The sequence below is a fragment of the Mauremys reevesii genome, linkage group 13 (assembly GCF_016161935.1).
Source record: "Mauremys reevesii isolate NIE-2019 linkage group 13, ASM1616193v1, whole genome shotgun sequence".
Taxonomy (NCBI): domain Eukaryota; kingdom Metazoa; phylum Chordata; order Testudines; family Geoemydidae; genus Mauremys; species Mauremys reevesii.
Window position 1 is genome coordinate 11,371,223 of NC_052635.1, and position 71,854 is coordinate 11,443,076.

Consider the following 71,854-nt stretch of genomic DNA (forward strand, 5'->3'; position numbering starts at 1 on the left):
CTTCTTAAAACACCCAACAATCCTACTGCTGTGGAGCCAAGTCAGATAGTTCTCAGGGTTCAGAAAAGAACTAGATAAGTTCATGGAGGATAAGTCCATCAATGGCTATTAGCTAGGATGGGCAGGGATGGGGTCCCTAGCCTCTGTTTGCCAGAAGCTGGGAATGGGCAATAGGAGATGGATCATTTGATGATTACGTGTTGTGTTCATTTGCTCTGGGGCACCTGGCATTGGCCACTGTCGGAAGACAGGATTCTGGGCTAGATGGACTTTTGATCTGACCCAGTATGGCTGTTCTTATGTTCTTATGTTTCCAAGGGTAACAGAGTAGAAGGAGGAGACATTTTGGTGTGGGATGTTGACACACTTGCTTGTATAACCCACACACCTCTTAGGTGTGGTGTTCTTTCCCATGTAGTGGCACAGAGACCACTTAGAGATTAATGAGTCTGCTACAGCTATTAGCTAAGGCCCATGTGGCTTTTAGCTCATGCAGTATAGGCTCATGCATTTAGCTCCAGAGATACCAGGTTTGATCCCACCCACCAATGACCGGGGTCTGTTGTTGTTACACTTGCAGTTCAGGTGATGATGATGATGATGATGATTTTCTGCAGAAAGGGACCTAGGGGTTACAGTGGACGAAAAGCTGAATATGAGTCAACAGTGTGCCCTTGTTGCCAAGAAAGCTAATGGCATTTTGGGTTGTATAAGTAGGGGCATTTCCAGCAGATCGAGGGATGTGATCATTCCCCTCTATTCAGCACTGGTGAGGCCTCATTTGGAGTACTGTGTCCAGTTTTGGGCCCCACACTACAAGAGGGATGTGGATAAATTGGAGAGAGTCCAGCAGAGTTGCCACAAAAATGATTAGGGGGCTGGAACACATGACTTATGAGGAGAGGCTGAGGGAACTGAGATTGTTTAGCCTGCAGAAGAGAAGAATGAGGGAGGATTTGATAGCTGCTTTCAACTACCTGAAAGGGTGTTCCAAAGAGGATGGATCTAGACTGTTCTCAGTGGTAGAAGATGACAGAACAAGGAGTAATGGTCTCAAGTTGCAGAGGGGGAGGTTTAGGTTGGACATTAGGAAAAACTTTTTTACTAGTAGGGTGGTGAAGCACTGGAATGGGTTACCTAGGGAGGTGGTGGAATCTCCTTCCTTGGAGGTTTTTAAGGTCAGGCTTGACAAAGCCCTGGCTGGGATGCTTTAGTTGGGTTTGGTCCTGCTTTGAGCAGGGGGTTGGACTAGAAGACCTCCTGAGGTCCCTTCCAACCCTGAGATTCTATGATTCTATGATTAGGCAGGTATCTAGCAGGAAGCCCAATTAATGTTGTGGTCTATATTGTCGTGTGCCCTGAACAGACTAGTAACAAAGGAGAGAATCTAGACTAGATTCTCAAGGAACTTAGACATTGGGGTGCTGAGCCTAGCAGCACTTAGCTTTCGGGCACCTAGAGAATCTGCAAACTGGCCACCATTGAATTAGGTTTGAATAAAGATTGGGAGTGGATGGGTCATTAAACAAAGTAAAAACTATTTCCCCATGCTAATTTTTCCCCTACTGTTACTCACACCTTCTTGTCCACTGTTGGAAATGGGCCATCCTGATTATCCCTACAAAAGTTCTTTTTTTCTCCTGCTGATCATAGCCCACCTTAATTGATTACTCTCACTATAGTTGGTATGGCAACACCCATTTTTTTAAAGTTCGCTGTGTATATATATCTTCCTACTGTATTTTCTACTACGTGCATCCGATGAAGTGGGTTTTAACCCATGAAAACTTATGCTCAAATAAATTTGTTAGTCTCTAAGTTGCTACAAGTACTCCTCATTCTTTTTGCTGATACAGACTAACACAGCTACCACTCTGAAAACTATGTGGCATGTTTTCTAATGCTTCAATCATTCTTGTGGCTGTTCTCTGAAAGCTCTCCAATTTATTCACATCCCTCTTAGATTGTGGGAACCAGAACTGGACACAGTATTCCATCAGCAGTCGTTCCAATGCCAAACAGAGAAGTAAAATAACCTCTCTGCTCCTACCCAATTCCTGGTTATAGATCCAAGGATTGCATTATCCCTTTGACCACAACATTACACTTGGAGCTCATGTTCAGCTAATTATCCACTCTGAGCCCAAAATCTTTTTCAAAGCCCCTGCTTCCCAGGATAGAGTCCCCCATCCTATAAATATAGCCTACATTCTTTGTTCCTAGATGTAGACATATTGAAAAACACATATTTTTGTTTACCAAGTGATCTAGATTGCTCTGTATCACTGACCTGTCCTCTTCAAGATTTACCTCTCCCCTAATGTTTATGTCATCTCCAAACTTTATCAGTAAAGCTTCATCAGCAGATCTCAAAGCCCTTTTCTAACAGAGATCCATATAATTATCCCCACATTACAGACGGAGAAACTGATTCTCAGGCCTTGTCTACACTATGCAACTAAAACCGCACCACTGCGATCAATGCAGCGGCATCGATTTACCAGGCCTGCTGAAGACGTGATAAGTCAACAGGAGAGCGCTTTCCCATCAACTTAATTAATCAACCTCAATAAGAGGTGGAAGTTATGTCAATGGGTGAGCATCTCCCATCGACAGAGCACAGTGTATACACCACGTTATATTAACATAAGTTACATCTATTTAAGTTATGTAATTTACATAGCTTAATTAGCTTAACTTATATTGACTTCTAGCATTAGTGTGTACTAGGCCTCAGTGTTGCAAAAAAATGACTCACCCAAGAATGTGGTAGGATTGAGATACTAAGAATTATGTCCTTGTTTTGTTAATGCATTTTTATTATGTTAATCCTTCATTTTATGTTTTACAGCTCTTAATTTGGAGGAATACATGAACATGGAAAACCAAACCATGGTGACAGAATTCATTTTCCTGGGACTTTCCAGTGACCCACAGCTCCAGATTTTTCTCTTCCTGGTGTTTTTGGTTATTTATGTTACAACACTGTTGGGGAACATGATGATCATCCTGGTGATAAGCGCCGATCCTCAACTCCACACCCCTATGTACTTCTTTCTGTTCCATTTATCCTTTGTCGACATCTGCTATTCCTCCGTCACCATCCCTAAGATGCTGCAGAACTTCCTAGCAGAGAGAAAGACAATATCTGCCAGGGGCTGCTTTGCACAAAACTTCTTTTTTCTTTTCTCAGGCGGCACTGGAGTTTTCATTCTCTCAGCGATGGCTTATGATCGATACACTGCCATATGTAACCCACTGCATTACGTGGGAACCATGAGTAAGCAAGTCTGTTGTCACTTGCTCAGTGGCTCTTGCATAGCTGGGTTCTTGTACGCACTGGCCAACACTCTGTCTGTATTAAGCTTACACTTCTGTGGTCCCAATGAAATAAACCATTACAGCTGCGAGCCCCCTCCACTCTTGGTCTTATCCTGTTCTGAGAAGCTGACCCCTAAAGTGGTGCTTCTTGCATCTATTATAATTTTTGGATCAAGCGCCTTTGTTCTCACTCTGGTCTCCTACATTCACATCATCTCCGCCATCCTGAGGATACGCACTACAGAGGGCAGGCATAAAGCCTTCTCCACCTGCAGCTCCCACCTAGTTGTGGTTATTTTATACTATGGCACAGGTTGTTTCCGGTACATGAAACCTACTTCTGAAGCATCTATATTTGATAGAATAATTTCCATCCAGTACAGCATCTTAACCCCCATGTTAAACCCCATCATCTACAGCCTGAAAAACAAAGATGTGAAAACTGCTCTGTGGAAGCTATTTGCAAAATTCAAGTTTCCCAAGGAAACTTTACATTGTTAAGTGTAGAAAAAAAGACACATTGAACTAGTGGTATATGTCTGAAAAATCTAAGCTTGTGTAATGGACTAAGTATTTCTATTTACAAATTGCGTCCAGAAATGTTTTAGGCTGAAACTTTCAAAGTTACCAAAGGGATTTGGGAATCCAGTTCCTATAGGTGAATTTGCAAAACGCAGAGATATTTTTTTCAGAAAATCAAACATTCTGCACTTTATTCTACGCTCCCTCTTCCTGGGATACATATGGAGTAACTCTACTAAAGTCAGTGAGACTGATTATCCTCTTTCTCGCCCTGGAGTAACTCCTACAGCTGGTCAAAAGTTTTTTACTCAAACTTTTTTTTTCTATCAAATATTAGCTTTATAGTTTTGGGTTTTTTTCACAAGAAGTTGTATATTTGTGCATTTTAATGGAAAAAAATGAAACTACATTTTTAAAAAGTTGCTTTGTTTTAACCCTGCCAAAAGAAAATATTTTGTTTCGGTTTTGAAAACAGAATAAGATGTGGGTTTGCTTTTTGGTTTTCAATATTTTGTTATTGATTTTCCAATTTTCCTCCCCCTTTTTTACTCTCTTTTCTACTGGGAGAATAAAAAAGGGAAAGAAAGTGTGGGTGAAGCAAGATTTTTTTCCCTATTTTTTCCCCCAGAATCAAACAATGAAATTTGCAATTTGAAATAAAAATATTCACTTTTGGGGATGGTCCAAAATATTATTTTTTTCAACAAAATTATTCCAGATATTTGCTGGAAATAAAATAGGATTGTTCAATCAGCTCTAATAACTCCATTTGAGTCAAAGGTGTTTCGCTTGTGGAAAATCAGTGTAAGTGAAAGGAGAGTTAGTACATTAGGGCTGGTCTACCCTAAAGCTGTATGTCAACCTAAGTTATGCTACTTCAGTTATGTAAGTTACTGAAGCTGATGTAACGTAGGTTGACTTACAGCAGTGTCTACACTTTCTCACTGACTTACCTTCCACCTCTCTGGGAGGTGGAGTACTGACATTGACAGGAGAGCGCTCTGCCATTGACTTAGCTTGTTTTCACCAGTCCCGCTAAATCGACACCGCTGCATTGATTGCAGCAGAGCCAATTTAGCTGTAAATAGAGACAAGCCCTTAGTGCCAGAACAGATGTTAATGGTGATATTTATGGACTCCACACACCCTGGGAGCAGTGTGCCCAGAATGGATGTCCAGAAAAGGAAGCCTGGAGAGAGATCTGCTTTGTCTTAAGCAATGATCTTGTTACAGCCTTATGCTGGAGATGGCTTAGATTTAACTGCCTATAGTCATCCTCTCTTGCTGCAATTAATGGTGTCATTTTCAGTGCTGGTAGGCATCCCCAAGTCAGCTCTGATCTAGCTACCACACTAAAAGTGCTGATATGGTGGTATAGGATTCATTATGGGGCTAGTAACGTACTCAGGAGCGTTGGCTGGCTTATGCAGCCTGTGCTGAAAAGAGCACCATGTGCATTCAATGGACATTTTGGTATGCAAGATGGATTATGGGGTTATGGCTACCCCACTGCAGACTACACCTTCAGCTGCAGGGTGGATATACCCTGGACATCTCACACCAGCTATTAGCTCCAAAACACTGTCATACACAGAGGACAAACAGACAGTTGCACATCAGACAATGAGGTTTTCAGAGCTGCCCAAGGGATAAGAACATAACATAAGAACATTAGAACGGCTATACTGGCACTGTCATAAACAGATAGTTAAGGGTTAATGCCTCTTTTACCTGCAAAGGGTTAAGAAGTTCACCTAGCCTAGCTGACACCTGACCAGAGGAACCAATGGGGGAACAAGATGTTTCAAAAGGAAAGAGGGAAGTTTCCTTTGTTTAGTCAGTTTCAGTTTCAGCTGGAGTGATAAAGATCAAGGAACCAGCCTCTTATCAGAGTAGTACATTTTAGAAAGGAATAAATAGGTTTATGTTTATTTTCTTTTGTAACTTGTCTTTGTGCAGTTAGGGGAATTATCAAATTGGGTATTCTTGTGTGTATTAAGGCTTTTGCCCAGGAGAACATCCTGTGTTTTAAATCTGTTGTCTGTGAGACCAGCTGGTATGCTGTCTCCCAGAGGTTTTTTTCTTTTACCTTTCTTTTCTTTAATTAAAAGCCTTCTTTTTAAGAACCTGATTTTTCCTTGTTTTAAGATCCAAGGGGATTGGATCTGGACTTACCAGGAATTGGTGGGGGAAAGGAGGGGGGATGGTTAAATTCTCCTTGTTTTAAGATCCAAGGGATTTGGATCAGTGTTCACCAGGGACTTTGGTGGAGGAGTCTCTCAAGGCTACCCAGGAAGGGGAAGGTTTTTGGGGAGAAGAGAGTTTTCCAGGTAACTCAAATCTGGATGGTGGCAGTGAGACCAGATCTAAGCTGGTAGTTAAGCTTAGAGGTGTTCATGCAGGTCCCCACATCTGTACCCTAAAGTTCAGAGTGGGGGTGAGACCTATGACAAAAACAAACAAACAAGTAAACAAAATAAAACAAACAATAAATGTCCTGACCATCTCTCCTTTCCCTCAACCACCAGAAATACATCAGAATGTGAAGCCCCTTATGGGCAAGGGACAAACTACCAACCATGATCACATTCCAGGATGCTTCATACTGGAAAGAGATCTGTGCAAACACAATCAGAGCTCACACTGGTACAACCGAGCTCAGAACCCAGCCCTTGGTCAGTTGCACATTAGTAAACATACCTGCAGGGGTATGCTAGTGTCTCCTGAGTTAAAATGTCCTCTGAGCCTTATGGTGCTGTAAAAATCTCTGATGCTGAAATGCATGGACATCCCAATTACCCTTGTGACATTTTTTCCTGAGACAGTCAGTGGGAGCTGAAACTATCTGCGAACATGGTGGGATCAGTGACTTCTGAAAGAGGGCACTCAGAGACCATTAAGAGCTGTGGATAAAGCTCATACCACAGTGTATCTATTAGGTTTCCGGGAAACGGGGCGGGTGAAGCCCGCCCCATGCTAACGGAACATCCCCCCCAGCCTAAGGGGAGCTTCCACAGGGCCTCAGAAACCCACTAATTGCGGGGGACAACTAATAAAAGAACAGGGACAGGAGTGTGGTCAAAGGGTCATAAGAAGGGAGCCTGACGGGGACATACCACAGTGTAGCAGGGTGGTTACCCGCTCCTGCCCTGAGGGCTTTAAAATGCAGCCCTGGAGAGGGCTACAGCTCTAAAAGCTGGGCTGATTGTGGAGGCAGCTGCAGCTGGGCCATGCCCCAATCAGGCCACAGTTGGCCCCTATAAAAGGCTGTGATCCAGAGGCCCAGACAGGTTCCCTCTGCCTGTAGAGGGAGAAGGGCCTGGCTGCAAGGTGCCATGAAGGGAACCTAGAGTGGAGCAGGGCTGGGGAAAGGCCTAGGGAACCAGGGAGCTCCGGCCTAGGAAAGCCCCAGGCTGAAGGCCTGGTAAGGCCCATTAGGTACTGGGTTGCAGGGGGCAGCCCATGGGTAGACAGAGGCAGCAGGTCTGAGACCCCTTTGCCTATGATGAGTGGCTTACACTGCAGTCCGCTCCAGTGAGCAGGGGGTTTGATGGGGACTGGCAGTGGCCTAATACTGAGGTGAAGTGGAGATGGGGTGGGGGTTTCCCTGGGAGGGGGAGACCCTGAGGCTGTGAGGGGTACTGCCAGGGGGGCAGCACCCAAGACAAGGGCACCGGGGTCCTGGGAGGGACATGGGGCCAGCGGTAAGGCAGATCACTGGCCTGCAGAAGGCACTCCAGGCTGGAAATCAAGATAATTCCCTGAAAGACCAGCAGGAGGTGCCTCGGGGTGAGTCCGCACACTTACACACAGCTAGATTAAAACAAGCTTTTTCCACCCTGCCAGAGCTGCAGTATGCAGTGCATTGTTGGGTATGCAAATAGTTTGTGAACTGATCTAGCTGCTTATACAGCAAGCTTCTGTGGTGCTGAAGAACTGAAGGTTTCCTAAGGGAATTTATTGACATATTTTCTCCTAAGGGCATTTTGGGTAGGTTGCCTGGAGCCCTGCAGGGATCAGAATCAGGGGCACTGATGGAAAAAGCTCATATCCCAGGACAGCTGCCAAATACAAAATGTGAAAACATAAACAGAGAGTGACATTCTCCTGCCAGCTACCCCAGCTCTGCCCCACTTTCTGAACAGGGCTGAGTGGCAAACTGGGATCCCTGATTTGCATTGTCTCACCTGCATTTGGCTTGTAAGAATTCTCTCTTCGGACATTAAACCTTTCCCATTGCTGCAGTGGGACGCCTTTAGAGCTGAGGTACATCTTTGGCTGGATTCACATTTCACTGACAGTGGTGTCAATCCAGAGTAACTCTATTGGCTCCAATTGCCACCCACATCAGCATTGCTCTGATCGAGTCAGGAGATGCTGGGGACAGTGCTGGTAGAGGGTGCAGGGGTCTCCGTTGCGGTGGTTTCTCTGTGCGTAGGACAATTCCCCTGCCCCCAGTAGGATAATTCAGAGGAAACTCCATAAGGATCCCTTGTGAAATCTCCACTCTCAAATTCGACTAAGGACATGGAGAATCTAGGCCACCGTGTCTATATTTTCAAATAGTCAGGGGAGGTATTTGGGGAAGGTCATAAAATTCAGAAACTTGCACATAGTGGTAACATCATGGGGTGGTTACATTGCATGGTGGTGAGTAGTTTGCACTGATAGGTGGAGATGTAGAGGTGTGTCAGGTCTGAGATATTTGTGTGTGAGACAGTACTAATACACAATATCCACATTATAGGTAATATCAAATATGTTTTTGTGTAACTAAGAACTTTGTTCATGTTAAGCTTTTCCTAGGAGGTTTTGTACTTTGTGAAGTTGTGCAACCAAAGGATGATGTGGAGTGTTGTGATATCAGGGTTAGGCTCAGAGACATGCCAAAAATACAGAATAAGACAGATGATTCTGTTGATGCTTCACCAACATGGCCTCTGTACCAAGCAACAGCTAGTGCAGGACATCTCTACATTTGCAGATTTGGGGGAAATTGTTCAAAACAAGATAAGAAACTGGTAAGAACTAGTGCATAAATCCTAGGTAATACCGTGGAATGTGTAGAACCTTTTTATTGTAAACAAGGTTACTATAAATATGACCAGAAAGAAGCTCATGATTTCAGAGTAAGGTGGAGTTGTGAGCTGCAAACCTCTTCCCCATGCTGCATAAAATAGTAACTGTTTCTTTACTGGGCTGATTTATTTTTGGTTAATAAAGTGACTGAGCCTGACTCATCTGACATCTTTACCAGTAAAACACTTGAACCCTGACAGAATGCTGAGAATGTGGGTTTGAGACTCTCTGTGGGTGGAGATCTCCACTGCTTGGCAAAGTGCAGATGGGTCTCAGTGAAGATAAGCAGTACTGAGAGGTAATCTGAGGCTTAAAACTGCTCTCCTCTTCAACCCAGTACATAGAGAAGGGCCTTTCCTTCCCACACACTTCCTAGCTGATCACTGCCTGGAGCAATCATGCAGGCCCCAGTCTCCTCATTTTGAAGCCAAGGAGCTTAAGGCCATTTCTCATCCTTATGGACTGAAGTTGTTTCCCAGGGTCCTTTTCTGAGTCTGCTGTCATTTCCTGAGAGCTGCCACTGTCACTGGTGTGTCAAGGGCAGAACTGCTTGGTGTCACGGGTGTGGGGCTAGTTGCTCATCTCCCTTCTGAAATCACCCACCTCAGGTGTTCGGCCTCTTAACCTGTCTGCCCCAGGTGGCATCTCATGGCTCTCCCACTCTGAGACCAGGCCCTGTGTACACTCCCCCATCTATACTGCTGGCCATTTTGACCCAGCAGCTAGTCAAAGTTTTGGAACCTGTGGGTCAACCAGCAATGGAGACCTTGTCTGCCCATCCAGTTAGTGGAGAGGTTTGTAGAGAGAGGTCAGATCCAGCACCTAAGAGCCAAAGCTCCTCCTTTGAACTTGGAATCCCATAGTGGATTAGAGTCTGGGCTTGGGCCTATCTCTGCTTGTCTTTCAGGTGGACACTTTCCTGCTAAGGGGAATTTTTCTTCTCTCAGCCTGAGTAAGCCTAGATGCTATATCCCAGCAAAGTGCCAGTCGTGTTCCCATTGATGTCAATAGACTAGCTCCCTGTGTGTTCCAGGAGCATGTAATCATGTAATATGGGGGTTGGAAGGGACCTCAGGAGGTCACCTAGTCCAACCCCCTGCTCAAAGCAGTACCACTCCCCAGACAGAGTTTTACCCCAGTTCCCTAAATGGCCCCCTCAAGGATTGAGCTTAGAACCCTGGGTTTAGCAGGCCAATGCTCAAACCACTGAGCTAGTCCTCCCCCCAATGGGGTAGAGGTGGTAGGAAATTTTCCCCTGGAACAATTTTCCATTGTAAAACATGTTAGAGGGCTTTCCTTTCACCCTCTTCCCTGGTTCTTGTCACGCAGACAGCAAGCACCAAAAAACCAGAAGTCCGAAGTGCAAACAATGCAAAGTTTATTGGGGTTAGTTTCCAAGCAAACATATTCAGAAGCCCTTCATAGCAGTTGGGCTTATCTCTATATGCAAACAGAGCCTGTTTCCCACTGTTCCTGTCCAGCTCTGATGCCGCAGAGCCTTGCCTACGTCCCTGTTCCTTTTCCACCTCCCCTTAGCAAGCATGATTCCAATTTCCTTTCCACTTCCTGTTTGAACCATTTATATAGTAATATTCTTAGCTATACCTTAACCAATAATTTTACTGAAATGTAACTAACCAACCCTAACATATTGTAACAGAATTCTCTAACCAATTATATCCCACTACCCTAATTAACTTACACCTAGCAAAATTCATTGTGCAGCAGACAGAAACAATTAGAGAATCAGACAGATTAACAATAGAATAGTGGGGGCCATAAAGATAAAACAATACAATACTGATAAGTGAGTTCTTGCCAGACAGGATGCTATCAAACTAAGTTTTCTTTAACCATCTTAAGGTCTGTTTCTTTATCTGGTGGTGATGTGCACTGTCAGGACAGGATCATCTTCCTAGCAGCCCAATACCACCTTATTTCAGTGTGACTGGTTTGGAATGTGACCATACGCTTCCCTGCTTATGACTGCCCCTAGTGCTTAGCCGAAGACCTTAGCCTAAGAACAAGGCCTCAGCCTATCCTGGTGAGAGAAGGCCCATACACAGGTGGACTGTGATTTTGATTCTTTGTTTTATACCTCTATAACTAGCTAAGTGATAAAAATACACCTAAGTTCTATATTCTAAAAAAATGCCCATTCACAAAATCAATATTTTCCATGAGAAAATGGTGGTTTTCAGTGCTTAAAGTGAGTGCTACAGTGTCCAGTTCCAGCTGGCTGGACATAGCAACAAGAGCTTCTCAATGCCCCTCAGAGTTGTCTGTCTGGGAAGTTCAGCCCTTAAATGCACTGTCCCAAACCACTCTAAAAAAATCAATTTTGAAAAAAAAAAAAAGTTTTTCTACCAGGAAATTTGCAATGATGGCTCCCTGGCCAACCACCCCCCACCCTCCGCCAACTAATAAAATATAACAAAACAAATCCAGACAGGCTAACTGTTACAACCTGGCCCAGGACCTGACTGTACAGTTACCAGTCTGTTGTGAGTGGACTGAATCACTGAGTTCCATTTGCTTCTAAGTCAGCTGGGTCAGGGTAGAGTCTAGTCATTCTCGCAAGCTCTGGGACTCTAGGACACACTCCCAAGTGGAGCCTTCTTGTCTGATACCCTTTCTTTGGCCAGGAGAGGCCCCTGTCCATCTGCTCTTGACCTCAAAACAGGTGTTTGTGTTCCGACAAGCCCCTCAGTAACTCACACACTCTGCCCCAGAGCTCTGTCTAGTCTGGGGTCACTATGAGTTTCCAGTTGAACCCCTTCAGGGACAATGTGGCAGGAAAACAAGGAACACTGGCTGAGCAAAAGGATTTCTTAACCACAGTCACTTTAGGAGAGTTAGATACAATGCAAAAACAACAGAGTCCTGAGGTGCCCCCTTACTTGGACTGTTCTCACCCCATCTGTAAGTCAGAGGTTCATCAGAGTTTTGCTTTGGGTTGCTCCTTCCTGTCCTTCTTATGTGTGTCCATGATTGGCTCCTCCCTGCACGGAGCAGAACCACCCTGTTTAACAGGCCCCTGTCCCCATGGCATGGATTCAAACTGTGACATTGCATCTTCCATCCAATCATTTTTCCCTGGGAAGGAGGAGGGTATTCATTGAGAGACAATAAACATCAATGACCCTAAAGTCTAGTCTTGACATCTGTCAGTGGTGATCCTTCATTGGGGTGTCAAATGCCTTTCCCAGGCAGGACAGTTTTCTGGAATGCAGCCCAATACACGGCCATTGAGAAACAGTAGACTTGTGCTGTCAGCATGCCAATCATCCCACTAATACAGTTTATGATTTTACACAGTCATATCCCACTGAGTTACACAAACAAACAAAAAAACAACAGCCATCATGCTCCAAGCAGAGTTCATACCTCCAGATGGAGAAGACCCAGACAGCACATGAAGTCCATTAGGGACTTTGATCTGGTTACTGATTTTATGTGGAAGATGCTCAGACAACACGGGGATGAGTGGCAGTAGAAAAAATCCAAGATAGATACATAGCTAGATTGATACTCATGTAAATCTACAGTAACTCCACTGACTTGAGTTTGTCTGCATTTTTGCCAATGTAAATACCCCTTTACATGCAAAGAGATTGCAAAGCATAGAATTCAGGCTTGGAAGGGACCTCAGGAGGTCATCTAGCCCAGCCCCCTACTCAAAGCAGGACCAATCCCCAACTATTTTCCCCCCAGATCCCTAAATGGCCCCCTCAAGGATTGAGCTCATAACCCTTGGTTTAGCAGGCCAATACTGAGCTATCCCTCCCATGTTCTCAGGGAGACACTAATATCACCTATTGATTCCATTTATACAGAAACACAATGAAATGACAGTCAAAGGAGAAAGATGGACCTTCTGTTCTCAGTGAATAATCTCCACCCTGTCCTCACGGCAGCTTTGATCTCTTTATTTCTCATGCTATAGATGATTGGATTCATTACTGGAGGCACCACAGAATAGAGAACAGCTATCACGAGATCCAGACCCGACGTTGACCTGGAGGTGGGTTTCAGGTAGGCAAATGTGCCAGTGCAAATAAACAAGGAGACCACAATGAGGTGAGGAAGGCAGGTAGAGAAGACTTTAAACCTTCCCTGCTCAGAGGGGATTCTCAGAACTGTTTTGAAGATCTGAACATATGACACAATTATTAAAACAAAGTAGCTCAAATATAGGCATGCACTAAAGACAAGAAGCCTAGTTTCAATGAAGTAGGCGTCAGAGCAGGCGAGCTTGAGTAACTGGGGGATTTCACAGAAGAACTGATCAACCATGTTGCCTCTGCAGAAGGATATTACAAACATGTTTCCAGTGTGCAGTGCAGAATTGAGAATGCCACTAATCCAGGCACTGGCTGCCACCTGCACACAAGCTCCCCTGTTCATCACTCTCTCATATTGCAATGGCTGACAGATGGCAATGTATCGATCATACGCCATGACTGTGAGAAGGGAAAAATCTGCTCCTATGAAAAAGAGGAAGAAAAAGACTTGGGTGACACATCCAGGATAAGAAATTGACTTGGTGTTCATGAGGGAATTGGCCATGGATTTGGGGATGGTGACAGAGATGGAGCCAAGGTCTAGGATGGACAGATTCACCAAGAAGAAGTACATGGGGGTGTGAAGATGGTGGTCGAGGGCTACGGATGTGATGATGAGAAGATTCCCGATCAGGGCTGCCAAGTAAATCACTAGAAACACCACAAAGTGTAAAATCTGCAGCTCCTGAATGTCAGAAAATCCCAGAAGAAAGAACTCGGTCACGGTGGTTTGATTGGACATTTTCTTCCTCAGCACGTTGTGTGATGCCTGTGGAGGGAAGGAGAAGGGGAATGGGCAGGATCAGAGTGACAGAGGGAATGGTCCCAATTCCCCTGTGCAAAGGAACTCCTGATGTGACTGTCACAGGAGCAGAGCGCTTGTCACTTCCATTGAGCAGGAGAGGTGAGTGTTCCTCACTGATGACAATGAGACCGCTAGTCCAGTGCGTTATCACACGAGTTTCAATCAGCACAAATCTTTTAAACCTGTGGGAGGGCAAACAGCTGTGCATATCTCTCTATCAGTGTTATAGAGGGCGAACAATATGAGTTTACCCTGTATAAGCTTTATACAGGGTAAAACAGATTTATTTTGGGTTTGGACCCCATTGGGAGTTGAGCATCTGAGTGTTAAAGACAGGAACACTTCTATAAGCTGCTTTCAGTTAAGTCTGCAGCTTTTGGGCACTTGGTTCAGACCCTGGGTCTGTGTTGGAGCAGACGGGCGTGTCTGGCTCAACAAGACAGGGTGCTGGAGTGGAAAGCAGGGGCAGAAGTAGTCTTGGCACATCATTTGGCAGTTCCCAAGGGGGTTTCTGTGATCCAACCCGTCACAGCTGCCTATTCACATGCTGTTTAATGGCACCCAATGCCAGCTACGCTTACATAGCTGTGTGATGTAGCATCTCTCAGTTACTGCTGTGTTGTGTTGCTTCCTTTGCGATTTTATGCCTGTGCTGTGAGGGTCAGTGGCTGTCATGACATGTTCTTGGCTCTGCCACTGACCTGCTGTGTGACCTTGGACCAGTCACTTCTCCTCTTTATGCCTCTCTTTCCCCTCCTCCCTTTTTCTGCCTTTTCTGCTAGGACGATGAGCTCTTTGGGGGATGGGCTTTCTTATTAAGTGTATGTTCTGTGCACCTAGTTACAGTATTTGTGCTTAGCTGGCAGCAGTGTTGGACCTGAGATATGGTGCTAGACAAAGAGAACTGGGTTCTAGTCCTATTGACCTTCTCCATGTCCATCTATCTTTCATGTCAGGATAGATGGGTTTGGCTGCTGAGTTCAACTCCAAACTTGGGTTCAAAGGTCCTAGTGCATAAAAATCATATTTTGTGAGTAGCAGCTTTGCTATTTATCCAGTTTTATTTTCCTTTGAAACTGAAATCCAAACAGATGCAATAGTTGTCAGTTATGGTATTATTAGACAATAGCAAGGATTCCCACCCTTGTTTAAAGTCTGGTTGGAAATTTTCAGTTGAATTTTGTTTGTTTGTTTGTTTTTTGTTTGTTTGTAAAATTCGGTTTTTAGCAAAAGAGCATTTTTTAACAATGTGTCTGTTTTCCCTGAAAATCCATGATGTTTTGTTGGAAAGCTGAATACTCAAAAAAGTAACCTTGTTTGGTTTTCATCTTAAATTTTACACTTTTCATCTCAGAGTTTTCAGTTACCTAAAGCTGAAAAAATGGGTCTTGGGGTTTTAATGAAAAGTTGAAATTTGTCACATGAGGAATTTTTTTCTATCTCTAGTTGTAATTTAATAGTGAAATCTTTAGTGAGTGCTGGTAGCAATTCTGATTCATGTTCTTAAATCTCCCTTGTATGTTAATCCCCAAACATATTTAATTGAAAAAGGAAACTTACTGTACTGGCCTTTGTGGATTTTTTCCCAACAGGTGATGCATTTGGTCGTCCAGCTCCAGGATTCTTTGGTAGCTATTTATCTATAAGCCAAAGACACACATATATGAGTCCTCTCAGCTCTCACTGTGAGACTGAAATGACAGAAGTAGACTCAGACTAACTGCTCTCTGCAGCTGAGCTGTTTGGAGCTGGCTTTGAGTGTCACTGGCATTAAAGTAGTGATGCTGCAGGAAGGCGATTTATCCGTGTCTGTTTCCTAAGGGCTTGCGGGACTTACTCCCTAGGGCCCTGCACAGCTCAGAAGCAGAGGCCCAGAGGCAAAAGTTCTTTGATTCATCAAATTTAAAGCCAAAAGGGGCCATTCTGATCCTCTGTCATCTGCCCCTTGCCTAGCACAGGCCCTAGGATTCTACCACCCCCACAGGGTTTCCCAGCTCCAGCCCAGCTTCTATGTATCTGTTGGCCAGGATTACCAAGGGATTTGGGCACCTAAAGATGGAGACAGGCATCTAATGGGATTTATCTAAGCTCCAAGTCAGCCAGATAAGCTAAGCCGCAAGGACATTCAATGGGAGTTAGGCTTGCTTAGGTGCTACTGCCAATCCCACTAGGCAACTAGCAAGTTCTTTAGGTGCCCAAATCCCTTTGTAATCCTGGCCCTGGCTCTATCTTGTTAACTTCCAAGGCCTGGACTTTTCTCGAGTTTCATAAATATGAAGGCTGGGATTTGCAAAGGAGCCTAAGGGAGTAGGCATGTGTGTCTTGGGGGCTGAAAATTATTACAAGTGCAGCCAGGCAGCAGGAGCTAGAGAGGGGAAGTCAAATCACCTAGAGATCTTGTGATGTAACCCCAGCTAGACAACTAAATTATCTCAACTCTCTGTGCCCACCTGTAACCTGGGGGACAAGATGTAACACCAGAAGAATAATGTATAGTGTAATATGGGCTTATCCATGATTCAGTTGTGTTTGAGCTGTTACTAAATTTTCATAGATCTGAGTGAAATACTCATCACATTTTCTTCAAACAGAAATTGCCTGTTTTCTACCGGAACATAGCATTTGCCAGAATCCAGTGTCTGGGGTATGACAGGGGTCAGGTCAGAGCCTGACGTTGCACCACCCACAGCCTGAAGCAACAGCTCATGTGTGTGTGTGGGGGGGGGGGGAGCTGCCCTGAGTTTAGTCACTACAGCATAATCTGCCTGAGTCTGCAGAGAATCATAGACTATCAGGTTTGAAAGGGACCTCAGGAGGTCATCTAGTCCAACCCCCTGCTCAAAGCAGGGCCAATCCCCAGACAGATTTTTGCCCCTGATCCCTAAATGGCCCCCTCAAGGATTGAACTCAGAACCTTGGGTTTAGCAGGCTAATGCTCAAGCCACTGAGCTATCCCTCAGAGAGCCTGAGACAATGGTTCTGGGAGAGGGGAACTTCTCCAGTTCTCCAGGCATCTCTCCATGGGCTTAACTCCCAGCCCCACTGCTCTCAGGACCCTCCCCCAACCCCCAGAAGGGGGCTCTGTGTTCAGGAGGAGAGGAAGGGTTCCTCAGCCATCCCCACCCCATCACCCAAGCAGATATACCCTGGCTGGGGAGGTGAGGACTGGGGGGACCACTACTGCCCCCTGCCTGTCCATGGGCACCTAGCTACTCTCAAGGAGTGGGAGAGAGTCACATGCTCCCATGTCACTGTCCCAGGCTCTCTTTGCAGGCCCCTCCACCACCACTGCCACTGTACGTGGGGCACAGGGTCAAGGGGGCAGAGCCCCATGCATGGCCCTAGAGTGTCTGAACCCAGCCCTGAGAGTTGGCAGAGATTTATGGGACTAAATGTGCCTCTTTCCCCAGGCTCCTGGGAACAGCCCTGCTCAGAGCAGTGACTCCTGGAGGGACCAGCCCCAGCTTCTGTAGGGGGAAGGGCAGGGTCCCCCCAGTGAACAATTCTGCACTGGCCTCCATGTCAGGGAGATTACCTGTGAGTTAATGGCTTGCTGGAGACCTGCACCGTGGTGGTTTAATTCATTATCTGATATAATGTAACCACAGTGGCTCTCATGATACATGCCAATGGCTCATCCTGCTGAGCTTTTTGTCTCGTTGATGTCCTGAGGTAGTGAGTTCCCCAGATTAGCTGTGTGCTGGGTGGTTTTCCGCAGTAGTCGCCTTGGATCCACTGTTCAGAACAGAGGGGCTGGGTCAGGCAGAGGAAGGAGGAAAGTGGGATCAAAATGAAGTGGTGTCCAGTGCTTGCCAGTGGGGATAAGGAGAAGAGAATGGCTGGTGCTTGGGGCAGGGGAAAAAGGCAGCAGTGGTGGGGTGCTGTCCCTGGAGCTGGAGCCATGTCAGTGGAGTGGGGCTGAGCAGAGGAGGTGTCTGGTGAGTTAAGGAGGGGTTAAGCAGGGATTTCTGAGAAAGCTGAGTAAGGAACTCTGAGTGGGAAATTGGCTTTGGGCTCTGGGAGGGGGATCTCAGACACCAGAATCTGAGAGGGTCTGTGGGGTTATGAGAGGGAAAGAGGGAATATGGGTCTGTAGGTGTTTGTTTGGGGCCTGGGCTGTGTGAGGTAGAGGGAGGGAGACACTGAGCAGCTAGGGTAAGAGGGATTCAAGTAGGCACCTTAAAGATGTGGTGGGGGCCTGAGTCCTCCCACTTAGCCCTGATGTACTGCAGCAGAACTCCACTGACTTATGCTGGGATGAGTGAGGGGGGAGCAGCCTCCCTGGCTCTGGCGGATTTACTCCTGATTGACACTGGGGTGAGGGAGTGGGAGGGTGTGATGGGTTGGGTCACAGAAACCCCTCTTGGAACTGCCACCTGATGTGCTGAGACTACCTCTGAGCCTGTTTTCCCTGCCAGCTTGGGACTTCATAACCCTGCCTTGTTGAGCCAGACACAACAGTCTGCTCCAACACAGACCCAGGGTCTGAACCATGTCCCCCAAAGCTGCAGACTTAACTGAAAACTGCTTAAGAAGTGCGCCTGTCTCTAGCACCCAGACACCCAGCTCCCAATGGGATCCAAACCCCAAATAAATCCATTTTACTCTGTATAAAGCTTATACAAGGTAAAGTCATAAATTGTCCACCCTCTATAACACTGATACAGAGATATGTGTTGCTCCCCAGGTATTAGTCACTGACTCTGGGTTCAGTAATAAGCAAAAGTGAATTTATTAAGTATAAAACGTAGGATTTAAGTTGTTCGAAGTAATACCAAACAGAAAAAAGTAAATTACCAAGCAAAATAAAACAAAAACATGAAAGTCTAAGCCTAATACAGTAGGAAACTAAATGCAGGTAAATCTCACCCTCAGAGATGTTCCAATAAGCTTCTTTCACAGATTAGATGCTTTCCTAGTCTGGGTCCGATCCTTTCCTTGGTACAGTCCTTGTTAGCTCCAGCTCAGGTGGTAACTAGGGGATTTCTCATGATTGGAACCCCTTTTGTTCTGTTCCACCCCCTCATATAGCTTTGCACAAGGCGGGAATCTTTTGTCTCTCTGGGTCCCCAACCCTCCTTCTAAATGGAAAAGCACCAGGTGTAAGATGGATTCCAGTGCCAGGTGACATGGTCACATGTCCTGTGAGACCCCCCCAAGCCTTCATTCTTCTGGGCCTGACTCACAGGAAGTAAACAGAGCCATCTACAGTCAAGTATCCTAGTCAAAGGGAGCGATTAGGATTCTAAACCACCATTAATGGCCCACACTTTGCATAACTGCAATAGGACCTCAGGAGTTATATTTTATATTCCTAGTTTCAGATACAAGAATGATACATTCATACAAATAGGATGAACACACTCAGTAGATTATAAGCTTTGTAATGATACCTTACAAGAGACCTTTTCCATGAAGCATATTCCAGTTACATTATAGTCACACTCATTAGCATATTTTCATAACATCATATGGAGTGCACCGTCACAGAGGGCAATCAGACCCATTCACCAGAGTCTAAAAGCTCAATGATCCCTTTCACTTTTCTAGTATCAGAGGGGTAGCCGTGTTAGTCTGGATCTGTAAAAGCAACAAAGAATCCTGTGGCACCTTATAGACTAACAGACGTTTTGCAGCATGAGCTTTCGTGGGTGAATACCCACTTCTTCGGATGCAAGTCGGGCTTGCATCCGAAGAAGTGGGTATTCACCCACGAAAGCTCATGCTGCAAAACGTCTGTTAGTCTATAAGGTGCCACAGGATTCTTTGTTGCTTTCACTTTTCTCTATTTGTACTGGCAGAGATAAGACTGGAAGCCTAGGTCCACAGATTGATATTTCCTTCCATACAGGCTCCGTCCATACAGGCCTGTTGTCAGAGCGGTACCGGTGTGGTGGTCTGCTTTCTCCTTGTTGGTATCACTCGGCTGCGTGCGTGAGTTCCCTCTGTGTGCTGCCCCAGCTCTGCGCAGATAGCTGACACAGCAGACCTGACGAGAACCCCCAATAACCACAGAGTCCAGTAAGATGCAAAGTCACGTCGACTAGGTTTATTGCGATCTCGGACACAATGGCAGTTCCCTGTAGGTTTCTTAGCCTAATTCAGGGCATACTACGAGAAAGTGCCTCTTGGCAATGGACCCGGCTCAGTCAGTGGCGGGAATTTCCACTGCCCCCTCAGCCGGACAAAGACACCGCCCCAAGGATGCATTCTTATACACAGATACAAACACGTTACACATCACACCTGACGTATGGAGGTGCAACCTTTCTACATAGCACGGTACAACCCCTCTACGTATTAAGGTGCCGCCTCTCACCTTGTACATGTTGGTTCGATCAAAACAACTCTATCCATCATATTACCCTTTTGCCCCTGTCATTGGGATGGGCCAGCCTGTTCCTTGTTATCTGTGTGGAATGTGCAAGTATGTGAATGTTACGTACCTAAAAGGTACTGATCTTCTTGCAGCATCAGCCCTTTCCTTGCCAGCTTCTGTGAGCAGGGCCTGCCTCTGGCTTACAGCTTAACTTTGCTTTATGTTAGCAAAGTCTTGACCATTACTTTAGTTCAGGCCTCAGGCCTCATACCAGGCCTCTGATACCAAGGTTTATATCTTAGGGCCTCCTCTTACTACAAGGCCTTCATTTCTTAATGTTGCCATCTCATGAAATAAAATAAATATGAGGTGAAGTCATTTCCATGGAGAACTTCGCACACAGCACACACAGAATCATCATCCTTCTAGGGTCAAACCCTCAGGTATGTCTACACTACAAAATTAGTTTGATATTATAGAAGTCAATTTTTATAAATCGATTTTATACAGTTGATTGCATATGTCCACACTAAGCGCATTAAGTCAGCGAAGTTCATCCTCACTACCGTGGGCTAGCATCAACTTACACAGTGGTGCACTGTGGGTAGCTATCCCACAGTTCCTGCAGTCTCCGCTGCCCACTGGAATTCTGGGTTAAGCTCCCAGTGCCTGATGGGGCAAAAACATTGTTGAGGGTGGTTTTGAGTACATGTCGTCAGTCGCATCTCCTGCCATGAAAGCAACAGCAGGGTAGCAGGGTGCTGGTGCAAAAGCACCTAATTACCCCTGCTCAGCCAGCTCCAATCAAGGGAAATAGATCAGGGCTGGTGAAATAGACCTGATGCCTGGCCTGGGGGTTGGCTCCACCTGCCAGCAGTTATAAGGGCTGGGAGCCAGAAGAAAAGCCAGCCAGGGAAAAGTCAGACTCCTAGCTGTGGGATGACTGCAGGAAAAGAGGGAACTAACCCTGTAAGCCTTGTATATAGCTCAACACTGGTGGTGGGAGAACTGTGTATGTGTAAATAAAGCCACGGGTGCTGCATAACTGAAAGCCTCTCTGCACTTTATTGGGACAGCCAGCGGGCTCTGGAAGAGGGGCCTAACAGAGAACCTGTCACAGGCAGATAATCGTTTCACACCTTTTTTCCGTGCAGACGCCAGACCGCAGCAAGCGTAAGGCCCACTCACCGCTGCCACAGTATTGTATCCTGGGTGCTGCTGGCAGCAGACGGTGCAGTAGGACTGCTAACCGTCATCATACACCACTTCCGCTGCAACTCTACTCTGCTGCTATTGTCTCAATAGAGAATTTCCCCATGTTGTCTGTCATGGGCTCCTGGGGACGTATGTTCTTCTTCAGGAAATGTACGCGGTGCTAACCATCATCCTCCACCGCTTCCGCAGCAACTCTGCTCTCCTGCTCTCATGAATCCACCTGATAGGTCTTCTCATCATTCTCTATAAATATCTATTCTCATGGCATCCATCATCAGCCACCACTTCTGCCGCAACTCTGCTCTCCTGCAGATGCCATACCACGGCAAGCATGGAGCCCACTCAGATCACCCCAGCAGTTATGAGCATTGTAAACACCTTGTGCATTATCCTGCAGTATGTGCAGAACCAGAACCTGCAAAAGTAGCGAGGAGGCGACGGCAGCGCGGTATCGAGAGTGATGAGGACATGGACACAGACTTCTCTGAAAACACGGGCCCTGGCAACTTGGACATCCTGGTGGCAATGGGGCAGGCTCATGCCGTCGACCGCCAATTCTGGGCCCAGGAAACAAGCACAGACTGCTGGGACCACATAGTGTTGCAGGTCTGGAATGATTCCCAGTGGCTGCGAAACTTTCGCATGGGTAAGGGCACTTTCATGGAACTTTGTGACTTGCTTTCCCCTGCCCTGAAGTGCAAGAATACGAAGATGAGAGCAGCCCTCACAATTCACAAGTGAGTGGTGATAACCCTCTGGAAGCTTGCAATGCCAGGCAGCTACTGGTCAGTCAGGAATCAATTTGGAGTGGGCAAATCTACTGTGGGGGCTGCTGTGATTCAAGTAGCCAACGCGATCACTGAGCTGCTGCTATCAAGGGTAGTGACTCAGGGAAATGTGCAGGTCTTAGTGGATGGCTTTGCTGCAATGGGATTCCCTAACTGTGGTGGTGTGATGGACAGAACGCATATCCCTATCTTGGGACCGGACAGCCTTGGCAGCCAGTACATAAACTGCAAGGGGTACTTTTCAGTGGTACTGCAAGCACTGGTGGATCACAAGGGACGTTTCACTGACATCAGCGTGGGATGGTCGTGAAAGGTACATGACGCTCACATCTTCAGGAACTCTGGTCTGTTTAAACGGCTGCAGAAAAGGACTTACTCCCCAGACCAGAAAATAACAGTTGGGGATGTTGAAATGCCTATAGTTATCCTTGAGGACCCAGTCTACCTCTTAATGCCATGGCTCATGAAGCCATACACGGGCACCCTGGACTGTAGTAAGGCGCTGTTGAACTATGGGCTGAGCAAGTGCAGAATGTTGGTAGAATGTGCATTTGGATGTTTAAAAGCTCGCTGGCGCAGTTTACTGACTTGCTTAGACCTCAGCAAAACCAATATTCCCATTGTTATTGCTGCTTGTTGTGTGGTCCACAATATCTGTGAGAGTAAGGGGGAGATGTTTATGGTGGGGTGGGAGGTTGAGGCAAATCGCCTGGCCACTGATTACATGCAGATAGATACCAGGGCGATTAGAAGAACACAGCAAGGTGCACTGTGCATCAGAGAAGCTTTGAAAACCAGTTTCATGACTGGCCAGGCTATGGTGTGACAGTTCTGTTTGTTTCTTCCTGATGAAAACCCGTCCCCTTGGTTCACTCTACTTCCCTGTAAGCCAACCGCTCTCCCCCCTTTGATCACCACTTGCAGAGGCAATAAAGTAATTGTTGTTTCAAAATCATGCATTCTTTATTAATTCATCACACAAATAGGGGGATAACTGCCAAGTAAGGGTGGGGAAGGAGGGAAGCACTGGATGGGGTGGTGGATGAGGGGAGGAGGGAAGGACAAGGCCACATTGCACTTCAAAACTTATTGAATGCCAGCCTTCTGTTGCTTAGGCAGTCCTCTGGGGTGGAGTGGTTGGGTGCCTAGAACCCCCCCTTCCTCCCTCCCCCGCATTCTTGGGAGTCTGGGGGAGGAGGCTATGAAACTTGGGGAGGAGGGCGGTTGGTTACACAGGGACTGCAGCAGTGGTCTGTGCTCCTGCTGCCTTTCCTGCACCTCAACCAGACACTGGAGCATATCAGTTTGATCCTCCAGTAGCCTAAGCATTCCATGCCGCCTTCTCTCATCTTGCTCCCACCACCTCTCATCTCACTCATGCCCCCTGTTATCACGTTCATTTTCTGCTTTCCTGTATTCTGCCATTGTTTGCCTCCACACATTCTGCTGAGCTCTTTCAGTGCGGGAGGACTGCATGAGCTCAGAGGACATTTCATCGTGTGTGCATTTTTTTCACCTTCTTATCTGCGCTACCCTCTGGGATGGAGATGATGGGGGAGCATTGAAACATTTGCAGCTGCGGGAGGAAAAAAGGGGAGAGTAGTATTTAAAAAGACACCTTTTAGAGAACAATGTGTAGACTCTTTCACAGGGAACCAAGCTGTTAACATTACATAGCACATGTGCTTTCAGTACAAGGTCACATTTTGCCTCTTATATTGCCAGCAAACCATACATATTGCTATACGTTGTCATGCTTTGTTATGCAATGATTCCAGACTACTTGCTACTGTCCTGGCATGGTACAGTATCCTACCACGGAGGATGGAATAAGGCTGCCCTCCCCAGAAACCTTTTGCAAAGTCTTTGGGAGTACCTCCAGGAGAGCTTCATGGAGATGTCCCTGGAGGATTTCCCCTCCATCCCCAGACATGTTAACAGACTTTTCCAGTAGCTGTACTGGCCGCGAATGCATCCCAAGTCTTCACGGCAAAGTAATAATTAAACACGCTTGCTTTTAAACTATGTATTATATTTACAAAGGTACACTCACCAGAGGTTCCTTCTCCAGCTTCATGGTCTGGGAGCCCAGGTTGGGAGGGTGGTAAACAGTTCCTGGCTGTCGGGGAAAATAGTTTCTCCACTTGCCTGCTGTGCACTATCATCATCATCTTCCTTGTCCCCCAAATCCTCATCCCTGTGGCATGAGACACCCCCTTGCAGGTGTCCATGGACAGGGGTGGGGTAGTGGTCTCCACATAATGGGGGAGGGATAGCTCAGTGGTTTGAGCATTGGCCTGCTTAAACCCAAGGTTGTGAGTTTAATCCTTGAGGGGGACATTTAGGGATCTGGGTCAAAAATATAGTTGGGGATTGGTCCTGATTTGAGCAGGGGGTTGGACTAGATGACCTCCTAAGTCCCTTCCAAGCCTGATATTCTATGAATCACAGTTAGCAGCACAGTGATCAGAAGCCATGGCTGAGAGAATGAAAATGTCATTACTAGCTGACAAGAAAATGAAGAACATCTGGGCAATACAGCCATTGACAGAAATGTTATTGTGCTTTGCCAAGAAATGTATCAACATTTTAGGACAATGGCTGAGGAACAGCAGATTTTGGCAAAGGATAAATGGAAAAGGAAGAAGTACATGAAGATGCAAAGGTGAGAATCAGCTCTTATCACCAGCATAATTATCATGTTCCTCACTCTCAGGTCATTTGGTAAATCACTAAAAGCACCAGGAAGAAGAAAAATCTGCATCTGTGGATCACTGGAAAGTCCCAGGAGAATAAATTCGGTCACTGTGGTTTGATTTTCCATTCATATTGTGATGGAGCAAGGCCGGATGGCTACAGGAAAGTACTGAGGAGCAGGTATGTTAGCTCCAGGCTAAGCAAATCCCTAGTACCATGGGAACCAAAATGGCAGTTGCTCCAGGCTAATCAAGGCACCTGGGGCCAATTAAGAACTTTCTAGAAGGCACCGGTGAGAGCTACATTGCTTGGAGCACCTGCAGCCAATCAGAACAGGCTAATCAAGGCACCTGGGGCCAATTAAGAACTTTCTAGAAGGCACCGGTGAGAGCTACATTGATTGTAGCACCTGCAGCCAATCAGGACAGGCTAATCAAGGCACCTGGTATAAAAAGGGGAGCTCACTCCAGTCTAGGGAGGAGGAGCCAGAGGAAAGAAGTGTGCATGAGGAGCTGGGAGCAAGAGACACAAGGAACTAAGAACTGAGAGGGGGTACTACTGGAGGATTGAGGAAAACACCATACAATCAAGCAGCATCAGACACCAGGAGGATCCAGTGGTGAGGATAAAGAAGGTGTTTGAAGGAGGCTATGGGGAAGTAGCCCAGGGAGCTGTAGCGGTCAAGCAGCGGTTACACATAGCACTATAGAGACTGCTGCAATTCACAGGGCCCTGGGCTGGAACCCGGAGTAGAGGGCGGGCCCGGGTTCCCCGCTAGCCCCGCTACTCCTAAACAGACATAGGAGTAGTTGATCCAGACTATGGGTTTCATCCAAGGGGAAAACCACTAAGGGGAAGAAATCCGCCAATAAGCGCAGGACCTACTAGAGGAGAGGAGGAACTTTGCCACAATATTTATTCAATAAAATAGTGACCGTGACCTGTAAGATCTAAAAAAAAAAAAAAAAAAAAAATGTAATGAACACATAAAAAAGTAAATTGAATTCATCAGTAGGATGAATGTAAAGAGAGCCCTGGCAACCCCCAGGTGGGTCAGGACTGTCTCCATTGACCTGGGCTCTGAGTCTGCTTCATTGTCTTTGCCCAACGTTCCCACCTCCAAGGACCCTATGAGCCATCTGCAGTTTCCTTTTCCCACACCCAGAGGCATCGCCTTTCTGCTCCCTGCTGTATGAGATCATTGCCCTGCCTGGCTGAAATGTAACTCAGCACCATCAAGTGATTGGTCACACAGACCATGATTCTGCTGAGTAATTTTTTCTCATGTCAGTTGTCCTATTGCCTTCAGTGGAACAAATCCATGAATACCAATGGCTAAGCTGAGTCAGGCACGCTGGATCAGGCACTCAAGCCATGCAGTTTAGCAAAAACAAAGGAGACAATGTAAATCTAATCTCTAGTTTGCAAATGAAAGCTTCAAATGAGAGAAAATCTGTCTCACACACATAAACCCAATGGAAAAATTCATCCCAAAGAATTTTGATGGGATTGTTAATCTTTATTCATTTATTGAATAATAGTGTCTTGCCTCTTCTGAAGGGTAGCAGAATTCAGGGCCTGGAAAGTTGGTTGCCCATTGGAGGAGTGTAACAGGGTGTTGTTAGTAGCTACAAACTGAGCCCTTTGGAAGCCAGCACCCTGGTCACTTAGGTACTGGGCATAGTTAGAGTAGGAAGGACTTAGATAGCTGGGTTTGGAAGGGTAGAAGGGATCATTTGCATCATAAAAGGCTGAGCCAGGAAGCAGGAAGGGGGCTCCACATAACTGCTTCTATGTTGGGCTGTGCCTGGATTATAAATAGCAAGAAAGACACTTGGAGCAGATATCCTGCTGGACTGTGTGTGTTGCTTCTTTCACAAAGGGGGCTGACCAGCCTGGGTTTCTGGGAGTGCAAGTTGGAGCCCGTTCACAACAAGAAATGGCTAATTACTTAGTGTAACTTATTTATTGACACTACATAAAGCAGTGTCCTGGAGCAGAGATGATTGCAAACAACATCCCTCTTGTGGGGACCCCCACCCATGCATCAGCAGCTCTGCCCCAATATTTGACTCTATTTAAAGACATGAAGGCAGAAAGCAACCTCTTTTTGCTTGGCACAGAAAGAAACTGCATCACAAAACTAACACCAATGCAGCATTTCTTTAAAGCTGCACGCTGCACACATGCCAAGAAAAACACAAACTTTTAAGACAATGTTTTACAGTGCCACCTAGTTCTGACTTTATTGACAGAATCTGTAACTGTATAGATGGCTATTGCAACCACTGTGTAAGGGGTCTATGGAGAGGTTATGGTTTGCTGGTTATGATTATGCTGTCTATATGTTTGTATCATTTTTGTAGTTGAAGTTATGAATATTGGCTTTATATTGTCTGCATTTTAAACTTATGCTATGTTTCTGGGTGACACCCCAGACAAGTTGGTGTCAGCTCTGCCTAGCCTGCTTGATCGCCCATTAAGGACCATCAGCTACACAATTGACCCATTGAGAGAAGGCAGATAAACCTTGTGACTCAGCAGGGCATGCCAGGACATGTCTAGGGACAGAACTCTGAGGTTTTTCCATGCCATGTGATGGACAGCTTGTCTTTGGAACAAGGAAAGAAAGACCACATGGCAAGAGAATATAAGAAGCTGCTGCAACTCCTCCATCTTGTCTTCAATCCTGCTTCTACCTTGCTACAAATGGAAGCTCTACACAAAGGACTGATGACCCATCCCAGCTGTGGTTGTACTCCAGAGAATTGATTTGAACCTGCAGTTTATTCCATCACTGCTACAAGCCTGAACCAAGAACTTTGATTCCATTTAACCAGCTCTAGCTCTCATCTATATCTTTTTCCTTTTATGAATAAACCTTTAGATTCTAAAGGATTGGCAACAGCATGATTTGTGGGTAAGATCTGATTTGTATATTGACCTGGGTCTGGGGCTTGGTCCTTTGGGATCAAGAGAACCTTTTTTCTTTTACTGGGGTATTGGTTTTCATAACTATTTGTCCCCATAACGAGTAGCACTGGTGGTGATACTGGGAAACTAGAGTTTCTAAGGGAATTGCTTGTGTGACTTGTGGTTAGCCAGTGGGGCAAAACCAAAGTCTTCTCTGTTTGGCTGGTTTGGTTTGCCTTGGTGTGCAAAGGAACCCCAGCCTTGGGCTGTAACTGCCCTGCTCTGAGCAATTTGTCCTTGTAGGGATGTGGGACTCACCCCCGCGGTGCCTCCTGATGGCGTTCTGGGAATTAGCTCTTCTTCCAGCCTTGAAGCGCCCTCTGCAGGCCGCTACAGCCCTGAACTGGCACTCTCAGTTGGGTCCCGCCAGAACCAACATTGTTACACTAGTGATGCCCACCGCAATCATATATTTGTAAATATTTCCTTGTGTCCCAAAGCTTCAAGGGGGTCTTAGAGAGCAATATGTTGCCCCATTGTGTGGGTCTCAGAGAGCTATAGGTTGCAGGGATGTCTGTATGGAGCTGCAGAGCTGTCTGTGGCACCTGGGACTGATAGTGGCCATGACCTGAGAACGAGCCCGCCCTGGCCTCATGCTTGTTGCAGTCAGTTTCAGGGATACTCATTGTAGCAGCTCCCTGCCTTGGAACTGCTTCATGTACTTGACAGCAGCAGAGCAGCTACTGCCCTGCTGTGCCACATGCTGAGTGCCTTCTCAGTGACTGTTGGACAGGCCCAGCCCCAGGAACAGAATTGGCTCTATGTGTGCGCATCTCCTAGTGCCCTGGCAACCCCCAGGTGGGTTAGGACTGTCCCCATTGACCTGGGCTCTGAGGGTTGAGGTTATATTTTGACATAAAATGGCTTCTTTCATGGAAACACAAACCATGTGAATATTTTGTCTCCACACTGATTGTATTAGGTTTTCTGAATTGGATTACAAAGTTTTATGATCTAACACAGAGAAACAATCTCCTGGGACTAATACAGCTACAAGAACACTGCAAACTATAGAGAAACAATGTACAACAGGGGACGTACACAGGGATTTGCTTTGATATTTAGTGGAGATTGTGCTTTACATAACATGTCACTTCCATGCAGAATCTGACGCCATCCACCCTTCTCATGCAGGGTGAATGTTTAACGAATCCCAAAGAGAAAAGACACTAACCCACTGTATGTATCAGTGCTGAACATGAGAGGTTGACAGAGCTGTCCACAGCCTCACTTTCCCTTTTATTGTGTTACATGAACACAGTGAGGAACCATAGAGACTATCTCAGTAACTCCATGCAGATTATCTCTATTTTTTAACACGGGCAATGAGATTTTCGATGGGAATCTTCAACTTAATTCCAATGGGGACTTTTTGTCCAAATCACCCCAGTAGCTTTGAAAACCTCAGGCTAAGGCCCAGATTTTCAAAGGTATTTTAGGTGCCTCATGGGAGTTTCAAAAGCATATTGGTGCTTCCACTGATTTCAAAATCTCACTTGGGGGCTAAACACCTTTAAGAATCTGAAGCTTAGTTATTATCTAGGATTCTCTATGTTCTTTGTGAAAGTTATGTATTTAATGAGTGCTTTGCGCAAGGCTTCCCTGACCTCTCTGTTTCTCAAGCTGTAGATGAGGGGGTTCACCAGGGGAGTCAGGACTGTGTAGCAAAGCGAGAGCACTTTATTTAGGACTCTTAGTGTATCAACTTTCGGTAGCATGTAGACGATCATTAGTGTCCCATAGAAAATTGTCACCACAATGAGGTGGGAGGAGCAGGTGGAAAAGGCCTTTTGCCTCCCTGTGGTGGACGGGATTCTCAGGATGGTGGCTATGATACACACATAGGACATCAGGGTTAGTAGAAATGGAGGCAAGGTGAATACACAGGCTAGAATGAAATCCACCAATATGATCAGGCGAGTGTCCCCACAGGAGAGTTTTATCAGTGGGATGGGATCACAATAGAAATGGTCAATTTCATTTGGACCACAGAATATGAACTGTGACACACATAATATGAAGATGGTAATAGCTAAACACCCATTAAACCATGACCCAGCAGCCAACTGGAGACAAAACCTGATATTCATAAGAGATGAATAATGCAGGGGTTTACATATTGCTAAATACCGATCATAAGACATCACAGCTAGCAGATAGCATTCTGTAGATGCCAGAGCACCAAAGAAATACAGTTGTGTGAGGCAGCCATTCACTGAGATGGTTTTTTCCCCAGTCAGGAGACTGGCCAGCATCCTGGGCAGAATAGTGGAGGTATAGCAGGTCTCTAAGCAGGACAAATTCCCCAGAAAGAAGTACATGGGGGTTTGCAGGTGCTGATCAGCTACAACGAGCACCACAATGAGGGCATTTCCAGCCACAGTTGTGATGTAGATCACTAAGAACAGCAGGAAGAGAAGAATCTGCAGGTCAGGGTGATCCCCGAAGCCCAGGAGAATGAATTCCGTGACAGTCGTTTGGTTTCCCCAGTCCGTGTCTTCCATGTGTTGAGACTAGGAACAATTAAACAGACTGTGCATTCGAATTAGAAGAACATAGAGCTAAAAGTTAATCAGGTCTCACTATTTAATTGCATAAAAGTTTAAAAATTCCTCACCCTCCCTTGGTTACCAGCCCTAACATTAGGTCTAAAGCAGTAGTTTCCAAACTTTAACAACCCATGAACCCCTTTCCCTAAAATGTGAAATCTCGTGAACCCCCTCCTAAAAATGAATATTTCCAGGGATTTAAGTTTAAATCTCCTCCCTGTGATGCTAACATTCGCTCACCTCTCACTGACGCAAAACAGCACTCCAGAGAAAATGACTTAGTATCGAATTGCTGAGCTACCTGAACACTGCTACATTGACTACTACCTGGTTCCGGCTGGTTTGGCACGCAAACACCTTTTCTTCCACCACCAGGGCCATCCCTAGGAGGGTGCCCCGCAAGGGACAAATTAGCCTGGACCATGTACAGTGTGGCCCCTGCTCACTCTGACCATCATGCCACCCAACTTCCCATCTGCCAAGGGATCCGAGATGCCAACTGCGTGCCTGGGGTCCCAGGTGCCTCCCTGCCCGTGATGGGGCTCAGGCTGCTGGCCCCACACTGGGGTCGGGGTCTCAGGCTGCCGGCCCCAACTGCCCGGCCCTGCGCTGCATGGGGCTCGGCTGCCCACTCAACACTCCACAGGGCTTTCTGCTGTGCAACTGGGTCACACCTGCTGCCTCCCATGCCCGGGGTCCTCTGGCCGCTATTAAGGAAATTTTTCTGGCAACCCCCCTGTAACTTTGTGCGAATCCCCAGGGGTTCGCAAACCCCAGTTTGGGAACCACTGGTCTAAAGTGTGGCCTTGGGCAAGTGTCTTAGTCCTAGAACTGAACTCTGCTATCCCTTCAGACCTCCCCAGGCCACTTCAGATCAATAACAATAACATCAGCCCACTTCTCTGGTAACCCAATATTGACATGACAGATCATATAAATTGCTCCTCTATTCTCATGTCCTATCTGTTGTCTTATTGGTGCAGAACAATGATGTTGAACTGGAACATTGCACAGTTGACAATGAGCAGAAAGTCAAGTCTTGGAGGAGTAAATATCAGCAAATACTTCAACTAAAATTTTGCATTATGCATTTCAATACAGAGTAAAGTGTTTAGGGACGTATCTATGAAAATTAATGTTAATTATTCTCACCATATGCCTATTTATTGAATATTTTAGTGTTCTGTAAGCAAAGGAGTATATATTTTCACTGTCACACAAGAGAGCAGTTTATACCATAAATTCTGAAGTGGAGTAAATGCTTCCTTAGATCATGTCACACAGAAACCTAATCATGACGATGATGATGACTGCAGATATCTGGAGTCCTTCCTTTTCTGTTTCAGATGATACTTGTCAGTATTACCTATGTAGCAGTATTCAAATGCATCTCATTTGGGGGTAGATTTTAGAAGGGGCAAACCCAGGATGATTCGGAATCCTCACTACAGAGTGACTCTCCTCAGGCCTATTGCACTGGAATAAATAGTCCAATGGTATTAACATGACCCACTGCTGTCCAACATTAAATGGTGTTAAACAAGTTTCAGGTTTGGGTACACAAAGACCTCAGCCTGCTTAGTATCATGACAAACAAATAATTAAGTAAAGTACTTTTTTTCCCCTTTAGCTTGACTAAATTTTGATTTATCAATTGCATGAGCCACCTATTCATAAGAACATAAGGAGGCCAAACTGGGTAAGACTATTGGTCCATTTAGCCCAGTACCCTGTCTTCCAACAGTAGCCAGTGCCAGATGCTTCAGAGGGAATGAACAGAACAGGGGAATTTTGAGTGGTCCATCCCCTTTCGTCCAGGACCAGCTTCTGGTGGTCACAGGTGTAGGAATACCTAGAGCATGGGGTTGCATCCCTGACCATCTTGGCTAATAGCCAAGTACTCCATTTAGGAAGGAACAATCTGTTGCACACATACAAAATGGGAAATGACTGCCTAGGAAGGAGTAGTGCAGAAAGGGATCTGGGGGTCATAGTGGGCCACAAGCTAAATATAAGTCAACAGTGTAACATTGTTGCAAAAAAAAGCGAACATCATTCTGGGCTGTATTAGCAGGAGTGTTGTAAGCAAGAACAAGAAGTAATTCTTCCACTCTGCGCTGATTACGCCTCAACTGCAGTACTGTGTCCAGTTCTGGGTGCCACATTTCAGGAAAGATGTGGACAAATTTGTGAGAATCCAAAGAAGAGCGATAAAAATGATTCAAGGTCTAGAAAACATGACCTATGAGGGAAGATTGAGGCCTGGTCTACACTAGGCGTTTATGTCGAATTTAGCAGCGTTAATTTGACTTAACCGTGCACCCGTCCACACCAGGAAGCTAATTAGTTCGACCTAGAGGGCTCTTTAGTTCTAATTCTGTACTCCTCCCCGACAAGGGGAGTAGCGCTAAATTCAACATGGCTATGTCGAATTAGGCTATGTGTGGACGGAAATCGACCTTAGTAGCTCCAGGAGCTATCCCACAGTGCACCACTCTGTTGACGCTCTGGACAGCAGTCCGAGCTTGGATGTTCTGACCAGCCACACAGGAAATGCCCAGGGAAAATTTGACATGCTCTGGCACCTTGTGGATGTTCTGCAGGACCGCAGGCAGGAGGACAGAGCCCCCCTGCACTGTATCTGCAACCGCCCTCCCCCGCCACAAAGTTCCAACCCCCCCTCACCCGAAGTAACAAGAAGGAGGGGCAACAGGGGCCGTGAAAACTGTCACTGCACCCCTGCAGAGTGCACAAATACAAGAAGGCGCTCATTCCCTAAATGTTGATAAGTCCTTCCCTTCCTGGCTCACCGAAGCCCCAATCCCAGTTTCATCCCCTAACTGTGTAGTTGATTATTAAAAGTAGTTTGCTGTTAATTACTATGTCCATCAAGTTTTTCTACAGAAGACTGTCTGTGAAGGGGGTGGGGGGAAAGGAGGTTGTTAATTGCATAGGACAGTCACCTTTACCAGGGTACAGACACGGGGGCAGGATCAACAGCAGGTCACACACACAGTGCAGTCAGTAGGCACCCTGATCGGTCTGGGGGGTATTTTCCATGTTCTGTGTGGGTGGGGGGTACGTGACTTTGTGGCATGGGAGGGCGGTTACAGAACTTATTCAGCGGTCCTTGTCCCAGACCACAGAGCCACGCAGCAGGGGAATCTGTAACTGTCCTCCCCGACCACAAGGTCACGTAGCCCCCGCACACAGAGTCCCGAAAAGGAGGGATGGCAGGCTCCGTTGAAACAACTAGTCCGGCACTGCAGACTGCTCTAGGAGCAGGAGCCTATCATTCCTCGAGTGTAGAAGCGGTGTTAACATCACTGCACACCCTACCCACCACAGTCTGCGTCCCTGTTCCAACCCTTTAACGCAAATTCATTAATAAAGAAAACGTTGTTAATTAACAATGTTCCATTAACTTTATTTTTAAACGTGTGTTGGAAGGGGGGAAACGTGGTGAACGGGGTATGTAACCGCAGAAGAAAGTCAACAGTAACTGAAGCAGGGGCAGGTTCAGTTTCTCTGTAAAGAAACTGAACAGTCACAGGTTACCCCGCTCCCTGAGGAACCTAGCTTTCAAAGCATCCCGGATGCACAGCGCTTCCCTCTGGGCTCTTCTAATTGCAGGGCTGTCTGGCTGAGCGTAATCAGCAGCCAGGCAATTTGCCGCAACCTCCCATCCCGCCATAAAGGTCTCCCCCTTGCTCTCACAGAGATTGTGGAGCACACAGCAAGCTGCAATAACAACGGGGATATTGGTTTCGCTGAGATCCGAGCGAGTCAGTAAGCTCCTCCATCTCCCCTTGAGATGTCCAAAAGCACGTTGAATGATGACAGTTACCCAAGACCACCCTTGACACATTTTCCCCCCAGCATGCATTGTGGGGAAATCCCAGAATTCAAATGGGCAGTGGGGACTGCGGGAACTGTGGGATAGCTTCCCACCGTGCACTGCTTCCAATGTCGACGCTTGCCCCATTAGTGTGGACTCACAAAGTCGAATTAGTGTCCTTAGTGTGGACACACAAATTCGACTTTGTAAGGTCGATTCCACAAATTCGAATTAAGTTAAATCGAACTAATCTGGTAGTGTAGACATACCCTGAAAAAATGAGGTCTGTGGTTGACTGATCAGTTTAGAACTCTGGTGTTCATAACACTCAGGTTCTACTGTATTTATAATCAATTGTTGTACTAACACCTTTGGATCATAGATTCCATCGGAATTCATTCAACAGTCCATAATGTTAATACAGGAATGAGAAAGGGACTGAAGGAGAAAGATGCTGCCTATGAACTCACAGTGTAAATATATGGCATATGCTTCTCTGCAATTTAAGTTCACCCCTCTCTAATGCATAGGATTGGTCCTCTATTCTTTGAGAACTAAAGAGCCCCATTGAAGAATCCTACTGTTCCCTACCCACGGCAGGCCTTCTGCTGCATGGCACATAAAAATGAAAATTCAAGTTGGTTCAAGAACCTACTCCTTTGATGTTTCAGCCTAAGAAAGCACGTTGTCTTTGTTACCCGTAAAGAGAGATTGGACATCAGTAACTTCCCAACATACTTTGTGGTCAATACAATTAAGAGAATTTCAGAGCAGTCTAGGGGAATTGGGTAGCCTGATCTCTGAGGTGACTTTGGCAATGTCACCCTGACCCTCTCTGCAATGTCTTACTACAGATAGCTGAAAAGGATAGGATTCCTTTAAGGGAAAATGTTGAGATTTTCAGCAAAATGTTTTATCCCAAACCTGATTAAACTGTCAAAATCCTGAACATTTTCCCATAAAGGAAGGTAAAATAAAAATTTTATTTCAGGAGAGATTAAAAGGAATTTTTGAGCTTTCCAGTGGCCCTTAATGTTGGCTATTGTTAGGTTTGGCAGGATTAGATTTTTATGGGTAATGTGGATGTCACTACACACACAAATGGACAAAAATATTTCCATCAATTATAATTGAAATATACAGATAGGCAAACAAAGAAAAATGCTGCCTGAGAAATTGTTAGAGTTAGAATCCACTGATTTAGACTTTTGAATCAGGCTTGTTATAACTGGACTAACGAATGAACACTAAATACAGGTGTGATCTGTTTATTTAAGGCGATTCACTTTGTATATTTTTGACATGTGATGTTGACAATTTGTGGTTTAACAGTTATAAAGCATTAACTTTTTGAATCTCAATGTCTTCTTTTATAAAATAATTATCTTCTCCTCCCCATAATATCTCACAACTGTGAAAATGTATTTTGATAGCAATCAGAAAAAATACATGAAACCTATAATTTCATACTGAGGTGAATATTTAAACTGGTAAAAATGCTTTAAAATAAACTTCAAGGTTATTTGTCAAAATTAAAAGAGAAAGAAAAATCGAATTGTGTCAAGCCCAACTATAGTCAATATCAGTGAAAGTGAGAGTAGCCTTCCAGCCTGGCTGCTAGAGAGGCAGAGACTTCGATCACTGGCTCCCCCAGCTCCTTCCAACTCCAGGAGCCAGAAAGGCACTGCCTATCCTTCAAGCTGGGATTGGGGGAGACAGAGAACCCTGGGGCTCTGCATCTCCAGGCCCTGGAGCTGGGAGGGGAGATAATGATTGATGGAAGTTTAATACAAAAAAATTGAATATATGTTAATATAAACAACAAGGTGGAAGAACACAAGCCAGAACGGGGAAAGAGAGGGTTAAAGAATATTTGGATAAATTAGATGTATTCAAGCTGGCAGGGCCTGATAAAATTCATTCTAGAGCACTTAATGAGCTAACTTAGCTGAACAGCTAAGCAATTATCTTTAGGAACTCATGGATAACAGGTGAGGTCCCTGAGGAGTGGACAAGGGCAAAGATACTGCCAATATCTGAAAAGGAGAAGAAAGAGGACCTGGGGAATTATAGACCAATAAGCCAAAGGTCAATACCCAGAAATATATGGGAACAAATTATTAAACCATCATTCTGTAAGCACCTAGAGGACGATGGGATTATAAGGAAGAGCTGACATAGATTTGTCAAGAACAAATCATGCCGAACAAAACCAATGTCCTTGTTAAAACAAGGTTTCTGGCCTAGTGGACAGGGGGAAGCTATAGACATGATATTTGCTGGTTTTATTAAGGTTTTTTTGATAGTATCATAAGCAAACTAGGAAAATGTTGTCTGAACGGAATTACTACAACAACTGGTTGGAAACCATACTCAGAGAGTAGTTATCAATGGTTCCCTTTCAAACTGGAAGGGTGTATTTAGCGGAGTCCCACAGGGTTCAGTCCTGCCTCTGGTACTATTCAACATTTTGATTAATGACATGTATAGTACAATGTATAGTATGCATATACAATTTGTGGATGACAACAAGGTGGGAGGTGTTGCCAGAACTTTGGAGGACAGGATTAGAATTCAAAATTATGGGGTGAATATTCCTTCTGAAGTGTAATTCTTTGCCTTTGTGCTTATTGAACCATTTCTCCAGTTTGTCAAGATCATTTTGAACTTTACAAGTGTACTCTCTGTGCCCATATCCAAATCATTTATGAAGATACTGAATAGAAGCAGACCCAGGACCAATCCCTGTAGGACACCACTCGATATGCCCTTCCAGCTTGAATGTGAACCATTGATAACTACTCTCTGAGTATGGTTTCCAACCAGTTGTGCAGCCACCCTATAATAGGTTCACTTAGGCCATATTTCCCTAATTTGCTTATGAAAAGGTCATACGAGACAGTATCCAAACCCTTACTAAAGTTGAGCTAGATCACATCTACTGCTTCCTCCTTATATACAAGTCAAAAAAGGATCTTAGGTTGATTTGAATGACTTTTTCTCCACAAATCCATGCTGACTGTTACTTATGATCTAATTAGGAAAAGCTTTCTAACTATAAGGGTATGAGAGAAACCAGGTGGGTGAGGCATTATCTTTTATTGGCCCAACCTATGTTGGGGAAAGAAAGAATCTTTTGAGCGCCATAGAGCTCTTCTTCAGGTGTGTCAGCTAGTTTACGGGCAGGGAGAAGATTTCATCTATGCATTTGTATGCTCCTGTTCAAGTCACAAACATCTAGCCGAGGTGTAGGCAACCTATGGCACGCATGCTGAAGGCGGCATGCGAGCTGATTTCCAGTGGCACTCACACTGCCCGGGTCCTGGCCACCAGTCCAGGGGGCTCTGCATTTTAATTTAATTTTAAATGAAGCTTATTAAACATTTTAAAAACCTATTTACTTTACATACAACAATAGTTTAATTATATATTATAGACTTATAGAAAAAGACCTTCTAAAAATGTTAACATGTATTACTGGCACGCAAAACCTTAAATTAGAGTGAATAAATGAAGACTCGGCACAGCACTTCTGAAAGGTGCTGACCTCTGCTCTAGCCAGTGACAGTTCTCGAACAGATCCTTATTTTTTCCATGAAAAAAGCCCAACAATGTATATTGGCAGCTTAGAAGTAGGGCTTGTTCAGGGGTTGAGGTCAAGTTGGCTGCCTTAACTCTTTGGGAGACCTAGCACAAATGGGGGTTGAACAGACATTGTCAAAGCATGTGTGGGGCACGGGCAGCTGTATTGAAGGAGAGCTTTGTGGAGCTTGACAGCTTGTCTCTTCCACCAACAGATATTGGTCCAATAAAAGAAAGTACTCACTTTGTGTCTTTCATATCCTGGGACCAACACAGCTACCACAACACTGCAAATAACTTTAAGGGGAGTTAAGTTCTGGAATAGGCTTTTAAGGAAGGTTAGGGAATCCCCATCATCTCAGGTTTTAAAGAACAGGTTGGATGAACACCTGTTGGGGATTTCCTTAAGTTTCCTTTGTCCTTCCTCAGCACAGGGGGCTGGGCTAGGTTTCCTCTCAGTTCCCCTTCCAGCCGTATATTTCTATGATTCTACTACATATTTCATTCTGCCAAATTGACACTTTCCAATTAAACTGAGGGTCACTGGAAACTTTCCCACTAACTCTCATCCTTCTCTTTATTCCCTGATGGTTCAGAAGATTCACAGAGCCTCTTCCAGTTCCCTGACTCAGACATACTGAATTGTTTGTTGCTTGCATTTTACCTAGAGCACTTATACTTCAAGTTCCCTCTGGCCCTTTCTGACAGTCTGACCTCATCTCATATCAGACAGTGCCTTCATTTCTCCTTGTCCCAAGTCAAACAATCTGCCACAGCTGGTGCATTTGAATTACTCTCCCTTCTGAGATCTTGTCTGTGACATGAAATAGCAGTTTAACTCAGAGACAGAATCTCCCAGCAAACCCCTCCTGAATCCTTCTAGGGTTTGCTCCTGTCCCTTACCGCTGCTATGGAGAGTTTCTTCCCCAACCCCTTTCTGACACTGGGTCCCCTCTGCATGCCCTACAGAAGTCTCCTTTCAGGTCTCTGCTCTTTGCCTGGCTATCAGGCCCAGCTCTCTGACAGCTCCTCAGACCTCTCTGAGCAGGGGAGCTCAGCTGGTCTCTTCTTTTAGGAAGTCCCAGCCCTGAGCTGCCATCATGTCACCCAAACCCAAATTCATCAACTCTGTTCAGATGAGAAGGCACAGGTTGTGCCGAGCCCATCTTCCCTTAACAGGCCAGCACACCATGTGCTACACTGCTAATTTCCTCCTTACATTCTACATGCCCTTGTTCTGTTCTTTTCTATCTGCTTTGCTTAATTTGGATTCCCATTCTCCTGTTCCAGGCTTCAGCCTAGTCACACTGACCCAGATTGCCCGCTGGTGTAAATAACCAATAGCTCCTTTGGAATCAATGGGGCCAGGCCAGCTCTCCCACTGGTGTAAATCATCCATCGCTCCAATGGAGTCAATGGGCCAGATCCCTAGCTGAGGACCTTGCACCAGGCATGCATCTCAATTTCCCTGTTCTGAAATGGTGCTATTAACTCCGACAGGCACTGCTGTGGGGAGGTGAGGCTAAAACTATGAATATTCACAAAGCACATTCATGCCCCTGCTTGGAAGGTGGGATAGAAATGCCTTCTGGCAGATGGAGCTCACCTGCAACCACAGGACACCCCAAGCTTGAAGTGATGAGCTCATATTTCTCAAGGGTTGGGCAGCCAGGACTCAGATTCCTCAGCTGAGGTTCTCATCTCCCATCCTTCTGAAGAGTATGGATCGTCTCAGTGGAGAGACCTGCATCCACCTGAATGGACGAGCAGGTGCTTCAGTGTCTGTTAGAACATGCTGTGCCTCCCATGTACAAAGTGCAGAGGTCTCCTTGTATTTGTGTCTTTCTCCATGGCAGTCTGCGTTTCCCTTGAGTCCATCTCTGAAGGGGCTGAGCTGGGGGAATTAGCGTTGTGTTTTCTGTGCAGACAGTACAAACAACTGTCCTGATGCAACCAACCTTCTACACCCAGAGGGATCGCTTTCCTTCTCCCTCCTGTATGAGATCACCGCTCTGCATGGCTGAAATGTAACTCAGCACCACCGAGTGATTGGTCACACAGACTGTGATTCTGCTGAGTAATCTTTGCTCGTGTCAGTTGTCCCATTGCCTTCACTGGAACAACTCCACGAGGAACAATGGCTAAGATGAGTCAGGCACGCTGTATTGGGTGGTCAAGACATTCAGTTTACCAAAATGAAGAAGACGGAATGTAAATTTAATCCATAGTTTGCATAGTGGATGCTTTGAAGGAAAGGAAATCTCTCTCACACAGACACACAAACACAATGGAAATATTTATCCAAGAAACTTTGATGTGATTTTTAATCTTTATTCATTTATTTAACAATAGTCTCTCGCTTCTGGTGAACAGTAGCAGAATTTAGGGCCTTGAAGATTGGTTCCCACTGGAGAAGGGTAACAAGGTGTTGTTAGGAGCTAAAAGGCTGAGGCAGGAAGTAGGAAGGGGGAGGCTCCACATAAATGCTGTTATGTTGTGATGTACCTGGAGCATAAATAACAAGAAAGACACTCAGGGCAGATACCCTGCTGGACTGTGTGTGCTGCTTCATTTACAAAGTGGGCGAACCAGCCTGGGTTTCTGGGAGTGGAAGGTGGAGCTCATGCCCAAAGAGAAAATAGTGTGGTGCTGTGTGGGTAATGTCTTAGTGTAACTTGTTTATTGACACTACATACAGCAGTCCTGGAGCAGAGGTGGTCACAAACAACATTCCTCTGGTCGGGATCTCACCCCATGTGCCAGTGCTTGGTTCCAAAGAAGCAGCTCTGCTGAAATATTTGACTCTATTTAGAGACATGAAAGCAGAAGGTAACTGTTTTTGCTTCCCGCAAAAAGAAACTGTATCACAAAACTAACATCAATGCAGCATTTCTTTAAAGGCTGAGTACTTCTCACATGCCAACAACATCACAAACTTTCAAGACAATGTGTAACAGCGCCACCTGGTGACTCCCACCATAGCCATATATTTGTAAATAATTCCTTGTCATGTCCCAAAGCTTCTAAGGGGTCTCAGTATGTTGCCAGGTGACCTGCATGGAGCAGTAGAGCTGACTATAGCACCTGAGACTGGTAGCACCATGCCCTGAGAACTAGCCCTCTCGGGCCTTGCGTTTGTTGCAGTCAGTTTTGGGGACACTCATTGTAGCATCTCCTGACCTTGGAACTGTTTCATGTACTTGGCAGCAGCTGAGTGTCCGTTGCCCTGCAGTGCCACGTGCTGAGTCCCTTCTTAGGGACTGTTGGAGAGGCCCGGACCACAGGAACTGACTCAGCTCTATGTGTGTGCATCCCCTAGTGCCCTGGCAAATGCCCAGCTGGGTCAGAAATGTCCTCATTGACTTAGGCTCTGACTCTGCTTCTTTGTCTTTGCACAATCTTCCTGCCTCCAAGGCCCCAATGAGCTATCTGCAGTTTCCTTCTTCCAGCTCCTCCCAGCAGGGACTGAGCTCAGATGAGAGCGATAAATATTTTCCTGGTGCTTTGTCCATAGGTTGCAGGTAATGCCAAGCTCTTTGCATTTGGCTTATGTGTGTGTTTAATAAGAGTAATGAATTTGCCAGGCCCATGTGTCAGGGAAGACAATAGCATAACTTCAGAGGTGGCAGGTTTCCTATAGTTATGTCCCCACATATTTTGCACCAAAAGATAATTGGGGTTTTTTTGTTCCCCCCCCCCAAAAAATATTTATTTTTACATGAAATGGCTTTTCTCATGGAACCACAGACTTGATTACAAGATTTTATGATCTAACCCAGAGAAAGAATATACTGGACCAATACAGCTACAACAACACTGCAAACCATAGAGAAACAATGCACAACAGGGAATATACCTAGGGATTTACTTCCATATTTAGTGGAGATTGTGCCTTAAATAAAATATACACAAAAAGGCACTGTACACCCTTCTGATGCAGAGTTAATGTTTAGCTAATCCCAAAGAGAAAAGACAATATCCCAATGCCTGTATCAATGCTGAACATGAGAGGTTAACAGACCTGTTCACAGCCTCACGTATCTATTTTTTGTGGACACAGTGAGCAACCATAGAAACTCCATCTCAGTAAATCCATGCAGATTATCTCTATTTTCTAACATGAGCAATGAGATTTTCAATGGGAGTTTTGAACTTAATTTAAGTTGGGACTTTTTGCCCAGATCACCCTTGTAGCTTTGAAAACCTTGTTAGGATATAGATATTCAGGCCTGTCTGCAAAGGCCTATACTTTAAGAATTTAGGTGTATTCTTATTACTTAGCTAGTTCTAGAGGTATAAAAGAAAGAATCAAAATCACTCTCTGTATGTGTAAGGGCCTTCTTTCACTGTGACAGTCTGAGGCCTGGTTCTTAGGCTAAAGCTTTCTGGTAAGCAGCAGAGGCAACCATAAACTGGGAAGTGTATGGTCACATCCTCACATTCCAAACTAGTCACATTGAAATAAGGTGCTATTGGGCTGTTAGGAATACAATCCTGTCCTCATATTCCTATCACCTCCAGAGAAAGGGAAGAGCCTAGAAGATGTAAAAGGAAACTTAGTTTGATAGCATCCTGTCTGGCAAGAACTCACTTATCAATAGCTGGGATGTGAAATCCTCATTTCTGTATTGTTCTATCACTGTAGTCTCCACTTTTGTTTGTATGTATAATCTCTCTCTGGTTCTGTAATTGTTTCTGTCTGCTGTATAATTAATTTTGTTGGGTGTAAACCAATTAAGGTGGTGGAATATAATTGGTTAAATAACCATGTTACAATATGTTAGAATTGATTAGTAAAATGATTGGTTAAGGTATAGCTAAGCAAAACTCAAGTTTTACTATATAGTCTGCAGTCAATCAGGAAATAAATGGGGGGTGGGGGTGACGGTGCTGCCCGTGGGAGCCAGCTGAAGTCACTCAATTAGGGTGAACTGCAAACAAAACAGGGCAGACAAACCCCAAAAGCTGGTGGTTATTCCAATACTTAGAATTACCAAGCCAGCACAAAACAGCTTCTATAGTACCTCACTGGTTACTCAGAAGTCCAAACCACGCAGTTCCCTTTAAGTACCCAGCCTCAGGCCTCCGTCCAGACACACCTGTCAGATATGATGATGATTACTGAAAATCTTACTTCATCATATAAAAGAAAGGGTTCTTCCACTCCCAAAGGATCAGCCACATACCCAGGTCCAATTATAAGTAGATCTTACCCAAAATACATGCTTATGGCCAATTATTATTACCTCAGCTAAAATTTATTTAAAAAGAAAAGAGAGAGAGAGTTGGTTAAAAGATCAATATACATACAGACTTGAATTCAATTCTTGAGGTTCAGATACATAGCAAAGGTGAGCTTGTAGTTGCCAAAAGTCCTTTTAGAAATAGTCCATAGGTTATAGTTCAATGCCCATATTCAGGGTGGCTCCAGTCAGTGACTGGGGATCTCAATCCTTATGGCTTAAGGTTTCCCCCTCTTGAAACCCAAAGCAGATCTGAGACGAAGTAGGATCATTTCCCAGGGTTCTTATACATTTCCAGCAGCCTTTCGGCCTGAGAAAACAATAGGCTTAACTCCTTCTTCCAAACATCCTGGCAATTAGCACTGAGTAATTTATCCATTAAATAGTTCAGATACAGGTTACCACAACCTTCAAAGAGACACATAGACAATGTGGCATCCAACGAAGTGGGTATTCACCCACAAAAGCTCATTCTGCAAAACGTCTGTTAGTCTATAAGGTGCCACAGGATTCTTTGCTGCTTTTACAGATCCAGACTAACACGGCTACCCCTCTGATAATAGACAATAATACTATTTTACTCAAGTATCTTCCTAAATGTTAATATTCCTTTTTTGATCTTTGAATCAAAGCTATAGTGATAGACAAGACTTATTTGCTTACATCACAAGACCTGAGAAAACATCTACCCTTCTAACTCTAACAATGCAGACTTGAATTTCAAAGCTCTATTCATTTACATATTTTCCTAACAAATCTCTAAAGTTGGTCCATGGGTTAGGTCAGCCTGTGAGTTAATTAACTCTTTCTGGCCCTTTCACCTTTCAATGAGATATTATGTTACACTCATAACATCACAGGGGGAATGGGAACAGGGAATGGGGGTGGTGGAACTGGAATCATGTTTCGCTAAGGCTGGGGAATGGGAACAGGGAATGGCAGCAGGGACACAGGCAAGGCTCTGTGGTATCAGAGCTGGGAAGGGGAACACTAAGGAAGGAAATTGGAATCATGCTTGCTAAAAGTTCACCCCAATAAACATCAAATTGTTTGCACCTTTGGACTTTGGGTATTGTTGTTCTCTGTTCATGCGAGAAGGACCAGGGAAGTGAAAGGGTAAAGGAATAAGCCCCCTAACAAACCTCAGTGTAAAGGTCAGATGTACAAAGGTATTTTGGTGCCTTGTGGGAGTTTCAAAAGTGTCTTGGGGCATAAACACCTTTAAAAATCTGGAGCTTTGTTATTAAATAGGATTCTCTATGTTCCTTGTGAAAGTCACATATTTACTGACCACTTTGTGCAAAGCTTCTTTGACCTCTCTGTTTCTCAGGCTATAGATGAGGGGGTTTACCAGGGGAGTCAGAACTGTGTAACAAAGCGAGAGAACTTTCTTTAGGAATCTCAGTGTATCAAGTTTTGGAAGCAGGTAGACAGTCATTAGTGTTCCATAGAAAATTGTCACCACAATGAGGTGGGAGGAGCAGGTGGAAAAGGCCTTTTGCCTCCCAGTAGTGGAAGGGATTCGCAGGACTGTGGTGATGATATAAATGTAGGATGTCAAGGTTAGTAGAAATGGAGGTAGGGTGAATATACAGGCTAGGATGAAATCCAACAATATGATAACTCATGTGTCCCCACAGGAGAGTTTTATCAATGGGATGGAATCACAATAGAAATGGTCAATTTTGTTCGGGCCACAGAATATGAACTGCATCATGAATAATGTGAAGATGGTAATAGCCAAACAACCATTTACCCATGACCCAGCAGCCAACTGAAGGCAAACTCTGGTATTCATAAGAGATGAATAATGAAGGGGTTTACATATTGCTAAATACCGATCATAAGACATCACAGCTAGCAGATAGCACTCTGTAGATGCCAGAGCACAAAAGAAATACAGTTGTGTGATGCAGCCACTGACAGAAATGGTTCTGTCCCCAGTCAGGAGACTGGCCAGCATCCTGGGCAGAATGGTGGAGCTGTAGCAGGTCTCCAAGAATGACAAGTTCCCCAGGAAGAAGTACATGGGGGTGTGCAGATGCTGATCAGCCACAATGAGCACTATGATGAGGATGTTCCCAGTCAGAGTTGTGATGTAGATCACTAGGAACAGCAGGAAGAGAAGAATTTGCAGATCATGGAGATCCCCAAATCCTAGGAGGAGGAATTCTGTGATGGCCGTTTGGTTTCCCCAGTCCATGTCTGCCATGGTTTGAGACTAGGAACACGAAACAAACTGTGCATTTGAATCAGAATGACATAGAGTTAAAAGTTAATGAAATGTCACCATTTAATTCTATAAAAGTATAAAAAACTCCTCAACTGGTTACCAGCTCTAATTTTATGACTAAAGTTAGACCTTGGGCAAGTGTCTTAGTCCTAGAATTGAACCCTGGTATCTCTTCATACCTCCCCATGCCAATCTCAGATCAATAAAAATGATAACAACTGCACACTTCTCCGGTAACCCAATATTGACATGACAGATCAGACACATTGTTCCTCTACTCTCATATCCCATCTAGTGCCTAATTGGAGCAGAACAATGGTGTTGAACTTCAACATTGCACATCTGGCAATGGCCAGAATGTCAGGTCTTGGAGGAGTAAATATTGATAAATACATCAACTAAACTTTTGAATTAAGCATTCCAATCCAAAATATTGTGCTTAGCAACATATCATCTATTAAAATTAATGGTAATTATTCTCACTATTTGTCTACTTATTGAATATTTATTTTCACCGTCACACAAGACAGCAGTTTATGAATCATGAAGTGGAGTAAAGGCTTCTTAGATCATGTCACACAACAACCTAATCCTGATGATGATGACTGATTGCAGATATCTGGCTGGAGGAGTTGAAAAGCCCTTTTCCGTTTCAGATGGTACTTGTCAATATTAACTATGTAGCACTATTCAAATGCATCTTATTTGGGGGTAGATTTTGGAAGGGGCAAACCCAGGATGATTTGCAATCCTCACTGTAGAGTTATTCTCCTCAGACCTGTTGGATTGGAATAAATGGGCGAAAGGCATTAACATAACCCACTCCTGTCCAACACTAAAGAGTGTTAAACAAGTTTCACAGTTGGGTACACAAAGGCCACATCCTGTTTAGTACCATGACAAACACATAAAATTAAATTACTTTTTTTCATTTAGTTTGGCTAAATTTTAGTCTATTTCATAATCTGCTCATAAATACACAAGACGGCTATACTGTGTCAGACTTGGGGTCCAGCTAGCCCAGTACCTGGTCTTCCAACAATATCCAGTGCCTGATGCTTCAGACAGAATGAACAGAACAGGGCTATTTTGAGTGATCCATTCTCTGTCATCTGGCAACTGGAGATTTAGGAACACCTGAAGCATGGGGTTGCATCCCTGACCATCTTGGCTAATAGCCACTGATGGACATATCATTCATGAGCTTATCTAATTCTTCTTTTAAACAAGTTGTATTTTCGCCTTCACAAAATCCCCTGGCAACAAAACCCTCAGGTTGTCTGTGTGTTGTGTGAAGAAGTATTTTCTTATGTTTATTTTAAACCTGCTGCCTATTCATTTCATTGGGTCACCTCTAGTTTGTATGTTATGTGAAGGAGAAAATAACACTTCCCTATTCACTTTCTCTGCACCATAAATGTTTTTATAGACCTCTATCATACCCCCCCAAATCATCTTTTTTCTGACCTGAACAGTCCCAGTGTTTTTTAATTTCTTCTCGTACACAAGTTGTTTCATACCCTTAATAATTTTTGTTGCCCTTCTCTGTACTTTTTCCAATTCTAATATATCTTTTTGAGATGGGGTGACCAGAACCGCATGGAGTATTCAGCTGCACATATTCGACAGATTTATGTAGTGGTATTATGATATTTTTTGTCTTTAATCTTCCCTTTCCTTATGTTTTCTTTTGCATTCTGTTAAAGGTTTGATTGCCACAGCACATTGAGTCGATATTATCAGAGAACTATCCACGATGACTCCAAGATCTTTCTTGAGTGGTAACAGCTAATTTACCTCTCTCCACTGTAAAAACAGGCCATTTATTTCTCTCTTTTCTTGCCTACCTTTTAACCAGTTACTGATCCATGGAGGATCTTCCCTCATACCATGAATGCTTACTTTGTTTAAGAGCCTTTGCTGAGGGACCTTGTAAAAGGCTTTCTGAGAGTCCAAGTACACTATATGCACTGGCTTATTGACACACTCAAAGAATTTGATAGATTGGTAAGGCATGATTTCCCTTTACAAAAGTCATATTGACTCTTTCGCAATATATCGTGTTCACCAATGTGTCTGATAATTCCCTTTACTATAGTTGCAAACAATTTGCCTGGTACTAAGCCTATTAATTGCTAGGATCGCCTCTGAAATCTTTTTTTAAAAAATAGGCATTACATTATCTATTCACCAGTCATCTGATACAGAGTCTGATTTAAATTATAGCAACATAAGAATGGCCATACTGGGTAAAACCAAAGGTCCATCTACCCCAGTAGCCTGTCTTACAACAATGGCCAATGCCAGGTGCCTCAGAGGGAATGAACAGACCGAGGGGAAGGGATAGCTCAGCCATTTGAGCACTGGCCTGCTAAATCTAGGGTTATAAATTCAATCCTTGAGGGAGGGCCATTTAGGGATCCAGGCCAAAAAAATAATAGTTTGGGATTGGTCCTCCTTTGAGCAGGGGGCTGAAATAGATGTTCTCCTGAGGTCCCTTCCAACCCTGATATTCTATAGGTAATTATCAAGTAATCTCTCCCCATCCTCTAGCAAACAGAGCCATGGGGTGTCATTCCTGCCCATCCATTTATGGATCTATCCTCCATGAATTTAGATGGGGTGACCATATCTGCATGAAGTATTCAAGATGTGGGCATATATAGGCAATATGATATTTTCTGTTTTATTTTCTATCCCTTTCTTTATGATTCCCATCATCCTGTTCATTTTTTTGACTACCACTGCACATTGAGTGGATATTTTCAGAGAACTGTCCACAATGATTCCAAGATCACTTTCTTGAGTAGTAACAGCTAATTTAGACCCTTTTGTTTTATATGTATAGTTGGGATTATGTTTTCCGATGGGCATTACTTTGCATTTATTAACATTGTATTTCATCTGCCATTTTGTTGCCCAGTCACCCAGTTTTGTGAGAAACTGCTACCCTGCTAACTTCCTTGTGACATTTCCCATGCCCTTGTTATGGCCCTTTCTATCAGCATCACTTATTTTGGATTCTTGTTTTCCTATTCCAGACTCAATTGATTCCAGAGTCAATGGGCCAGATCCCCAGCTGAGGACCTTTCACAAGACATATCTTAATTTCCCCATTGTAAAATGGTGCTATCCACACCAACTGGCTCTGCTGTGGGAAGGTCAGGCTAAAACTGAAAATATCCACAAAGCACAGCCATGCCCCTGCTTGGAAGGTAGGATAGAAATGCCGCCAGGCAGAGGGAGCTCACCTGTAATCACAGGACAGCCCAAGCTTGAAGCGATGAGCTCTTATTTCTCAGGGTTTTGTCACCAGGACTTGGGTTCTTGAGCTGAGGTGCTTGTCTCTCATCCCTCTGCAGAATCTGGATCTTCTCAGTAGAGAGACCTGCATCCATCTGAATGGATGAGCCGCTGCTGTGATCTGCATTAGAACATGCTCTTCCCCCTCAATTTGCTAAATGCAGAGGTCTCCTGTCATTTGTATCCTTCTCCTTGGCAGGCTGTGTGTCCCTTGAGTCAGCCACTGAAGGGACTGAGCCTGGGGAGTTAGCAATGTGTTTTCTGTACAGAGAGTGCAAACAACTGTCCTGATGCAACCAACCTCCCATACCCAGAGGAATCGCCTTCCAGCTCCCTGCTGTGTGAGATCACTGAAATGTAACACCTGGACCATGAAGTAACAATGGCTAAGATGAGTCAGACACATCAGTTCAGACATGCAGTTTAGCAAAAACAAAAGAGATTGAATGTACATTTAAACCAGGGGTGGTCAATTATTTGTGTGTCAAGGTCTACCTTTCTTTCTGAAGGTATAGTCAAGGTCCAGACTCCAGAGGAAAATAATAATAAAAAAGACCCACCAACAACAACTCACTGCCACAAGTAAATAAAAAGATTTCTGGGTCCATTCAAAAGTGGCTGGTGGTCCAGATTTGACCTGTGGTCTGTTTATTGACTACCCCTGATTTAATACATGGTTTGCAAATGAAAGCTTTGAGTGAGAAGAAATCTCTCTCACACACACAGACACACAAACCCAATGGAAATATTCATTCCAAAGAACTTTGATGTGATTGTTAATCTTTATTCATTTATTTAACAATAGTCTCTCGCCTCTGGTGAACAGTAGCAGAATTCAGGGTGTTGAAGGTTGGTTCCCCATTGGAGGAGTGTGACAGGGTGTTGTTAGTAGCTTCAAGTTGAGCCCTTTGGAAGCCAGCACCCTGATCACTTAGGTACTGGGAGTAATTAGAGTAGGAAGGGCTTAGGTAGTTTGGGTTTGGAAGAGTAGAAAGACAAATTACAAAGAAAGAATATAAACAAATAACACAAGTATGTCTGGACAAAAATAGAAAAGCCAAGGCACAAAATGAGATCAAACTAGCTAGGGTCATAAAAGGAAACAAGAAAACATTCTACAAATACATTAGAATCAAGAGGAAGACCAAGGACAGAAGAGGCCCATTACTCAATGAGGTGGGAAAGACAGTAACAGAAAATGTGGAAATGGCAGAGGTGCTTAATGACTTCTTTGTTTTGGTTTTGATGGTGAAAAGGTTGGTGATGATTGGACGCCTAACATAGTGAATGCTAGTGAAAATAAGGTAGGATCAGAGTCTAAAATAGGGAAAGAACAGGTCAAAAATTACTTAGACAAGTTAGATGTCTTCAAATCACCAGGACCTGATTAAATGCATCCTAGAATACTCAAGGAGCTGACTGAGGAGATATCTGAGCCATTGGCAATTATCTCTGAAAAGTCATGGAAGATGGGAGACATTCCAGAAGACTGGAAAAGGGCAAATATAGTGCCCATCTATAAAAAGGGAAATAAGGACGACCTGGGGAATTACAGACAAGTCAGCTTAACTTCTGTACCTGGAAAGATAATGGAGCAAATAATTAAGCAGTCAATTTGCAAACACCTAGAAGAAAATGAGGTGATAAATAACAGTTAGCATGGATTTGTCAAGAACAAATTATGTCAAACCAATTTGATAGCTTTCTCTGACAGGGAAACAAGCCTTGTGGACTGGGGGGAAGTGGTAGATGTGGTATATCTTGACTTCAGTAAGGCTTTTGATACTGTCTCGCATGACCTGCTCATAAACAAATAGGGAAATACAACCTAGATGGAGCTACTATAAGGTGGGTGCATAACTGTTTGGAAAATCGTTCCCAGAGAGTAGTTATCAGTGATACACAGTAATGCTGGAAGAGCATAAAGAGTGGGGTCCCGCAGGAATTGGTTCTGGGTCCAGTTCTGTTCAATATCTTCATCGATGATTTAGATAATGGCCTAGAGAGTCCACTTATACAGTTGCATCCGAAGAAGTGGGTATTCACTCACGAAAGCTCATGCTGCAAAACGTCTGTTAGTCTATAAGGTGCCACAGGATTCTTTGCTGCTTCTACAGAACCAGACTAACACGGCTACCCCTCTGATACTTATAAAGTTTGCAGATGATACCAAGCTGGGAGGGGTTGCGAGTGCTTTGGAGGATAAGATTAAAATTCAGAATGATCTGGACAAACTGGAGAAATGGTCTGAAATAAATACGATGAAATTCAATACGGACAAATGCAAAGTACTCCACTTAGAAAGGAACAATCAGTTGCATGCATACAAAATGGGAAATGACTGCCTAGGAAGGAGTACTGCAGAAATGGATCTGGGGGTCATAGTGGATCACAAGCTAAATATGAGTCAACAGTGTAACACTGTTGCAAAAAAAATCAAACATTATTCTGGAATGTATTAGCAGGAGTATTGTAAGCAAGACACAAGAAGTAATTCTTCCACTCTACTCCTCACTGATAGCCCTCAACTGGAGTATTGTGTCCAGTTCTGGGGACCACATTTCAGGAAAGATGTGGACAAACTGGAGAAAGTCCAGAGAAGAGCAACAAAAATGATTAATGGTCTACAAACATGACCTATGAGGGAAGATTGAAAAAAATGGGTTTGTTTAGTCTGGAGAAGATAAGACTGAGAGGGGACATGATAACAGTTTTCAAGTAAATAAGGGGTTGCTACAAAGAGGAGGGAGAAAAAATGTTCTTCTTAACCTCTGAGGATAGGACAAGAAGCAATGGGCTTAAATTGCAGCCTAGGGACGTTGTGGAATCTCCATCATTGGGGATTTTTAAGAGCAGGTTGGACACATACCTGTCAGGGATGGTCTAGTTAATACTTGACTGCAGGGGTCTGGACTAGATGACCTCTTGAGGTCCCTTCCAATTCTGTGATTCTAAGGGATCACTTGCAGCATAAAAGGCTGCGCGAGGGAGCAGGAAGAGGGCTCCATATAACTGCTGTTAAGTTGTGATTTACCCAGAGCATCAAAAGCAAGAAAGACACTCAAGGCAGATACTCTGCTGGACTGTGTGTGCTGCTTCATCCACAAAGAGGGACGACCAGTCTGGGTTTCTGGGAGTGGAAGGTGGAGCTTGTTCACAAGGAGAAAACCGTGTTTTGGAGTGTGGATAGTTTCTTCTTTATTGACCCCAATACAGCAGTCCTGGAGCAGAGGTGGTCACAAACAACATCCATCTTGTGGGGCTCTCCACTCATGCACCAGTGACTGGTTCTGAAGAAGCAGCTCTGCCCCAATATTTGACTCTATTTACTGACATGAAAGCAGAAGGTGAACTGTTTTTGCTTGCCGCAAAAAGAAACTGCCTCACAGAACTGACAACAATACAAGAGTTCTTCAACGTCTGTGCACTGCTCATATGCTATCAAAACTAGAAACATTTGATTTTTTGTATAGCAATAACATAGTAATTATGAGCAGATCTATACGTAGGCATTTCAGCATTCCTTGACTGTCAATTATTTTGGGGCAAAACTCCCATCCAGGCATTCCCAGCTAGCCAAGTTCATCTGGACACTAATGACTTGAACTCAAGTTGTGAGTTATTTTCCAAATGCATTTAGAAGCACAACATTAAAATGTGAAGATGCACAGTTTATGGAAATGTAGCCCATTGTGTTCATCATTTTTATTTAATATTAAGAGTTTGGTAACAGAGAAATATTAACACATGACAGGAAGAAATCACAGAAACTCTCCTTTGAATTTAAGGATCCCTAATATTGTACCTATGCTCAGAATTTATCAGCGTTCTCTACCATTATGTGTCATTGTCTAAATTTCCAACCACCACCAAGAAAAAGAAGAGAAAATTAGACAGCAATTATAAGTCTTAAAGCTCGAGCTGTTTGGAAAATGGTAAAGAATTGTGGATGAATTTTTGAAATACGTGTCATTCTGCAACTTTCGAAAAAGAACATTTTTCATGTATTTGAAACATGTTGGCATTGTTGAACATTTCATGGTTTTGTTTTTTCCCTCTCCATTTCCCCTATATCCAACCTTTTCTTCCATTTAGCCACCAAAATAAGGGGGAAGGGGAAAAAGGAGGAATAGAGAAGTGAAAGAAAAAAAAAGAAAAGCAAAAATCTAAACCAGGGGTCGGCAACCTTTCAGAAGTGCTGTGCCAAATTGTCATTTATTCACTCTAATTTAAGGTTTTGCGTGCCAGTAATACATTTTATCCTTTTTAGAAGGTCTCTTTCTATAAGTCTTTAATATATAACAACAGAATTGTTGTATGTAAAGTAAATAAGGTTTTTTAAATGCTTAAGAAGGTTCATTTAAAATTAAATTAAAATGCAGAGCCCCCTGGACTGGTGGCCAGCACCTGGGCAGTATGAGTGCCACTGAAAATCAACCCGTGCCATAGGTTGCCTAGCCCTTAGGGGAAAATGGAAGAATGAGGCAACCAAACTACAACTTCTACGAAGTACCAGAGCAACTCACAGAGATGCAAATTAGTGCTGAGCTGACCTGACCCAAAATGAAATGTTTTGATTCAGGTCCCAGCAGATTATAATACAAAAGTCAACAAAATCAACATTTTCCCACAGAAAATTCTGATTTTGACATAAAATTCCCCCAACAGCTCTAACTGGCCAAACTTGGAAGGCCGTACATTCAACTTTGTGGCATTTCTCTGTTTGTCCATCTGTCTATAACACAATCATTTTTAAAGGCCACATCTGATTAATTCCAAAATGTCAGGGAACATTCTCAGAATTCATGGGAAGAATCCTACTGATTTTGCTGAAAACCAGAAATGAGAAGAGGGCACTGGAGGACACACAGATCCCCTGGGATCTAGCTAATAGACCCAGCAGTTTCAGTCAGGTCGGTAACTATCAAGAGATCAAAGAACCAATTGATGGAAGCTATTGACACCTTTTGGCATACCAAATGTGGCCACAGAAGGAATGGGTGGCAATATTTCGGAGGACACAATGTAATAAATGTTGTTTTGAATTAATGCCCAAAGGGACTAATTATAAATCCTGCATTACCAGTGGGGCATTCAATGAAGACAAAGTTTAGAATCCATCAAGGAGTTCTTATGTTCTGTTTATACAATGGCCATTTAACTCCCAAATTTCCCAATTGTTGGAAACAGGCTAGGTCAAAGGGCTTGGAATAGTCAGCTGGGCTTTTCATCCCTAGGTATTGATATGAATCCAGGTGCATTAGCTACTGTCTAAATATTGGGAAAATATGATAACAATTTGATAGCCTTGGTCCATTTCCTAGTGGACACATGTCAAAACCAGGCTACATCTCCAGTCCTACAAACTGGGAGTTACGTGTGAAGCCAATAGGTGAGACATTGATGACTTTGGGTGGAGTTTGACCTCTCCATCATTAATCTGTTTGTTATATTATATCCTTGGATGGGGTAGGAGTGGATATTAGGAAAAACTATATCACTAGGGAAGTGGTGAAGCATTGGAATGGGTTACCTAGGGAGGTGGTGGAATCTTCATCCTTAGAGGTTTTTAAGGCCCGTTTTGACAAAGCCCTGGCTGGGATGATTTAGTTGGTGTTGGTCCTGTTTTGAGCAGGAGGTTAGACTAAACGACCTCCTGAAGTTTCCTCCAACTCTAATCTTCCATGATTCTATGGATATATGCAGAGTAGGTATGGAAATTTCAGTGTTTAGCATGGCAAACCAACTAATTAATACCTCCAAAAATAATCATGCTAATTTAACACTCGAGCATGCTCATTAATAACAATGACATTCTCTTCGAGAAGACACTCAGAACTTCATGATTCTTTATGGCTCTTATTTTCAGAGGATCGAAAGGGAATTAGGTGCCTAACTGCTATTGAAAACCACTTGGAATTCTAACTTCCATAGGTCCCTTTAAAATCCAAGGGATTAATTCCTTAAACATTCTGTTATGTTTATTCACAGTATATATATATGGATAGCAAATACAATGATTTGAAAGGACTTCCATAATCATTTTGTTCAGAGTATCATTACTATTTTGTAGCACACACAAGTATGCTAAAAGCTTCATACAAAATTACTTAACAAACGAGATTACAATCCAAATTCATGACACTTTAAGATACATTAAAACATCATTAATCATATGATATATATACATGAGAAAGAGCCCACCATTTCCTACCTAGATGGAGGTTTACACTGGCTTGCATCTTATTACCTCAACTACATGAATGGGGGTGACTCACTATGAGAGTCTAACAGATCCTTTTTTTTCTGTGAGGCTGGCAGTCACCCGGGCATATAAAAAGGCATTGTTCCCTCAGGGGAACTGAGGAGTGGTCAGAGGAAGTGCCTGCGCAGCCAGAAGGGCCAAAACTGACAGAGGCAGCAACCGGGATGGAGGGATCCCTGTAGGAGGCGGGAAACCAGACTGGCATGGGGTTAGTCACCTAGGAGGATACCCAGACTGAGTGGGGCTGGCAGGAGGCTGGGACACAGGCAGTAGTAGGAAAGGGAGCAGTGGGGACCCAGACCCTGAAGGAAAAGGAGCAGGCCCGTTGGACGGCGGAGGCAGAGTTCCAAAATCCCACAAGGAGAAGGAAGACCTGGCCTTACAACCAAAGGACTGTGAGGAGAAGCGGGTGTGGCTGGCGGGACATCTCCGGGCCGCACAGGCCAGAGGACCCCCCTCACCCCAGGAGTGGGGATATTGAGGAGGGGTAGGTGTATCAGGGTGGCTATCTGCTCCTGTCCTGAAGGGTTTAAAACAGCCCTGGAAGAAGGCTGTGGGAGGAGAAAAGCAGCGAGGCTGATTGGGGGAAACAGCCTCAGCTGGGGGCCATGCCCCAATCAGGGCCCAGCTGGCTCTGTAAAGGCTTGAGCCAGGAGTAAAGGCACACAGTCTCCTCTATGTGTGGAGGGAGACGGGCCTGGCTGCTGGGGAGTGAAATAAGGTACCTGGAGTGGAGCAGGGCTTGGGGAAGGCCAAGGGAGCTGAGGAGCCCCAGGCTGCAGCCTAGTATAAGGCCCAACAGGTACTAGGGTTGTAGGAGACAGCCCAAGGCTGGACAGAGGCAGCAGGCCCAACCCCCCCTTGCCAGTGATGAGTGGCAGACACTGCAGTCTGACCCAGGGAATGGGGGCTAGTTGGTGACTGGCAGTAGCCTTACACTGAGGGAAGGTGGAGGTAGTGGGTGGGGGATCCCCCTGGGTGAGAGACCCTGAGATAAAGGGGTTACTGCCAGGGGGCAGCACCCCAGATAATGGGGCACCAGGTCCGGGAGGGACATGGGGGCCCAACAGCAGCGGGACACCGGCCTGCAGAGGGCTCTCCAGAGGCTGGATGAGCTGATTCCCAGAAGAAACCAGCAGGAGGCACCGCAGGGGTCAGTCCCGCATTGCTAGAGTTGGATATTAGGAACAAACTTTTTCACTAGGTGGGTGGTGAAGCACTGGAATGGGTTACTAGGGAGGTGGTGGAATCTCCTTCCTTAGAGGATTTTAAGATCAGGCTTGACAAAGCCCTGGTTGGGATGATTTAGTTGGGGATTTAGTTGGACTAGATGACCTCCTGAGGTCCCTTCCAATCCTGATATTCTATGATTAGTTCCTGGCATGTTAATGGCTTCTACAGTGCAACTAATGGTTTAATGGGAGAGGGCTGGAAATGTTAGGGGGGATACATGTGTGGGAGAGGATGGAGAGGGAGAGATACACACCAGTCATTGATCATGTCGTTAAAGTTACTGTAACAACGATGTGATAAAGCTGTCAAGGTTTTAGGTCATAGACCATGGATGAGGTTTCTCTCACCAGCCCAGGTAGCAACTGTGTAATGCAGACATTGCAAAGCACAGCAATTATCACCATTGCACTGTAACCATGGTTTTCAACCTGTGGTCAGTGGACCTCAGGGGATCCATGCACTATGTCAAAGATTTCCAAAGGGGGCTGCACTGGCAGTTGAATTATTTTAGTGGTCTGCAAATGAAAATAGTCTGAAAACCATTACCCCACAACAAATTTATGGGAGCAGAAACACTCAGGAATCACAGTGCAACCATGTAGTCTATGGGAAAACTTGTGCCCCTCCATATCATCGAGTTCAGCAAAACTCAAACTTCTGGTAAGGTAAAGGCTCACCCCACCTTAACTCTGTCCTCAGTACACGCTGCCCCACCTCACTCCCTTAATACACACACTGCCTCCCTGCCTCGTCACGGCAATGGACAGGTTTATCTGCAACTTCCTGGCCCCCAATGCTGAGCCTGCACCCCTGCACCTTTAAAATGTAACAACACTATTACAACTGTGATTCTTCTCAGGGTGCCCAGGTCTATGAATCTCCTTGATACCCCTTGCCTCCAGCACAAGAGTCTTGCCTATGCCTGCTGAGTGACAGCTCCCTGACATGACTGGCTGGTCCGCCGTTCAGCCACTCTCCTCTGGGCTCCATCAGCCTGGAAGACTGACAGTCACTGCACCTCAGCCCTCTGAGTCCTTGGAAAGTGCCCCCTTCTGGTGTCCACCCTGATTGCTGGATTCCTAAAGACCCGTGTACTCCAGTTTCACATTAGCCCACATTAGCTGCTCCTGTATCACAAAACACTTGAGTTCAGTTACAGTAAAACAAAAGAATGTTTATTTAAGAAAGAACAGAAATTCACATAAACAAGCGTGAGTGACAGAAACAAATGTCTACATACAAAACAAAATCATGAAAAACAAACTAGGACATACGATTACTAAGGGTCACCTTTTCTAGCTAAAGTAGATTCTCACCCAAAAGTACAGACAGTTGTAGCACTTGCCGGCCCCAAGGAGCTAACATGCAGTCTTTCATAAAGCACTCTTGCTCAGCAAGGTACCTCCTCAGTGAAAGGGTACAGAGTGTCTTTCTCCTGTGATATATACGTAATCGGTCTTTTGCCTTTATTCCCAGACAGTGCCATCCCCATGCTCTCGTATCTTCCTTTTCACTTCCACAGGGTTTTGATGTTCAGAATTTCTTTGATGACTTTCCACTGACTGTTCTGGGTTGGTGCAAAGGTAAACAATCCAGCAATACATTACATAATAGGCTAGCCAGGTAGGGGTGACCTGTCCCTCCTACTTAGATGGGCCATCACCAGGAGATAGGATTCCCTGCTGACTAACTCTTACTACAAGACCATAAGGGCAATTTTTTTTAATATAGTTCCATTATTCCCTAAACATTCCAAGATGTACATCTCACAATGTTTGCGTATTGATGAGTTATGATTTTTCAGTAGAGACCTTGGGTACTCCCCTTTACTGATAAACACCATAAAAGTGATATATCCCCGTGGATAAGCCGCTAGAGAGGGATATCAACAACTGAACTAGATGGTGACGGGAAGGAGTAGCCTCATATTACAGCCCGCATACACTTGCACTGACATGGTGGGTTCAGTCTGAGAAGCTGGGCAACTAATTGAAAGATGGTGATGGCAAGTGGAGAAGGCTGCCACTATTGGCATTGCCCTGGCTGGAGATTCCTGGAATAATTCTCCAGGGCTTTCTCCGGCCAGTGTAAGGTCTCTTTGCAGTGCATGAAGAGAGAGCACTTGAGCAGTCACTGGGACAGAGAGACACACTAGCCTGGTGCTTCCAGCATTCACCTGGGAATCCCTGGTCCAGTGGCTAGTTAACTATTTAACAATGGGGAAGTGTTTAAACATGGACCTAACATGACACTTGCAACCCTCCCACCCCCCACCAGCCACTGCTTGTTCTGCCATTTCCCCACAGCCTAATTATTTATCTGACTCTTATCTATTTCACACTCTTTAATGTGTTCATCCACACCACACCCCATGACACAGAGCACCACCATTGCTTCAGAGTAAGGAAAGTGAGGCACAGAGAGGCTAAGGGGAAGGATAGGAATGAATTCAGATGCTCAGAGGCAATTTATTTGGGGATAAAATGAAAATGAGGGACTCTGAGCTATCAGCTGCTCACTTTGAGGGGAAGAGTAGAACTGACATATTTTTTAGAGTCCTAGGACCAGATTTTTACAGTGATTTAGGAACACAAACGGATTTTTTTAAAACATCCATTGAGCTTTAGGCACCTGGATGCTTTTGAACATCCCACTAGGTGCCTTAAAAACATGGCCCTTCAGTGACTTATGCACGATGGCACGGGAGTCTCTAGCAGAGCACAGATACAAGCCCTGTTATCTGGCATTGTAGACTAGTACACTAGCCACTTCATTACCCATAGTCTACTTAGATTGCAAGCTTTTTGTGCAGAGATTTTTATCCCCCTATGTTTGTACAATGCCTGGCACAAAGGGGCTCCATTCTCAGTTGACTCTTGTGCTAATTTTATTTTTAAATTCTAATTTTATGCAACAAACCCATCTGTACAAAAATGCAAAGAATAGGTGGGCTTGATACAATTTTATTTTAATTGTTCATATATTTCAATGGGTAATATTCATGTTTTTTTTTATTTTTAGCTATTTAAATTTTCACGGTGGGGGAAGTATGCAGGGTTAAGACTATGGGGGTCAGACAATAATTATTTAATCACAGCCGATGGTCAGATTCAACAAGTTTAATGCTTTAAAAACATTAAAACACAAATGGTCAATATCACATGTCAAAATATATAAAGTAAATAGCTTTAAATTTAACTGTAATAAATTCTCAAGAAGCATTTTTCTTTCTTTGTCTGTCTGTAAATTTCAATTTTTATGGATGGAAATATTTTTGTTGGATTGTTTGTGTGCAGTGAAATCAACATTTATTGACCTTTACTGATAAAAATCAATGCTTCCTAGCGGTCACTTCTCTGCCCGGAGGTCTCAGTGAGTGTTTTCAAGGGCTCACACCCATCACAATAACAGAAACATTTTAATAACCGGCACCCCTAATCTATACCACAGACTGCCTATCAGTCCTAGAATGGAGTGCAAGTGGCCTGACCTAACATTCTGATCTGGCTCCCATCACATTCTATCTGATGAGCTCACTGTTAAAAATGCACTCGTTGTTTTCAGGCTGAATTTGTCTAGCTTCAACTTTAAACCTCATCCATTTTAATGGGTATTAGGTGTTTTTAAAAATCCTACTAGGTGCCTAAATTCCTTAAAAAATCTATCCCTAAGTGTAATTATTATCATTACCATTGAAACTTGTGGTGCCCAGTTTATTTATAGAAGAAAGGTATCATTTATTATTGTTAGTATTGATGGCTGATTACATATAGACTGTCTGTTTCTTAACTTTTAAACATAAACTTCTAATGGCCTCCCAAAGTGCGTAGGTTCCTCTTATTTTTAAACAGAGGCACACTTCTCTAGCCATAGGCACCCTGCTGCATCTTTATGCACCTAAATCCTTTAAAAAAATCTGGCTCAGAGAGACTAAATTCATGGTCACAAAGGGCTTTGAGGAAAGCAAAGAACAGAATACAGGGTAGCACCTCAGCCACTGGACTCTTCCTCTGTAGCTGTTGGTAACCTCAATGTGCCATCACTCTCTCTAGTGGAATTCCAATTGCCAGCCTCAGGCTACCCTGAATGTGCTGCTCTCACTCATTCAAGCATGTCAATTTACCCCTATTTCAGTTGAACCTAATGGAATGGGATCAGATTATCTTAGCTCTTGCAAAAAGCTCTCCATTTATTGGCAGTCTTTCTCCTCAGGGCTTTGTGTACTTCTTTGTTTCTCAGGCTGTAGATGAGCGGGTTGACCAGAGGAGTCAAGACTGTGTAGAAGACAGAGAACACTTTGTTCAGGTCTCGCAGTGTATTGGTGTCTGGGAGCATGTAGACAATGATTATGGTTCCATAGAAAATGGTCACCACAATAAGGTGAGAGGAGCAGGTGGAAAATGCCTTTTGTCTCCCTCTGGTGGATGGGATTCTCAGGATGGTGGTGATGATGCAAACATAGGATGTCATGGTTAACAGAAATGGTGTCACTGTGAATATAAAGGCCATGATGAAAGTTACAAGTTCAATGAGGGTAGTGTCACTGCAGGAGAGTTTTACAATTGGGGAGAAGTCACAAAAGAAATGGGGAATTTCACTAGACTTGCAAAAAGTTAATTGTGACGCCAAAAATATCACTAAGCAATTGGCCAAGAAAGCACTTATCCAAGAGCCAGCAATTAGCTGAAGGCAACATTTGCTGTTCATAAGGGCTGCATAATGCAGAGGGTTACAAATTGCTAAATACCGGTCATAAGACATTATGGCAAGGAGATAACTTTCTGTAGCTGCCAGAGAACCAAAGAAATAAAATTGTGTGATGCAACCACTAACAGAAATGGTTCTGTCTCCAGTCAGGAGACTGGCCAGCACCCTGGGAAGGATGGTGGAGGTGTAGCAGGTCTCCAAGCAGGACAAGTTCCCCAGGAACAAGTACATGGGCGTGTGAAGGTGCTGATCAGCCACAACTAACACAACAATGAGGATGTTCCCCACCATGGTCACAATGTAGATCACTAGAAACAGCAGGAAGAGAAGAAAGTGCAGTTCCTGGAGGTTCCCAAATCCCAGGAGGATGAATTCTGCGATGGATGTTTGATTTCCCAAGTCTGCATTTGCCATGAGTTGTATCTGGAGAATAACATGGACAATATATATATTTAAATTTTAATGGGGCCAGTTAGAGACTGGAATTTCCATTCTACGGGAAATTCTGAAATTTCAAAACAATTATTTTTCCAAATTGGAATTAAATATTAAATTTCTCATGGAACAAAGATTCTTAAAGTTTTGGATTTGGAAACATCAAAATGTTATATTTTGATAATATTGATTCATTTCATTTTGATAATGTCCAAATATTTCACTGAGATAAGGTAACACTGTTGCCTTTTGATAATGTGGTTTTATTTTTTTAGACTCTCCTATTATATTAAAATATTAAATATATTATATAAATACAATATAATATTAACATGACTGTTTTAATATAATATAAAACTCAAAACAAAATGAATTGAAATGATAGAGCAGGCATGGTCAAACCGTGAGTCGCATGTGACTTTTACAGGTAAAGTGCAGCTCGCAGATTCCCCCACCCCTCAATTCTCCACCTACCAGACAGGGGGAAGGGGGAGCTTCTGCCTTGTGGCGGGGTGGTCTCTGGGGTTTAGCCCCACAGTGGGCACTGGGGCTCAGGGAACCCCTGCTGGGCTTAGGCTTCAGAAGGAGTGGGGCCGAAGCCAGTGGTGGCTCCAGGCGCCAGTGGTGGCTCCAGGCACCAGTGCCCTGTGAGGGCCATTTGCCTGCGGGAGGTCCGCCGGTCCCGCAGATTCGGTGGCAATTTGGCGGCGGGTACGCCGAAGCTGCGGGACAGGTGGACCTCCCGCAGGCAAGCCATCGAAGGCAGCCTGCCTGCCATGCTTGGGACAGCAAAAATGCTAGAGACGCCCCTGGCCGAAGCCCCGGCAGGTGCACACCACAGGGCAGAAGCCCAGAACCCTGACAGGCATGCCCCTGGTTCTCGAACTTCTAAAGATTATTATATGTGACTCAAAGGGTCAGTAAGTTTGGCCGCCCCGTGATAAAATTAAAATGAAATGCTTTGACTTTTCTTCCTTAGAAAATGTTGACAAAATTGACACCTTCTTGTAAAACCTTTTGATTTTGACAAAACTGCATTTTTCAATGGATAAATGCTCCACCAACATTTTTTTGCCCAGCTGTAAAATTTAATACGTTTGTAATGGAGTTGGAGCTGCCTTGTAAGAATTGATGGATACTGTATGTTGACCTGGTGACTGAGATGTTTTCTGTGGGTATGTCTACACAGCCCACGGTTGTGAGCTACCCAGCTTGAGTCAACAGACTTGGGCCTGCTGGACCCAAGCTTCTGCACTAAAAATAGCTGGGTAAACATTCTGACATGGGTTCTGAAGCCTAGGGAGTGTGGTGGGCTCCAGAACCAGAACCACAACTGGAAATCACTATCAAAACAGATATTTTTAGCGTGGTAGCTCAAGTCCCGCTAGCCTGAGTCTGTTGACCCAGGCTAGGATGCTCCGTGCAATGGACTGTGTATGAATAAATTGGTTCAACTCGATAGGACTTTGTCTGGAATACAGGCAGGAAGGAAGAGATGACTCCAGATAGCCTCCTATCAACTGACGCAAGAGCAATTAAGGGACAAGGCTGGAACCATTGGCTAGGATTGTAGCTCCATCTCCTGCTGAGGCTACAGAACTGGTTTGTCTAGTCCTGGTCTACTCCTAAAACTTAGATGCCCCGTGCAATGCAGTTAAGTCAGCCTAACTCCCATTGTAGATGCCGCTAGGGCAATGGAAGAATTCCTGCATCAAGTAGCTACTCCCTCTTGAGGGGGTGAATTGACTACAGCAATGGAAAATCCCCTTTAGTAGCATTAGCAAGTGCCTATACTACAGCGATGCTGCTGTAGTGCTTGCATTGTAAACATACCCTTAAAAACATACCCTTAAAAACAATCCAGGACAGGCCAAGCACAGAAACAACAACAATGACACACATCTGGCAAGATTTCAAGGGACACTCAAGAAAGAAGCAGTAGTTGCTTGGGGAAACAAGAGTGAGACACGGGAACCTGCTGGGGGTATCTGAAGAAGCTAGGCCAGACTAGGTTGCCATCATGGCAAGGTATGGCTTGAAGTGAGAGAGACAATTTCATAGAGTTTAAGGCCAGACGTGACCATCAGGTCATCTAGTCTGATCTCTTGTATATCACAGGCCACCACATTCTACCCAGCTACCTCTCACTGAATCCAAAGCATTGCAGTCTTCAGGAGACTAAACCATTGTGTGCCACAGGCAGAGAAAAGGGGAGACCAAGCTGCCACCAATGCCTGAGGCCCCTGCAACTGCAGGGAATTTTTTAGATGAGATATGCCCAGCCCAGCCTATGCAGAGGAAGGCAGAAAAACCCCATGGTCCCAGCCAGTCTTAGTACAGAGGCAAGATCCCTTCCCTACTTCTACTTGACATTCCCCTGTTTATATACCCCAGGGTCACGTTAGCCCTTTTTGCCACCATGAGAGCTCATGTTGAGGTGATTTATCTACAATGGTAATGAGTCCTTCTCCGATTCACTGCTTTCCAAGATTGTCTCCCATCCCAAAGGTATAGCCTGCATTCTTGCTTCCCAGATGTATGACCTGGCATTTGGCTGTATTAGAACACCCTATTGTTGGATTGTGATTTTTTTAACCAGGCAAAGCAGTGTCCTGACCACTTATTACCCCAGTGATCTTTGTGTCTTTTGCAAGCCTCCCAGACAAGATTTTATATCACCATCAATTGGGTGGATACAAATATTGAATACCATTGGACCAAGAACCATTCCTTGGGGGACCCATTAGAAAAAGCTCTGTTCATTGATACCTCCCCAGTAACAACTACTTTCTTAGATCTGTCAGTGAATCAGTTTTTAATCCATCTAATGTGTGTCCTGTTGGTTCCATATAATGGTAATAAAAGTAATAATTGGAGATATACCCATCTCCTAGAACTGGAAGGGACCTTGAAAGGTCATTGAGTCCAGCCCCCTGCTTTCACTAGCAGGACCAATTTTTGCCCTAGATTTCTAAGTAGCCTTCTCAAGGATTGAGCTCACAAGCCTGGGTTTAGTAGGCTAACGCTCAAACCACTGAGCTATCCCTCCCCACAATGCTAGCTCTTTAATCAAAATACCATGTGGTACTAGGTCAAATGTCTTGGCGAAATCCAAATAAATAATATCAGCACAGCTGCCTTTATCGATCAGACCTGCAATCCTTTCGAGAAAGGTGACAGATTTGTTTTACAAGACCTACCTTCCATGAAACCATGCTGACTGTGACATGACTGACATGCATGCAGGCTGTTTGTTGGCTTAAAATCCTTTTTCTCTAAACATTTTGTCCCAAAGGTGCAGAAAACTGTCAGACCAGTGGAGTAAACACAGTGGGTACATGGTGTACTGAAGCCTAGGACCTGGTAACAGCATGAGAAAATTGCAAAATTTCAAGCTAAGAAAGGTAACTGCACAACACCTCTGACTTGAGGATGTGTACTCAGACAAACCAGAACATGAATGGTAGCTAGCCTTGTGGCTGTGACAGCAGAGTCAGACGTTCATGTTATACAAGCCTTCTTTTTTAAAATTCTCCACTTGGTGGTTACTAGATAAATGGTTGGGTGGGGAATGCAACCCAAAGGGTTAGTTGGCAGAAACCTCAATTCCGTAAGAGACTTTTGATCTCTAATAACAGATTTAAAAAAATATCATTCTACATGGAAACCAGATTCATGGTATAACAAATCAGGCTAGGGACTCAGATGCTGTAATGAGCCAGGTTATGTAAGTGTTACATGTTTCATGGAAACAGTTGCAAAGTGGAAGCCATTTGCAATGCACAATAACAACGTTGTCCTGGTCTTGACAATGCTGCATATTCTTAACACCATCTACTGGCCCCTTCTCTATTAACTAACTATGCACTACATAGCTGACATGCAGACCTTTCTGTTTCATAGACCATACTTCTAATAATAGGTATTTAGACAGACAAATTCAGTGAAATAGCTAATATCTATCTAAATCTTATCACAGTAAGGGTTATTCATTTTCATACCTTAGAAAGGTGAAATATTTGAAATGATCATTACATGTATTGTGTGATGGTTTTTTGCTTGTTTGTTATGGCTTCCACAAGTCAGTCAGTCGGTCGGTCTGTCTGTCTGTCTATCTATCTATCACTAAATTTCTCAATACACCAGTGAGGCAGAAGCCACCCTGAAGGGTAAAATCTATCACTGAGCAGGAAGGATGGAAGATCAGCTGTCAGGTCTTGTCCGCCTGCAATTCTGATGTCAGTGAAAAGTGTAATGAAGATAGATTTACCTCTATGATGGGTTTATTTTTAGCTGGAATCATGTGATGTGACCCCTTCGCTCAGCATTTGAAGAGGAGGATACAGGTTCTCCAGTCAATCTTCTAACACCGTCTCTTCATATACTTGATTTCCTTCACTAAAGGGACCGTCAGTTGCCAGTCAGGATGCCCTGATTCTGGTGCCCTTCTTGGTTCTGTACATTGTGCCTTGTGTAGAAGCAACAGCCTCTGTGGGCTCATTATTTATTCTTCATGCAGGAAGGTGAAATCTCCTGGACATTTCTGCAGATGGGAATTTTCAATTAATGTCAAGGGAACGTTTAGAGAGACAATGTGGGGGAGGTGATATATTTTATTGGACAATATTCCACTGGTGAGAGAGACAAGCTTTTAAAAAGTTTCGACACTGTTAAGAGAGTCAAAGTTTTAATCTCAATGGGAAAGAAATGGGGAGAGGAGAATGTCTAGCCTCAAGGAAATCTCTTCCTCACTGTATGTCTTTCTCTCTTTCACTCGTCATGAGTGGGAATGTGCTGAGACAAGTGATATCCCATCCATTCAAAACAGGCTGTCTTTCTGACAGAACTGTTCACAAGGGCGTTATGGGCTTGAGGGAGGCTCAGTGGGTGAAGTTTTTTGTCCTGTGTTATGAAAAGAGTCCAACTCAATGGTCACAATGAACCCTTCTAGCCTTAAAGTCAATGAATCTTTGAAACCAACAGGTGTGTGTGTCTGTTTTCCCCATAATTACCCAAAGGATAATTACCCAAGCTTTTTGGAAGAATGAGAATATTTATGTGTTTTTAACTGCAAAATAAACTGTGATAGTTATTCTCTCTTCACTTCAAACTGTTCTATTAGGTAAAACAGGGCCAGAGTCACAAAAGGAGTTAGGCACCTAGCTGCCCCTTTAGGTGCCCAACTCCCAGAATCAGGCACCACTGAGATTCACAAAACCTCCATTTGTGTTGCCGAACTCTCCAGGCACCTAAACTCACCCAGCTCCTAAATTTTCACTGCAAAAGTTCCCGGCTCACCTGTCCTTCTGCCTCTGTGCACATGTATTGGTGCCTCATTCCAGACGTCTGGATGCCTAACCCCCGGTGTGATCCACAAAGCAGGGCAAGATAGGTATCCCTTTGCCTTATTTGCCTGCAGGACCAGAAATCCTGACTTTTCTTTTTGCCAGTGGGCACTTCTCTCTGCCCACTCCTTCCCTTGTGCGAGCAGTAAGAGTGGCCTTGGAGGGAAGAGGCAGAACGGTGTGGGGCCTTGAGGTGGAGTGCAGGTGGGGCCTCTGGGGTGAACAAGCTGAGTGGGGGTGGAGCCTCAGGGCGGAGTGGAGGGTGGGGCCATGTTCTGGGCGCCGGGGTCCACAAAAGATTAATCCAGCCCAGCAGGTGCTGAGCATCCCCTATTTTTTTCAGTGGGTGCTTGAGCCCCAGTCGGTGCCTATGTGGGGAACTCGGTCTGGTACGCAAGCTCAGAGCTCACCTACCAGATCAACCCCCTTTCCAAATCTGGCTGGAGCAGGTGGCCCCCACCTTGTAACTTTTAGCTCAGTGGTTAGAATCCTCACCTGGGATGAAGGAGACCCAGTCCTCCTGCCCCCACTAGATGGAGAGTAAGTATTTGAACAGGGGTTATACCTAGTAGGGCCACGGAGGCAGTAGTTTTCCCAGCATGAGAAAGGGGTAGTTACATGTAGGCCTGGAAAGATTCAGTTTTTATCTTGCTTTCACCGTACAGATACAAATTTTCTTCTATTGATAGATAACAACAGAAATGTGAAGATAGGCACAGTAAGAAAAATGCTGCTTGAGACCTTATTCGAGCTTGATCTGAGGATATTCAAACAGCGGCTTAATGCTTATAAACCTTTAACTTTTTGAATCTCAATATCTATTGGCATTAAATAATTGTTGTCTGATGCCCTCTCTCCTTGTTGTCTGGCCCCTCCATTATTTCCCGCAACTGTAAACATTTAAATAGATGACCCCCCTCCCCAGATGCTTAAAGTGAACATTGATATTATCTGTCAACATTATATATATATATATATATATATATAATCTAATTGTGCCAAGATTAATTATGGTATGTAATGGAGTCAGGGGGAAAGAAAGGGTGACTGTGGTATTTTATGACCTGAAGGTGGCATACGAGGTTATATGAATGCTCTGTATAGGGCATTTTACAGCATATGTGCCTACATCTGATCAGTAATCATGTGCTACCCTTTATAGGCCATTAGACAGTATGTCACACTATTCCTTTGTTTGTTCCAACCCTCCTGTGGGTGTTCTGCGAGGTAGGAAACTGTTTTTATAATCTATTACACTTTGTCACCCTCTAGTGGAAGCTATAGGTTAATATTGGTCTTTTCTTATTTCTGAACCTTGTCTTCACTTGTTTGGATATATTTAGGCTTGGAAGGATTATCTTTTTATTACTAAATGTTAGTAAACATTTATTTCCCCATACACACGCAAACTGATGAAAAAATATCTCCATCAATAATAGTCAAAATTTACAGGTAGTCATAATAAGAAAAGTGCTGCCTGAGAACTTATTAGATTTGGTTTAAGACAATTTGCTTTGTATATTTTGTCACATCATTTTGACAATGTTATGTTTTAATGGTTATAAAACTTTAACTTTTTCTCTCCTAGTGTCTCCAATCATTAAATAATGATAGTCTGACCTCCTCATTGTCTGACCACCCCCCAACTTCCCACAACTGTGAATTTAATAAGATAAAAAGAGAGAATATTCTTAAGAATAAACATTGTCAAAATGACATATATATAAAAATATTAATTCTGCCAACCCTACTTCTATCCTCTCCTCATATTACAGAGACTGTTGGGAAATATTGGGATTTCACGCTTGTTTATTCTGTTGATACTTTTTGTTTAAAACAGAAATGACTACTCACCTCCAAGGCTGTTTAGAACTCTGTGTCTCCTTAAATATCCACTCTTTTCCCTGCTCACATGTCCATGCTCCCACGGCCTGCTCTTCACCAGTGCTGCCAATAGTCAGTGCCCATTCGTTCACTATGCCTAGAACTCTCCCTGCCCTTTCCATCAACCATGCTTTACCCATAAAACACCCGCTATGAACTAATCCATGCTATCCTTTCCTCATTCAGCTCACACGGCAGGATTTCTGCTGCCATGCCTACAAGAATCAGTGTGTGACCCAGTGGCCAGAGAACAGGCCTGGTGTTAGAAAACCTGGCTTCTATTCTCTACCATGTTCCATAGGGAAAAATACTGTCCTCTCAGCCTCCTCTCGCCCTCCTACCCATGGGAGGTGGGTGAAGCTTCCCCAGGGGGAGGCTAGTCTCTTCTGCCTGTGGCCCCACCCACACTCCACCACCATTCCACCCCAGGCCACACCCCCAGTCCTCCCCAAGCTCTGCCCCCTCCCCTGCTCGACCTCCCGCCACTGCTTGCTGCTTCCCTGCTCTCCTCTTCCTCTCCCCCATGAGGCCCCCACTACCCACCATTCCCTGTGTCCCTCCTCTCCTCCCCCCTCCCACAAAAGCCCCCAACGGCTCACACTCTCCGCATCCCACCTCTCCTCCACCCCCTTCCACCCAGAGGCCCCTTCTGCTCACTTTTTCCACGTTCCTCCTCTCTTCCACAACTTTCCCCTGTGGCGACAGGAGGGTGAGGAGGGATGTGGCAAGTAGCAGACAGGGGGTCTCGTGGGGGAGGGGGTAGAGGAGGGATCTGGTGATAAGCAGGCGGGGTGGCTCATGGGGGTGGTGGTGTGACGAGGTATGTGGCAAGCAGTGGGTGTGGGAGGATGACCAGAGTCCTGGGGGTGGGGGGACATGGTGAGAATGCTCACTTATGGAAAACTGCAAAGAATGGGGCAGACAATCCCCCAGAGTGGTGGTTATTTTAGTACTTAGATTATGAAGCCAGCTACAAAATAGCTTCTACAATTTCTTATTGGTTACCCAGGAACCAAAAACCCAGCCCTCTTAAAGCAGTGGTTTTCAAACTTTTTTTCTGGTGACCCAGTTGAAGAAAATTGTTGATGCCCACGACCCAACGGAGCTGGGGATGAGGGGTTTGTGGTGTGGCAGGGGCTCAGGGCTGGAGCTGGGGGTTCAAGTGCAGGGGTGCGGGCCGGGAATGAGGGGTTCAGGGTGTGGGAGGGGGTTCTGGGCTGGGGCAGAGGGTTGGGGTGTGTGGGGGGTCAGGACTATGGGGTGCAGGCTCTGGGGTGGGACCGGGTTGAGAGGTTTGGGGTGCAGGAAGGGGCTTTGGGTTCGAGGGGCCTCAGGGCTGGGGCAGGGGATTGGGGCATGTGGTTGGGGCATGGGCTTACCTGAGGTGGCTCCTGGTCAGCGGTGCAGTGGGAGGGGGGGCGCTAAGGCAGGCTTTTAGTCAGGCAGTACCCGCTGATGGCACTATGATGAGGATTATTGAAAATCTTGTTCATATGGCAGAGTTTTGTCAACAACATAAAACCACCTTGACAAGAGACATAGGGCTTTTTGCACAAAGGCTTTGTTGACAAAGTGCTAGGGTAGATGCTGCTGTTCGTTATGTTGACATAGCTGGCCTCCCCCAGGCCTGGTCTACACTACAGAGTTAGGTTGAAGGAAGCCACTTTAAGTCGACCTGTTGCAGATGCAGTGTTTTGTAATTCAACTTAATTGGTCTCCAGGTCATGTCCCACAATGCTCATCTGTGACCGCTCTGGAGATCTTTCTCAACAGTGCTGCACTAGGGGGGAGGGTTAGCTCAGTGGTGTGAGCATTGGCCTGCTAAATCCAGGGTTGTGAGCTCAATCCTTGAGGGGGCCATTTAGAGATCTGGGGCAAAAATCTGTCTGTGGATTGGTCCTGCTTTGAGCAGGGGGTTGGACTAGATGGCCTCCTGAGGTTCCTTTCAAACCTGATATTCTATGATTCAGGTACACAGGAAACAGAGCCTCCCCTACTAAAGCCCTGGGAACGTTTGATTTCCCATTTCCTGTTTGATCAACATTGGGAGCCAGCTGATCATGGAGACTACACACCCCAAATGCACACCAGACTATGTGCTGACAGAGTTCCGGTCCAGCAGAAGAAATGCTGACATCTGTGCAAAGATTGCTCATGGAAGGGGGGAGAAGGGCTACATGAGAGACTATAGCAGGGAGTTTACCCTGCTCCTGCCCTGAAGGGCTTAAAACAGCCCTGGGGGAAAGTTGTGGCTGGGAGCTACTAAGATGGGCTGATTGGGAAGTGGCTGCAGCTGGGGCACACCCCAATCAGGCCACAGCTGGCCTGTATAAAGAGGCTGAGAGCCAGGAGCTCAGAAGTCTCTCTCTGCTTGTAGAGGAAGAAGAGCCTGGCTGCAGGGAGCTAGAGATAAGGTACCTGAGTGAAGCAGGGCAGGGGAAAGGCTGAGGAGCTCCAGCCTGGAAAGACCCAGGCTGTGGCCTAGCATTGAGCTAAAAGGTACTGGGGGTTGCAGAGAGTAGCCCTGGGGTAGGCCAAGCTCCCAAACCCTCCTTGCCAGTGATGAGTAGGCTGATACTGCAGTCTGCCCCAGGGTAAAGGGCACTGGGTCCAGGGAGGGACATGGGGGCCAGAGGACAGGCAGATCATTGGCCTACAGAGGGTGCTCTGCAGCTGTGTGAATCTTTTAATGGCACACTGGAGTCCCGGCAGGCCCCAGCATGCTATTAAAAATCGGCTTGCATGCCGTCTTTGGCATGCATGCCATAGGTTGCTGACCCCCTGTGCTAGGTAATCTGCTCTGATCTGGTTGCTATCACTTCTAATCAGTTAAAATCTGTCTTTTAGAGTTAATAACCTTGTTTTTGCTTTATCTATACCAGTGAGTTGGGAGTTGGAGGTGTGTGCCTGAGGGCTGGGAGAGCAGAGCCTGCTTGTAACTGAAGCTGGTTATGCACCTACATGCGTGTGAAAGTGCAGGCTGGAGGGCTTTCCCATCACAGCCATCACCTAGTGTTTCATCATGTGAAATATTTCCCTCATGGGATTTTTTCCCCCTTTTATAAGGAATCATTAAGTCACATTGTGAAATGTTCACAACAAAGCTTGGGAGACACAAGCTGGAAGATAGGTTGAAGTGGGACCCTTAGTGTAAAAAAAAAAAAAGTGATCCTCATTGTGACAGTACCTCCCATAAGGCTTTATGGAAATATGCTTAGAATGTGTTTTATGCTACATATGCCATGTAACATATCTCAAAGGTTATGATCTACTGACTGTATTAATCCGATTTGCATGCATATATCATTTTTTGTATTCAGTGTTATGAATGTTGCCTGTGTACTGGCTTGATTTCTAAATAACCTTAATAGATCATTTGGTCAGTTCCTGGAGAAAGGAATGTTGAAGTTAAGTACCTAATCAAGAAACACTTAAAGGACAATGGATCTTGGAA

The 71,854-nt window shown here is 44.6% G+C and overlaps 4 protein-coding genes and 1 pseudogene across 4 annotated transcripts; 1 reads left to right on the forward strand and 4 right to left on the reverse strand.

Moving 5' to 3' along the window:
* Positions 1-2,871: 2,871 nt before the first annotated feature.
* On the forward strand, positions 2,872-3,822 carry LOC120380002 (olfactory receptor 1019-like). Its single transcript, XM_039497510.1, has one exon. The coding sequence runs from the start codon at positions 2,872-2,874 to the stop codon at positions 3,820-3,822; it is 951 nt and encodes a 316-aa protein (XP_039353444.1).
* An 8,955-nt stretch (positions 3,823-12,777) lies between these two features.
* Positions 12,778-13,728, reverse strand: LOC120380003 (olfactory receptor 14I1-like). The gene has a single exon (XM_039497511.1). It carries the CDS (start codon positions 13,726-13,728, stop codon positions 12,778-12,780), a length of 951 nt encoding a protein of 316 aa, XP_039353445.1.
* Positions 13,729-29,318: 15,590 nt separating this feature from the next.
* Positions 29,319-30,287, reverse strand: LOC120380004 (olfactory receptor 6N1-like). The gene has a single exon (XM_039497512.1). It carries the CDS (start codon positions 30,285-30,287, stop codon positions 29,319-29,321), a length of 969 nt encoding a protein of 322 aa, XP_039353446.1.
* A 13,951-nt stretch (positions 30,288-44,238) lies between these two features.
* Positions 44,239-45,198, reverse strand: LOC120380005 (annotated as a pseudogene).
* Positions 45,199-60,193: 14,995 nt separating this feature from the next.
* LOC120380006 (olfactory receptor 11A1-like) lies at positions 60,194-65,485 on the reverse strand. Its single transcript, XM_039497513.1, has 2 exons — positions 65,442-65,485; positions 60,194-61,159 (listed from the first exon to the last, which is right to left on the reverse strand). Exons 1-2 carry the CDS (start codon positions 65,472-65,474, stop codon positions 60,194-60,196), a joined length of 999 nt encoding a protein of 332 aa, XP_039353447.1. The 5' UTR covers positions 65,475-65,485.
* Positions 65,486-71,854: the final 6,369 nt, after the last annotated feature.

What these genes read in the sequence shown, in the direction of transcription:
- LOC120380004 (XM_039497512.1), bottom strand. Translation starts at nt 30,287, where the DNA reads ATGGAAGACACGGACTGGGGAAACCAAACGACTGTCACGGAATTCATT.
- LOC120380003 (XM_039497511.1), bottom strand. Translation starts at nt 13,728, where the DNA reads ATGTCCAATCAAACCACCGTGACCGAGTTCTTTCTTCTGGGATTTTCT.
- LOC120380002 (XM_039497510.1), top strand. Translation starts at nt 2,872, where the DNA reads ATGAACATGGAAAACCAAACCATGGTGACAGAATTCATTTTCCTGGGA.
- LOC120380006 (XM_039497513.1), bottom strand. Translation starts at nt 65,474, where the DNA reads ATGATTCCAGCTAAAAATAAACCCATCATAGAG. An exon ending in AAAATAAACCCATCATAGAG is followed by an intron (nt 61,160 to 65,441) that starts GTAAATCTATCT and finishes GTTATTCTCCAG; the next exon opens with ATACAACTCATGGCAAATGC.